This window comes from Excalfactoria chinensis, chromosome 1, assembly GCF_039878825.1.
Source record: "Excalfactoria chinensis isolate bCotChi1 chromosome 1, bCotChi1.hap2, whole genome shotgun sequence".
NCBI lineage: Eukaryota > Metazoa > Chordata > Aves > Galliformes > Phasianidae > Excalfactoria > Excalfactoria chinensis.
Window position 1 is genome coordinate 43,124,468 of NC_092825.1, and position 67,764 is coordinate 43,192,231.

At 46.3% G+C, this 67,764-nt stretch overlaps 1 protein-coding gene across 3 annotated transcripts; it reads right to left on the bottom strand.

Moving 5' to 3' along the window:
* Positions 1 to 285: 285 nt before the first annotated feature.
* NTN4 (netrin 4) lies at positions 286 to 35,686 on the bottom strand. Of its 3 annotated transcripts, none has more exons than XM_072336176.1 (10): positions 35,588 to 35,686; positions 32,250 to 32,779; positions 21,617 to 21,889; positions 12,788 to 12,914; positions 12,408 to 12,596; positions 8,332 to 8,548; positions 7,571 to 7,683; positions 6,634 to 6,702; positions 4,660 to 4,830; positions 286 to 1,811 (listed from the first exon to the last, which is right to left on the bottom strand). In XM_072336176.1, the coding sequence occupies exons 1-10, from the start codon at positions 35,640 to 35,642 to the stop codon at positions 1,675 to 1,677; spliced, it is 1,881 nt and encodes a 626-aa protein (XP_072192277.1). In that variant the 5' UTR covers positions 35,643 to 35,686; the 3' UTR covers positions 286 to 1,674. The 3 variants fall into 3 exon arrangements, with proteins under 3 accessions (XP_072192277.1, XP_072192270.1, XP_072192284.1); XM_072336169.1 differs by having other exon boundaries at positions 7,571 to 7,686; XM_072336183.1 differs by lacking the exon at positions 35,588 to 35,686 and adding an exon at positions 35,181 to 35,312 and having other exon boundaries at positions 7,571 to 7,686.
* Positions 35,687 to 67,764: the final 32,078 nt, after the last annotated feature.

Below are 67,764 nucleotides of genomic sequence, written 5' to 3' on the forward strand. Positions count from 1 at the left end.
AGGCAGTGAGCCTGATTTCAGCTGTCCCTGACTTGCTGTTTATCTGTTACCGCTCTGCAGCTCAGCCACCAGGTTTGTACGGATGCAGGGATCTGGCCAGCTTCAAGAGGAGCAACTCCCCTTTGTTTGAGAAGAGCCCCCCAAACAAATGGAGCTGGATTTCTGTGAGCCATCCCTGTGGCCTGGCCTATTCTCGTATGGTGAATACTACCTCCCCACAGCAGCTTCTCCTCACCCTTAGCATGCCTTTCAGAGCAGGCATGAAGACCACATTGCTGCAATGTTGAGATCATAATATATTTATTACATACATGAGATATAAAAACAAATTACCAAAATAGTATCCTTTTTTTTTTTTTGGAGTCCACAGGACCTTGAAAGAAAAATACATATGTGAAGCATATTGGTAGACTTGTGGTTCTTATGATGTTGCATGTTTGCCTTCTCTTTCCTCTCATACTCAAGAGCAAACTATACTACGCAATGTGCTTCAAAGACGCTTTACAGAAAAGATACACTTTAGTGCTGAAAACTGCAGTAAACTGTGCTATATTCCATATGGGTGTTAATGTGGAAGTGTAGTGGCCATATATATATTGCAAACAATATCACAGAAGAAAACAAATCGAGCGTTCAGTTTTAAATACTAACATAAAAATATAATAAACTCCAGGCCCATCGTGAATCACTGGGTGGGGATATGTGAATGGCAGTCCTTTCCATTCTTCAGATCCACTCCTCCTGTGGGCAGTTTCCTACGCTGGCAATTGCATTTTCATTCCAAAGTCTCTTCTTTTTGTACTGACTGCCAAGTCCTGCCCACAGAGCCCAAGCGCTGGTCTGAAGCTGGGACTTCAGTGCAAATGCTTTCTATCCCTCAGACTGCACCCCGGGATGCTTTGAGTAGCCGTGCCGGGCTCGCCCTTCCCTTTATGCCGTGCGTCTTCAGGAGTGCTTCTGTTTCAGGAAGGTTTTCCATGTGCCACCTTCAACCTCTTCTTTCCCAAACACAATCTGGCCTTCCACACCGTGAAGTGGCAGGTAGTAAAGTGCTTTATACAATGAAATATTTACAGGAGGCTGGCTTCGTATTTTAACACTTCAAGGACAAAAGCTCAGAGACACTGCACCCTGCAGAGCCAGCTCTTCTCTGCAGAGGTGGCAGAGAACCGGCATCCACCACATGTGCATGAGGGCAGAGGAACTCACATCACCCAACAGGTCCACCCTCAAGAGCATAGGCAGGGAGCTGAGCCCCCAAACCGCCCACAGCACAGTAAGGTGAAGAGCAACAGCACCCAGCTCTCAGCCACACGCTCCTGCTGCTCTGCAGCATCTTCTGGGAGCCCCTGGAAGTGACCCCAGATGCATCCCACTGGCACTGGCAGCGGCTCATCACCTCTCACCTGGGGCCAAACCAAGGGCCGCCCTTCCTTCTCTTCCCCTCAATGCAACTAAACCTGGGCTCAGGGAGTGCCTTGCAAGGAAGCTACAGGCGAGTGAATGGACATTGGCCAGGAAGGGTTAAATTAGACAGCGCCTACCAATCGTAATGCCTCGCTACACGCTTTGGCGCTCTTTTCTTATGTTCCAGTTTTCATCCTCGAGGCCTTCTCTCTGTGAAGGCTCTTGCATTCTGTGCATGAAGAAATGCCCCGGGGTGGCTGCATGTATCTAGTTGCAGTTTCTTTTTAAAATCTCCAGAACCTTTCTCCCAAGGGCCGACTTCCACTGGTGGACAAAGCTTTTCATGTTGACGATGAGCCTGCCCGTCCGGACATCCTCATGGCCTGCCACCAGGTACTCCAAGCCTGCAAACCAGCAAAGCGGTCAGGGTCTGCATAGTGCTGTGCTTGGAGGAAGGGCTATTAACATGACCTGAGTGCAATTTATGTTGTAGTGCTTTGGAACGTGTATAAAGGGGAAAAATATGAGGGTACCAGGCATAATACTAACAGGATTATTACAGAAGCAATTGAGATTTTGGATCAGGGTGCCTGAACTGCCTTTGACATGCAGAAGCCAAGGCTCAAGCAGAGATCAGCACAGTGGGAGGGCAGTTGCTCTGGGGCTGCCTGTGTTCATCCCTGGGGACACAAAGGCCACACAGTCCTGTGGGCTCCAGTTTCTCCCTTGCTGTGCTAGAAGGATGGGCACCTGGAGGGGCTCAGAGCCCTCCTCACCTGTGGCACTGGGGTGGAAAGTTGCTCCTGACTTTGGGGCATAACTTACGGGGATCCCAGAGCCATGCAGGGACTCCCAGCCCCTCCACTGAGCACAGCAGGGACTCTGCTCATGTATTCTTGGGTTTTTGTTTTCCTGCTCAGAATAAAGGGAGGTGGTGGCAAGGGGACAGTGTCCCCTAGTTAAAGGTTAAGTGTGTTTTTCTTTAATTCAATACAATTTGTTATCTGCTTCATCTGAGCTTCTGGGCACACAGATCCTCTCTTCTGCCAAGTAAACACAGGAAATTTGCAATGACAGGAGCAGCCTTTGCAAGGCCTTCATTTTGGCTGTGTCAATCCTGCTGCTGTAAACATCACTTTTTAAGGGCTCCTAAATCTCTCTCTCTTAAGAGAAAAATGTGGCCCACACTCTCAGAGGGAAAACTATTATTGCTTCAGCCGCTGATTCTCCTTCTAGAGGAACATTCATCCTTCCAGATTTTCAGTCTGACTTTACAGAACTGAAAAGATAAAACAAAACTCACAAGCCAGACTGGGGGCTGTGAGTTTTGTCTGCGCCGCTAACAAGGATTGCTCCTCTTGTGCATGTGTGAGGGACAGCGCTGAGGTTAGGAAGGGCTACTGCTTCCTGCAGATGGCCAAGACATCAAGTCTCCCTCTGAGCTCCCCAAAGGCCACCCTGCTCCTTCATGGGAGCCTCGGCACATTTATCATCTGGAAGCAGCCTATGGAGGTCTGATAAATGTGTAGAGGTTCTATTTTTTGCCAGATCTTTTAAGAGCTTACCCTCCATTTGGTGTCACTTCAGCACCGTGAAACAGAGTAAAAATATGTTTTGCTTTCTTCTGCTTTTATCGTTCAACTCCTTTATGTTTTTAGGAGATGTGATTTCCATTACAGCTATATGTCAAGAAATTACTTTATGTCAGCTTGGCTTTCTAGCCTGCTCTTGGTGGTTTATTCATCTGGAGGTCATAAGCTCTTACCCTGAGAGAGGGCTAACTTTGCTCTTATGGTATTGCCAGCTATCCAGAAATGAATATTTGGGATTGTTTTTTTTTTCCCCTTTGAAGTGATTCGTTCTTTAAGGTGCACTCAATTGATGTTTTCAAGTTTCCTCCCAGGACCAAGAGATTCCAAAAGCTGCACAGATGCTTTTGAATATGAAAGCTGAAATGAATTTATACTGATGGGATTCCAACAACTACACCTCTGCTGCTCTGCTGACATCCAAGTGGCTGTGACCTTAATTAATGGGCTATGTGTTCGCTGCTCTCTTCTCCAGGGAAGCTCCCCTGAAGCTGATGGTGTCACAGGGCTGCGAGTCAGGTGTGGGGCTGCCCTGTGCAATTGGTATCTGACAGGTTCTGTGACTTTCCTCCAGGTTTGTGTTAAGGCAGCCCTATCTGGGCTTTGTTGAGTGCATTTGCTTTGCATAGGGAAAATTAAAGCAGCAGTATCTATTTCATTAAAGATTTATGGTGTTTCACCACTATCCAAGGTCACGCTGTGCTCAGACAGGGAAGTCCTGCCCAGTGCTGCTGATCCATCTGACCCTTGCACCTGAAAAGACCTCCTGACTGCAGATGTACAATCAGGGCAGATTGCCTTCAAAGCCAAATACAGTCGCTTTGGACATGAAAGAAGACTGCAAATACCTCATAAATGAATAACTGCATGACCCAGCCTAGTAGACAGTCCTTCCCCTCTGAAGAAACCTCCCAAAGATGCACATGTAGAATAAGTCTCAGCACAAGTCAGTGCTTCCATCAGTGATTTCCAGGTGAAGTATGCACTTTACAGAAAGAAAATCTTTTATCCAAATTAGTTGGTTTATCTTGGAGCTGTAAAGGAAGGTGTGTCAACTGGATCTCAGTTTTGCTCTGTTAAGAAAACCTGGAGTATGCATTTCCCTGTTCCTGCTGGATATACTGCATATACTGTTTACCCAGCACTGATTACCCTTCATTTCAGTGAAAAGCTGTGAAGCCAAAGCTTCCCTCACACTGCATAAGAGAAGCAATTCTGAAAGCTGAAGATGTGAATTAATCACTTTGCAAGTTGCATCTTCCCTTGTGATTAGATTCCATCTTCAGTACAATATCATGACTAAGATTAGAATTAAATGTGTTTTTATGGATTCAAATTCGCATTCGTTTTGAAAAGATATGTCACATAATCATGGCACAATATGCATCTAACTCCCTGTGGGAACACAGCTATCCTAATAAAGCTGTAGTGCTGTTAATATACTTCACGAAGAGCAATTACGTTCAAAAATATACAGAATGAATCATATTTTTACCTACAAAATTCAATTGGATATTGATGCTGGAACCCAAATGATGTAGATGTCAATAATCTAATCAACGATGGGTTGCAGCTTAAACTCATTGGCATGAGGGGGTGAAAAGATGAGGATGAAATCTGTGGGATTATGGAGGGGATGTACTTCCCAGGGAGTCAAACCTACCGGGATTGAGGATTGGACAGGTGCAGCCTCTGTTAGTCCAGGACTCAGGGTAGAGTGTCCTCTTACCCCGCAGAATCTTCAGCTTTGTAGACTTCAAGACTTTCTTGATTTTCACGTTGACTTCTGCATGGGAGCCCTTGTCATGAGCTGACAAGATCTTTGCCTTTATCACTGGGAAGACACGAATTAAAAACCAGGAATGTATAAACTATTTCAAGTCTGGATGAAACAGTGAGAACAATGATTTCATTACACCGGAGTTAGCCCCAACTTCTTGCTGGGGAGCACATCTGCAGGGGGAACAGCCGGGTCCCCATACCTGTGGGCAAGGACACCACCAGCTGGTCTGGCCACAGCCCTTGGGCTTGCCACATAGGCAGCAGGAGAGGTCCCATAACCTCAGCTTCAAAACTTGCGAAGGCTACACTTTGCCCCAGTGCTCAGCAAAGACTTCTGCTTCTTAAGCACTTTTGGGAATCAAGAGGAAAGCCCTGTTTTTAGGGATGAGCACTGAGGCTTTGCAGTGCTCGGCAGCTGGTAGTGCTGTCTGTCCCCATCCTGCTCTGGTCCTTCCCCTTTGCAGAAAAGCCACATCAAAACAGAGTGGCAAAGACTGAGATGTTGGTGGGGACTGAAGCAATCTTGACCTCACAGATACCCACAGGCACACCCCAACCACCTAGTTTCCTGTGTAGGATGGAGTTAGAAGTGGGACGCCATGTGCCTGTCAGCAGACCCTACACAGCAAAGTGTCAGGGCCCAGGTCCCACACACCAGTCACCTCCAGACCGCGCTGATATCCCCAGTGGTGCTTTATTCAGCACCGCATGTTATGAAGCACAGGGAAACCTCTCCTTCTACAGCACTCGTGATGAACCACATAATTCATCTGTCTCCCACTGAGCTGACACCTTGCATGTTGAGTGATGAAAGGGCAGCGAGCCTGAGTGCGCTTTAGATAAGATTTATGAACTTGGCTTTTTTATGCTTTTTATTTCATTATTTCTTATCTTCTGCAAGATTAAACACAGTGACTATTGCAGCCAGAAAGCAAAGCAAAGCAAAATCAGATTTTTTCTAACATCGCTAAGCCAGGGCTATATTTCAACAACTGGCGGCCCCTTGAACTTCCCTTTGTAGGCTGCTCCTCAGAGTGCCGCAGTATGGATTATCTCCCTGCTCATTTTCAGCTTTCGTGCAAGATGAAACAGGTGCAAGAAACCTCTGGAAAGCTATGATGGGAGGGAGTGCTGCACAAAGCTGTCCGTGCTCTGCAGCAGTAGAGAGGAGGTGCTTTGCTAGAACAGACCCGAGAGGTGTTGGGAAACAGGATATCTCCGCTCATTCACTGAGATCCAATGTGCTACACCCACATAGACAATATACAGCACCTCACTGCAACAGCTCAGCTTTGCTAACAAGGCAAAGCTCCCAGTGGCTGCCAGTGCCATTTTTTTTCCATATAATGTCTTTGGTGGTGATCAGTGTCTCTCTTTCCACTCAGTGTAATTCATATCTGGTGATTTCGACACCACCGGTGGGGCAGCTGGTCTGTAAGAGTGACTTCTCAGTGACTATCCAGAGAGACTCTCAGGGCACTTACGGCTCTTGCGTTCCTATGATTTCAGCACAAGTGCACTTTGGTAGCAAGAGGAACAAGATGCTTCACCCAACATGACTAGGCACCAGGATATCTACATGCTTTTGGAGAGGCAATGATCTGTCCCTAGATTATGTAGCCCAAGAGTCTGCAGGGCTGGCACGCTCCATTGCTGAGAACATGCAGAGTTGTATGGGGACACAGAGTCTCGGGGCTTTCATTATTCCCCATATAGTGACAGTATTATCAGCCTCTGAATGCTGGAGTGTGCTTCCAGACTGCTGCTCCCTCTAGCAAGCTGCAGGGAAAGGGTCGCTTAGCACTATACTCCTGTAGAACCCCCCTGTACCCCTCCACCACCTACCACAACTCACCATAGGTATACTTCATCCCACAGAAGACCTTGGAGTTGCCCAAAACTTGCTCTTTACACTCGCATTTACCTGTGGGAAGAAAACAAAGCAAAGTGATGCGAACTGTACTTCCCAGTGGGGATCTTTGCAGATACCTTGGGGTTTGGGAGGGCAGAAATCCCTGCCACCATCCAGGAGAGTTACGTGGACCTGGGTGGGGGGGAAAAGGGCACGCTGGAAGTGGCTACTGCCTCATGGTCTCAGTCCAAGCTATAGGAGGGATTTGGCTGCATCACTGGGATCTGCTATGGGTTTTCATGTGGTCTACAACCCCCTCAAAATGCCCTGTTCTCAGATCTGGCCTGATCACAGCCTTAGTCCGAGGGCAATTATTCCTTGTTTACAATTTGAAGAGAAGGGAAACAAAGGCCTCAGGATGCAAATAACATGCATGTCTTTTCCTGTGGTATTTTCCACACTGCAGTGTCCCAAGCACAGTTTTAGAAGGAAACACTGCTGAGGTTAAAGCAAATTAATGACTTCCCTGGTCTTAGAACAAAGAATAACATGTTATACTTATTTACGTTTCAGATTAAGTTGCCCAGACAAATGATGGAGCTTTCCCCACAGTTAACTCAATTATCCTATCCTCAAGATTTTTATCATGCTGCTTTCTGCAAACTCAGGAAATGACACCTGGCCTGCTTGTGTGCAGTGGTTCTGCAGGGGGATATGGCTGTCGCCAGCCCATGCAGTGCTGTGGGGCCAGACTGCTTCACTGAAGCACTATACTCCAGCACTGCCTTGTCCAGCCTCGCAGGGCTGGGGAGAAGGAATTCCCCAGTTGGACCTGCAGCTGGGGTACCAGACAAGTTCTCTACTGCCAAAGTAGGATGCTGCATGCTAATGCAGGACACCTCAGTGGGAGGAATGAGGTGGGGAACACATGTGGTCCTACCGGAGTGCCGCAGAGCCGAGAAGCCCTGCTCATCCTCCCAGCCCCAGGCAGGCTTGCTCTCGTTGAGCACCGTCTGGAAGGGCAGCACTTCTTGCTGCCAGCTCACATCCGCACTGCTGGGGGAAAGGAAGAGGGTCAGCCATCCATCCTCCTGCCGCTGGCAGAAAGCACTTCATAAATCATTGCCCATCCGTGGAGTGTAGCTCTGCCACATGTCTCACTGTTAAACATACACAGCTGAAAGGGATGACTTCAGAAAAGGAGCTGGTTGAGGGTTTCCAGTGTGAGTCACAAATCCATTTTTGGTTTAAAATGTGCAATAGGGATTTATCTGTTAAAAACATTATCCCTATGGTAAAAAAGCATCCAGTGAGATCCAGACACTGGGGTGTCATCCACATGTGCTGCCTCTAGAAATCAGAGCTTGACTGACCAGTGCAGTCAATGCAAACTGAGCTGTAATAGCAGCAACATTAGCTCCGGTCTCTGGGCACTCACGTCTCCATGAGGATCTTATTTTGCTCATGGAGAGGAAAAAACTGTGAAGGGCATGGAAAACACCTGCTCCATTCACACCAGCACCAAGTGCCAGCAGTGCCACCATGCCAGTGTCTGGCAACCAAAGGAGCCACACATCAATGTTCCCTCCTCCCCCAGTCCCTGACAGTACTGATCACTTGGCTGAACAGATGCTGTCACATAAACCACACAGGAGCAGTACCTGCCCTGGGGCTCGGGGGGCAGCTGGAGCCCCTGCTCACCTGCTGCTGTGGCAATTGCCAGTGAGAGGGTGGCAGCTCCGGGCACAGTCGCAGGGGCGGCAGCCTCCAGCACCGAAGCCCCAGTATCCGGGCAGGCAGCGGTCACAGCGCGGCCCCGCCACGCCAGGCTTGCAGGGACAGTCACCGGTGCTGGGATCACAGAAGGTGCGAGGTCCCAGGGGGAGTGCGGCCGATCCCAGCGGGTGGCAGGCGCAGGCTGTGGGGACACCACAGGGTTAGTCATACAGCAACAACAACTCGCTGGCTAATGGGAGGTTAAAAAACCCACTGCTGATGATCATTTAATCAAAGAAGTGCAAAAAGCACTTCCTTTAAAGCCATTGTTTCCAAGTGTGAAAGTGAGTAACATCGCCAGGCATCACCGGACATTTGTGAATCATTCCACTTTGGTGATGTAAATGATGAACAAAATCAAAACTAACACAAATACGTTTTACTTTGCAACTACAAAGGGAATAAAAGAGAGAAGCCATTATGTCTTACAGAACCTCGCTTTCTCTTATAATACTGCTGCGCACACACTTAATTTTGTTCAGTGATGTGCTCATGGTTTCAGGGCTTTGACATATCTGGAGAGCAGTTTCAAGATCTGAAAGGAGGAGTTAGTATTGGCAGTCAGCTTAGAGAAGACGATGAATCCAAAATCTTTGCCAAAGTAATCCCCAAATATTCCCCACCCTTTCCATTCCCAAACAAACATAATTATATAAAATTAAAAGATTAGATGGCCTCTCCATAAACTGCATAACTAGCTGCAGGCAGTGAACGCCGGTACCTTTAATAGCATAGTTTTCAGCGGCGCTCAGCGAGAGCTGCATACCTTTCTCCTGAAGCCTGTGAAGTGTTTTACACCTGACACATGTATCCAAGTGCTCCATTTTCCTCCTAGATGCAGAGAGTATTTATGGCATTCCTCAGCCCCTCCAGGGGAAATAGCAAGCACTTGACACTCTCTGTGCACAGAAAGAGACTCGCTCCTATCTTGGTTGAGTTTCAGCTGAGTTTCACTCCTGGTTCTATTAGGACTGATGCTTTATACGCATTAGTTGATGCTTTTTTACCTCTTTTTTTCTTTCCCTAATGGAAAATTTAATGGTGATAACAACACTCGTGGTGGGAAAAAAAATATTACATTTACAGATGTTGATATAGAAAACACAGCAGTGAGCTCATATTGCAGGCAATGAAAAATGAGAACATAGCTGGCTGTATGCTTTAACTGGAGCCGCAGAGAGGTGTTGTAAGAATGGGCCATTTCCACATGGCTGTGCAGCCCCCATCCTTCCTGGCTGCTCCTGACCCACTGCCAGACAGCCACCCACTCTCCACTGACTGATGGTGAATTTCAGCTTTTGGATCCTGCCTCCTGGAGCAGAGGACCAAGATGATGCTAATCGGAGGTGCAGGCACAAGGCACAAGTCTCAGTGTGAGGTTTGGGGACAGCGCAGAGCTCATGCATTGTGGCCACCCTGCTAGTAAGGGCTGGGACTAGGAGAAACTTGTCATAACTCCATCTGTTTGCCTTGCTTTCCATTCATAAGCAGTATCATTTACATGGCAGCCAACCCAGCTCATTCAATACTGATGTAAGGAGCCCATGGAGACCAACTGGCCAACCTGCATACATCAACCATGTGTGTTGATTCAAATGTAATCATTGATCAGTTTCCCGAACTGGCTTGTCTGTTCAGCTTAGAAAATACAGCCCTTGACATACACTGACACAGCATTTCGGGCTATTAAAGAAGTGTAGAAGCTTATCTGCAGCAGTATTTATTTGGAATGGTAGTAGCATCACACAGAATTGCTTTGGGCACACCCTAAGTACAATGAAGTCACTTCATCCCTGGACTCTAATTTTGCATTTTCTTTCTTCATCAAAAAATGGCACTTCTCTCCACTGCACCACATGGTTACATCTGATATGAGACCTCTGTTCCCATGTGAAGGAACAACTGCCTATCCCCACAGTCCAACAGGGACTAAAAGGCATTGAGACCAGCAGGGCTGCGTTTTGCCCTGCAGCTGCTGGCACTGATGTGGTTTCTGGAGCTGTTATCTAACCTTTGCGTATGACAAATATTTACCCTCAAAAACCTACAGTTTCAAAGCAAAAATAAACCTGCCAATTATCAAAGCTGGTTTATTGTCTGCAATCATACTGTAGCTGAAGCTTCATGGGGGATGTAAAGAAAAGGACAGATAGGTATGACAGGGGATAACAGTCATCAGATTGCTCTTTTAGATGGCAGAATGTCTTCTATCTGGAGCACATTCACTCCTAGGCAAATATCATATACACTGTTCACCTGCAAGAGTCTTTAAAGAATCCTTCAAGATTATGGCTTAACAACTCTTTTATTTACTCTGACTTTGGTATTTTTAGATTTTCATTGCTGCTCCGCAGTTGAGCAATAATAGCACTTTGAGCCAGAAGCAAGCAGGCAATGCTGTGGCCTTCCTGAAAGAATAACTGGGCATCCCCAATGTTCCTCGTTATTGCAAACCACGGCACGGTCCTTGGAAGTGTTCCAGCCGAGGACTGTAATCAGTCTTACATAATTTAATTTAACAGTCATTAACCATTCACTGTTCAGCTGGAGCTACAACAAATAGCCCTAACCTGCCGTGGGGGTCTGGAAAATGCTGTGCTGGGAGAAAAAACCCATCCCTGCCCTACAGTGTGGCCAGGGCAGCCCTGAGGGGTGGGGTGTTCCTGGGCAGCACACTGGGTGTGTTGGGTTGGCTGCAGTGTGACCCTCATGGGTAGCCCCAAATCAGCCAAAGGGAACCCAACAGGGAAACCACGAAAAGTCTTAGGGAGGAGAACATCCAGGAAGGGTTTCAAAGCCCAGAGAGAAATGGTTTCTGTGTTCACAGTACCAGAATCTGCAGGGACAGCTTTACATACTCCCTGCATTTTCATGGGAGCAGTCTTTGCCAGGGAAAGTTGTCTCCCTGGAATGATTGAGTACTTTATACTGTGAAGTTTGTAAATACTGAAAAGAGAGCAGGAGGTCTAAGTGCAGGATTTAAATGTGCTTTTTACTAACGAGACTCTAAAACCAAAATTCTTCACATAAGTTCTGTCAATAATTACCGAGGGAAAGGATCTGATGTTTCATTTAAGGAGACATAAGACTTCACTGTACACAAGCATGCAGAGACCGTAAAAAGCAATTATATCTGCTGTCTAAAAACCAAACTTGTGTACATAGTACAGCAGTGAAATAATTATTTACACAACTAATTAAGATCTGTGGTCAGTTCTGCTTTTGTAAACAGACCAGGTTGGTAAAAAAGCCAGTTCAGCTGTGGCTGTTTCTCTTTGCACAGAGTGACTGATGGAGAAGGGAAAGCCCCACCGTGAGGAGCTGGGAGGGCTTGCAGTGCCTCAGAGATGAATCTCAGTGCAGGAGCAGAATGGAGGTGGCAATGTCTGGCCCCTGCAAACAGATGCAAAACTGAACATTTGGCTTAGCCAGGTGCTGTCTCCACTGTGCTCTAAGGATTCTGTGTGCCCTACGGTGTATCACCACTGCCTACAGCATTCCCTGAAGCTATTCTGGAGTGCTGCTTTGGTTTGGGAAAGATTTAATTTTACATGTGGGCTGCCTTTGGTCTTGCCCCCCTGGTGTTATTCCTTCTGCAGTGTCGCTTCACTTGTGCTCTTGTTTCTCCATCCATACCCACCTGCTGCTGTGTAGGCAATGCACCCTGCTTCTGAGGTCATGGCAACGACTAAACAAGGAAGCATGCAAACATGACTGGAGAGCTCTTGCTCTCCAAAAATAGCAGGAGAGTCAATGATTCATCTTTCTTCCCCTGTCCCCAACCTACAGGGATTCTTGGGACAGATTTGTCAACAGCATCTGCAGGCTTCTGTCCTGCAAATCTCATCATTGCTTTTTGCAAACAGCATAAAAGAAGGAATTCAAATTGCATACTGCTAAGAGCTCCCCATCCCCTGCTCCAAGCAGGAGCAGGAAGATCTCACCTTTGATGGCCTCCTACTTAGCAGAAGCCTTACATCAGTAAGAGGTTGCTGACTTACGTTTGCAAGCATCTGGGGCAGAGAAGGGCTTTCGCAGGTCTCGGTAGAAGCCCGGCTTACAGCGCTGGCAGTGCTGCCCTTCCGTGTTGTGCTGACAGCTGTCACAGACACCACCACTGCGGTTGCCTGATGCCAGCCACGCATCCATGTCGAAGTGACAGGTGTCGGCATGCCCATTACACTTGCACGCTGGGACAAAGCCAAAGAGAACAGAAAGATTTGTTAAAGCAGTGAAAGTTGTTTATAGGAAAGAGGCATAAACATGAACCACATCTTAGAATGGCAGATCTGACCTATGAACCGGTGACTCATTCAAATGCATGAGGATACTTCACGTTTTCATCCACCCCACAGAAAGGACGTGTAAGCTGGCCACTTACACTGACACTCCCGGGGGGCTCCAGTTTTGCCATCAGCAGCCTGCCAAGGGCGGTCGTTGTAGAGCGGGGCACAGTGCTGGCAGTGAGGTCCTGCAGTGTTGTGCTTGCACATGCACTTCCCATGGACCTGGTGGGGAAAAGAGAGTGAGGGTCACCCACAGCACTGCCTGAGCACAAGGGATGCAGCATCAACCCAGTGCAAGGACATGGGCCGGGAGGAAGGCTAGCACCGGGCCTGCCTGTTGTGTAGTGCAGCCGAAGGTGGAAACTCTGCAGTTACACCTTCAGTTAGATTAGTATTCGTACGTCATATATGTCATAATATCATGTAATCCCATCTTTTTTTCTTTTTTTTCCTTTTTCTTTGAGATCTACAGGGATCTTTAGTAGGAGGATTCCAGCCCCTGCATGGACTTCCAGGAGACATTTAAAAGAAGCCGAGGTCCAAAGCATCCTTGGGAAACACTCCCTCCCCAATGGCACAACACCAACGTACCACTGCAGCAGCAGTGGTCACAACCTCAGCATCCATCGCCAACATCAACAAGCAATAGAATAAAGAAATTAGAACCTCAGGACACAGATACGTACTGTCCTAGGCAGACATTCTGCAGCACAAGGGAAGAACCGGAGATAGCACGAAGACTGTGAGGAACTGTGTCAGACATCTTTGTGACAGATAGGTAATTGAACAGCTAGAAAACACAGTCCAAGGGGGTAATTAGAGATGAAAAGCCAGTGTGGTGAGCTTGGTGCCAGCTGCCCTGTCAGCTGCTGGCATTAATCACGCTGCTGGCAAACGCAAAGAAAACAGGACGCAGCCAGAGGGCAAGAGCGGCCCTGCCGCCCCCAGACACGATGAAATGGAACTCTGGAGCAGCTGAGCACCTCCCAGCCCACTGGGCCCAGAGCAGAGACAGAGGCTGGAGCACGGCCCAGCTGCAGCTTGGCACGCACAGCCCCAGCCCACAGCTCGCAGTGAGGATACAGTTGTCATGGCTCCTCAGAGGGGCTGGTGGCCTGACTCATCTGGGGGAGCGTGGTGGATGGCTGCATCCCACAGCAACTGTGGTGGCTGCCTGTGCTGCTGGCTCTTTGGCAGCGCAGTTCTGCTGCCAGCCTGGGCTCGGCCAAGGAGTGCAGGTGCTGTGTGCAGGAGCAGGCTGCATTAGGCAAATCATCAAACTCAGAGTGCCGTCCTGCTGTGGTCATGGGTAAAAACTTCTGTTCACCCCAGAAACATTTTGCTCTGTGTGGTTTCACTCAAGGAACTTCAGCTGCAAACCTCCCCATCAGCAGGTCCTATCAGCTGCATTCTGCCTTGCCATTCAGCTGCCCCTTCTTTTGCCAGCCGAGGGGAAAGCCACAGTACAGGGGAAGCAACAACTGGGCTCATGTCCTGCTGCCACAGTGTCTGATGCAGATTTCATAACAGTGCTCTTCCTAAATGCACAGGCTGCTGCTGAGACCCACTATGAACTGCTCCTGTCAGAAACACGGACAGTAAATGGAAGAGGAGAGAACGTTAAGTGTGCAGTAAACAACTCCTGTGCATTGCGTAGGTGCACACGCATGCAGACTGCAAATGCTCCTCACAGATGACGACTTTCTGGCTGTTTCCTTTTAATAAACAGATTTCAGGTACTGTCTCACAGGGGTCAGAAATAACCAGTACAGGCAGCACTTCAAAACTGGCCTTGAAAGTCCTTGAAAGAATTTTCATCAGCAATGCAAATAGGGAAATCTTTCAAAAACCTTTCAAGTGGTCCTTTCCTGCTTTATTAGAATGTCTGGATCACAGAGCGGGGACAAATACAACAGTACAGCGACCAGACGGTAAGAGCAACATGCAGATACAGGCAGAACCCGACAGAACACAGAAGTATCTGAGCTAAAGTGGCAAATGCTGAGATAACATTGCTTTCTGTGCTATTTCTGCCTCACCACAGATATTCATTGCTCTGTCTGGCTTATCAAGTTGAGGTTCGCCTGTGTGCTCAAATGTGTGATAAAGCGTGGAAAGAATGAGAAGCAAACACAGAGAGAAACAAAACAAATTTGCAGATGGAATATTTCATCCTCAAAGCGTGTCTCGTGGTTTCACATTTTCATTTTTGCGACCACTTCTAAACATTCCTCTTCAAACTCTCAGACTCCTCACTCCTAAATTTACATTCCTCGACAAAACTACTTGTATATCTTCTTTAGGGAGATGCCGTACACAAAGCAATGTTACAGCCTGCTTTACACTCACTTCAAAAGTCTCTAGCTGCATGGAAATGGAAATCAGTTAAATCTGGGAGAGCCACTGAGGCACAGCAGGACACTATGCCCCTTGTACTGATTGCTTGCAAGGTGCACTGCACACAGGGGAAGGAAACCAGTGCTAGAGACAAGCTTGAGGTAGTAGAGAAAAGCTTGAAATGCAGCAGGAGAGACACTCAGCAGGGTGCAGAGTAGGCTGGGGGCTCAGGGTGATGACCCAAGGAGGTGTGGAGGGGAGGGAAAAAGGCTCTCCAGTTTCTCTCTTCAACTGTTAATATATTTTTTCCTATTCTTTTTTTTCCCCCCAGAAATTTAACAGAAGTCAGACTAAGCACTTCAAAAACCTAGCCTTGGGCAAGATGTATTGCTTCTCTTTCAATAGCATTATAATGATTACTCCCCAAAACAGCTCTGCTTTAAAACCTCCTCTATCCTAGCTTCATCGCACTGAAGAAAATCCCTTTTTTTCTTTTACATAATTCCAGCATGACATAAAAGGTTTTTATGTGTTGCAAACAACAAAGGAGCTGAATACTAACAAGCCATTTCTTGTAACCCATGTGCAGACAAGAATTTGTTCAGTTTTCCAGAGATACTGTGACAGCTAAGAACAGGAGAAAGGAGAAGAGAGAACAGAAGAAAAAGAAACGTGGCAGCAGGTGAGGATGTGCTGGTACAGGTGCTGGATGCCAGGCCAGGTGCCCTCTGTAGGCCCAATCTGATGGGGAGCACCGGGGAACCAGAGCTGTGGTGGCAGCCTGGCAAAGTGGTATTAGTCTGGGGCATTTCTCTGGCATCTCAGCATCTTTCTGAATGCAGAATGGGACCCACATGGGCTGACTGTGGAAAGAGCACATTTTTCCTCCCTTTTCATTCACCTCAATTCACATTTAACTATAAGGCGTATCCATTCGGGGTCATCGTGGAGCATTGCTAAGTACACAAACACAATTCGCTGTGTGTCTCACTGCTTTAAGCATTCACATGGCTCTTGACTCAGTTAAGCAGAAAATCCTTTTCATACCATTTTTCATTTTGTCATGGGGTCTTTACTTCTCTGTTCATTTTCACACTGTTTCCCTTCTTAGTTTGACAGCCCAGTCCCAACGTCACTCGTTAGAGGGCACAATGCAAACAGTGTTACAAAAGTTGACTTCTGCAAGATAAACGAGTGGCTGATTTCTATATACAAAGACAGTTGCTAGGGCATGCTTCCTTCCATAGCCTTTTGTTGCTGAATTATTACCTTACAGCACTTCCTTTCAGACTGCAAATACATGGGCTTTTTGGTTGAATCTTACGAAGCGCTTTCCACCCTATTTATCCAAAATGTCACACAGAGTGAAAGAAATGCCATACTAAGGAAAAAACGCACTCAGTCACCTGTTATTAATTAATTTCTATTACAGGAACTCTCCCACTGTACAAAGAGTCCAACGCAAATGCACACTAAAACACAATCAATGTCCCAAAGACCTGATAGTCTAGACAGATGAGCTAAATAGCTGGAAGGGGCAACTGCTTTTAATAGACTTGCTTGCTTGGAACTACTAAAATAGCATTTTATCTTTATTTTATTTTATTTTTTCCTAACTTGGAAAACAGGCATGATATCAGTCTAAAGGAAAAGCACGTCATTCATACTGGGCTTTAACAATGGCTTTTAAACTGTGTTGCATTCAAGCCACTGTGCCAATTTTAGAAACCATGCCTACTGGCTGTTGTCTGCCCACAGGGCGGTATTCCTCCCCAAAGCACCAGACAACCAAATTTATGCATGAGAAAATTCTCATATCCTATTTCGCTCTTGTGAAAGAACACGAAGTTTGTTGATCAGGGTGTGGGGGCTGTCTTTGTTTTTTATTCCTTGTACAATAGGCTTCTGTCAGTGGCTCTGGGGAAGACCTTCAGCGGCTTTTGATGTCAGTAGCACAATAACAATTTACAACAGCCACTGGGTTAGCCACGTGGGAAGGGGGAGGGATATTCCCGCTGCCCAGCTCTGCAGAAGGGCTCTTGTACTCGGTATGCCAGCCTTAGCACATCCCCCCAACCCAGCTCATTCAATACTGATGTAAGGAGCCCAGGGAGACCAGCTGGCCAACCTGCATACATCAACCACATGTTGATTCAAATGCACTCATTGATCAGTTTCCTGAACTGGCCTGTCTGTTTTATGCTTACAAGATAAAGGCCAACTCCTGGAAAAATCCTTGACTTACACTGACACAACACTTTGGACTATAAAAGAAGTGTAGAAGCATATCCGCAGCAGTACTTATTTGGTAAGGTAGCAGTACCACACCAAATTGCTTTGGGTACATCTTAAGCATGTTGGAATCACTTAATCATAGAGTAATAGAATTGACGACGTTGGAAAAGACCTCCAATATCATCCAGTCCAAATCTCCCAATAAACCATGTCCCTACACATATATAAACAAACCCTAATCCCCAGGTTCTAGTCTTCATCAAAGACAGCCACTGTGTCAAGTTGTTGAAATTGTCATTGTGGGAAAGAGAAAACAGGAGGAAGAACAAACTGAGACAGCTGAATTTGTTCTGGCTCTTTGTGCAATGCAGGTGACAGGTGTGCATAACAGGACTGCACTAGTAGGAGTGCTGTGTATGTTAAAGAGTTAAGAACAGTGTATTATCAGCGCAACAATGAAATCAACAGTTGATGGTATCTCAGCTCACAGGGATAAAAGCAGGAAGCCCCAAGGACACAGCCTTCCAAGACTGTTGACTCAGACTGACTACGCAACCACTTGGATGTTAGAAAGCCAGGGATTCTGTGAGGCAGGTGAACACCTGTCCACACTTTGAGGCAGAACTGCAAAGCCCGGTGAGGTACCTCTGGGCTTCTTTTCCTCACTCTGGATTCCTGACTTGCAAGTTACTGCCTACGTCCAGGCTGACTTCCACCATGACCCTTGCTGCTGTGGCAAGCAGGCCAACAGGATGCTCCAGCTGGTCAAGGGCCAAGCTGGCATTGCAATAGCTCAGTACAGGGATGTACAGACTCATGCACTATAGATCAGCCCCAAAAGACAGGCTTTTCACAGCCACTTGAAGATCAGGGGGCATCTCCTGTGCCTGTAAATCCATTTCTTTAATCTAAAATTTTTTTATTTTTTTTTTTTACATTTCTTTACAGCAGTGTTTCACCCTGTAATCCATCACACACCAATGCAATTATGATGCATGGAATGGTGTTAGATGTGCTTGTCCGTGCGTGCTTTTTTCTTGGCATGTATTGGGTTGGTGTTGGTATGATTTGGATAGTGATCCTTTGAATAAATGATATCGAGGAGTGGGGAGGAGAGGGAGAGCAGTTGTACCATCCTGACATCTGTTTGGGGTATGCCAGTGTACAACACAGGACAGCCAGCACTACTGTGCCCCAAGGAGCAGTGCTCACCACCACTGTGGTAGAGGGTAGCTAGGTCCTCTCTGCAACTGGTGGAGTCAGAAGCTCCCTTGGAGCAGCAACCCCACTTCCACGCTGATAATTCACCTAGAGGTTGACATGGAATTTCTGATGTTTAAATAAACCTAGAGTTTTCCTGTACAAATTCCTTTCACATTTATGTAAATCTGGCAGACATATAAGCACCTCTACCTAAACCTTTCTGCCTGATCCACTCCTAAACTGGTAGAACTGGGAGATGTGTATGTTTCCACTTGTACCACCACCCACACAAAGAATGCAGGACAAGGCCTGCCATGATACCCTTAGTTGTCAGAGGAGCTGGACTAAAGAAAGATGGGACAGGAAAACTGCTGGCAAGCTTTTCGCTGTGGTGCTCACAAAGTGACCTCTGCAGGGAGGAAGACCACAGATGGGTTTGCAGCTGGACAGTGGTCAAGGCACAGAAACAAACCTGTTCTATCAGGTCCTGGCTGCTGTTTTGTGCTGTTAGGACTAATGTGGAATACTTTTTTTCTACACTGAATGTTCAGAATCTGCGATGTCCACTTTTGCACTGATCTGACTCAGTGGGATCACAGAGGAGTTTATTCCACCCCAGAGACAAAGCTGGAGTTGCCCTTGCTGGGGTAAAACATGCTATTCTCCATCCATGGAGCCATCCTATTTGCATCCCACTCTCACAGCTGAGGATGTCCTGGGTCAGTATTATCTGTAAAGAAATGTTTAGACACTATAGTGAGGAACAGGGTTTAGAGGGAAATATTGGTGATAGGTGGACAGTTGGATTGGATGATCTTAAGAGGTCTTTTCCAACCTTGGTGATTCTATGATTCCATGCCATGATTTTATGATCTCATGGCCAGTCCAAACTTAGCCTCCGTTCAGCCATTCAGAACATTCTTCTCCAGAGCACGATGGCCCAGACACTGAGAAAAAATTCATATGATGAGAGGAATCCTGTGGCAGAGGGCCAGGATGAGGTCCTGTACTGAGCAGGATGCGCTGGCCCCAAACCCAGGCAGGCAGCAGGCAGCAGTGTCTCTGCATTCCCAGGTGGCTTTGTCAGATCCTCTCATTCTGGCTGCTGGAGAGGTGGACGAGATGTTTCAGGTGGCTCTGCAGATCTGCCCAAGACCTGGAAGCTGTGCCCAGTACTGCCAGGGTGACCTCCATCAGCAGAAACATCCATATATCATGTATGGTTCTTCTGCTGGCCAAGCAGACCCTGCAAATCAGCCTGCAGCTGGGATTCTGCCTCTGGGCTGAGGCCAAGTGGGGGTTTGAGAAAACCTGGACATATTTTTTTGGACAAGTTTAAATCTTGCTCAAAATCTGATACTAACTCTTCAACTTAGGAGATGCTCTTCAGGAGTGCTTTGGTCAGAATGAGCACAAGAACTGAACCAGAGTTTGTAATCACATTCAGAGTTAGTTAGTAATGCACTCCCCATCTTTTGCTGTCCCCAGTCCTTCAGTGAAGGGTCTGAGAAAGCCCCACATAAACGTTACACAGAGCCACCACTGAAGTCCTCATCTCACTCTTGAGTAACTGACTGTCTTTCTTCAGAGATACCTGTAATGTGAGTGACCTTTTTTCCATGTGAAACACACAGAAACACTTCTCTGAAATTTTACTCTGTTTTCAGAAATTTGAGTGGTTCTGCAGTCTTTCTGCCCTGATCTGACAGTGCAGCAAGTAGCAATGGCTGAGGAAATATCAGTGGGGGAAATGTTTCATCATGCCCAGACCCTCCAGCAGGGTCCTGCTGCAAACCACGCCAGGTTGCCCTTAGGCTGGCCCATCCTTCACAGGCCATGCAGATTCAACTCTGAGGGTGAGCAGCCTTGTTACACAGACGTCACCTTTGGGACTCATGCCATGTTTACAAGCGATGTTTACTTTCCCACTCCCCCAGGGACTGTTGCAGAGGCTTGCTGCTATTTCTTGTTTTGTTTTTCAGCGTGATTCTGGCATTGGCTCATTCCCACATCACCGCCTGCTACCTGTGCACTGCAATTTCTGTAGGCTGTAGCTCTACCTGAAGCATAATTGGCTTCAAGCTCTGCTATAACTCTCAGCAGTGCTCTGGGTCACACTTCCATGCAACTGTATCACACAGAAACAACCCCAAGCAAACAGCTCCTTTCAAAGGCTTTCACTCAGGGAACATCTGTGAGCAGCAGTAGGGCAGCAGTACATGAAACAGGCTTATCAATCATAGTGCTTCATGCTTTCAGATTTGTGTATTTTCAAGATGTTGCAAGACTAGCTCTATTAGAAGGGAAACACAATGTCTGTTTCATGTTTTAGACCATAATTTAACTGAAATGAGAGTTCTCTGAAGAGCTGGATAGATGCCAGACCTCCTTACCTCAAGTAATTGGCTTACATTTTTATGATCTTCCCCCTTTTCACACTATTCAGGGCACCATACTTGCCCTCTTTGACTTTCCCTATGGCTTTCCTGCCAGCACAGACAGTGTCTTCAGGGCCAGCCAGGAGAGGCAGAGAGGGCACAGTGCATTGTGGGCAGTGATATCGGAGCATCCCCCGGTTGGCAGGGCGCAAACATAAGAGAGTGGTGGGCACTGAAGCCCAGGGCAGTGGTTGTGGCACTACGCTTGCCAGAGTTGAAGAAGTGTCTGGGAAATGAGTTCAGACATATGGTCTGATTTTTGGGAGGTCCTGTGCTGAGCCAGGAGTTGGACTCAATGATCTTTATGAGTCCCATCCAACTTGGGAGATTCTCTGACTCTGTGATCCTGTCACCTGTGGGCTGTGGGTCTTGTTCACTCACAAGGGATTTCAGCTCATAACCCTTCAGAATCAAAAACAGAAAACAGGGGTTTTGTCTAGGGCAAGTATTGAAAGGCACAATGGAAAGCCTTGGTGTAAGAACTGGAGCCCTCCTGCCCCTTGGCTCACAATCCAAATCAGTATCAGAGGATGCTCCAGGAGCAGTGGGAAGTGCGTGTTTCCTGCTCCTTTGGGGAAGTTCTGCTCCCTCTCTGTCATCAAAATGCCCTGCATTTTGTACTTCTTCGATATTGCTACTTAGGATATGCGGGTAGATGAGAGTCAAAAATGTTAACATTTTAGGGACACATCACTAAGCTTGTGTACATACCACATGGAAAGCACCGGCTGCCCTGACAGGCCGGAACCCTCTGACGGGGACACAGTGGTCGGCATGGCCATTGCAGAAGCAGCTGCCCTTCACAATGAAGTCGTAGACGGCGTAGTGTGGGGCCGGCGGGGACGGTGGTTCCAGTAGGTGGCAGGGGCAGCTCTGCCACTCCAGCAGCCGCACACGTATGTTGGTCACCTTCAGCTGTGCCTGGGCCTCTGCACTGTATGGGTCCTCGGCGGCGTACGGTGGTGAGAGGGCTCGGTATATCACCTGCAGAGGTGTGAGGCAGAACGGGGGGTGTTAGGAGAGTGGAGCCATTCCCAGGTGTATGCAATATCCCCATAGCCTTTGGTGCACCAAATTTAGTCTCTACAGCACTGCTGGCCATTACACTACTTTTGGCCATTAGCCACAGCTGACCAGCTCAGGGCAGACATCAGGTGGAGGAGTCCTCATCAACTTCTCCTGCCACCACCCCTTATTTTTTAAGAAATGAAGCTCAGATTTCCAAATGTTTCCAAATCCCATCAGCCTCAGGCCGCTTCCTAGTGGAAAAGTGATGCAGCGTGGCAGCAAGCTGAGCGTCGGAGATAAGAAAGAAACGTTGGAGCTCCCGAGGTTTAAGAAAATACTTTTCAATCAGTCTTTATTTTAACTGCTGTCTGATTGAATAAGTAAATGTTGGCTCAAATGAAACGTCAAGAGCACTAGACAAAAATAATTTTCTTCGAGAGCTTTATTTTCAACTTGCTGGGCCAGCTGCCTGTGGTGTGTCCCCAGAAACAGCACATCATTCATACAACTGTCATTCGCGTGGAATGACAAATTAACGACATGGATTAGTTACCGGAATATTTAAGTTATGATTTACGCTCATTAAATAGCTAGATAAACCTTCACTGACTGACTGGCTTCGGAAGGCCTGATGAGTTACGTTTGCAAACACCACTGCAGTGAGTTGCTTGACTATTTGAGTGCAACATGGCCTAGCGGGTTGAGGCACTGCTTCCAGCAGTGGTATAAAACCAGCTAAAGTTGTCAGACAAGCACTCCTTTCCTGAGGCATTCAAGCATTTAGCTGCTTCTACTGAAACGCTGTCAAAAGGGAGCAGGCTGGCTTGGAGAGGTGGTCAAAGGAGTAAGGTGGGTGGTGGTGCACCCCTTGTGTGGAAGTCATGAGTCACATAAGGGACATTAATAAATACCAACGCTTTGGTGTTGGTGTTTCTCCATCCCTTCCATGAACACAGACCTGTTTTTCTGCTTTCCTGAAATAAAACTATCAATCCAGATGAACCCAACAAGCAACCCTGCACCTCTCCTCAGGAACATGTTGTTCACCCAAACACACATCAGTGTCATTCTGCTCACATTTACTTGTTTGTGGCTCTGTGAACACAAGATGCTTTCAGATATGGAAAAAAAAAAATCCCTGAAAAACTTCAGTTTTGAAGACATCGATCCCATTTAGTGGAGATGATGGAAAATGCCTGGCTGAGAATTTTCAGTAAAATCCAGAATTTTGGTTTCTTGTCTATTAAATCAATCTTGTCTCAGGGAATTCTTCACTCATCCTCATTCAGATGGGAGTGGTGAAGGAAGTACACAAATAGGAATACTTTATGCTAGATACAGCAACAGACTTTTTTCTGATTATTTTCACTTTTTCTCATTTATCTATCCTGTTTTAAGGCAGGCAACTGGTGCCTGTGACCCTCATAAGGGCAGTGCAGTGAGGAAATCAGTAGTCCCGAGTGCCTTCATGCTGAGGGAGTTCAACCGCGGCCGTGTGGAATTCAGGGGGAGTTATGCCACTGATTTCAATGGAGCCAGTATTCCAGCTCAGGCTCTAAATCGTTACAAACATTTCTTTTTATGGTTGCATGAAAACAGTGATGCTAAACATGAGCCCTATCTGCAGTTCCCAGGGGCTGCAGAGAGCAGGCTCACCCTGCTGCCCCGGCTGCCCCGCACTGCTCGCACAACAGCGGGGGAGCTGAGTCTCAGTACTACCACTGCAGTAAACACCCCCATCCCCCAGTGCTAGCGGGTCTGTTTTAATAAAATACAAAACAGTCATTATAACATGTGAGATGCCATACAAATGGCGATTCTTTGCTCTGTCCCAACCGACTGAGCCGTAGCCCCCAGAGGCTGCACAATAAGATCAAGGATGTGTTTCCCAGCAGGATTTCCCTGTTCAGTCGTTACCCTTGCCAATTCATCCCAGCCTGTCTCCAGAGTAATCCCAGCGCATCACTGGGGTCACACGTCTCCGTGCAGCTGCGGTGGGTCTGCTGCTGCCCGGCACCCCAGCTCCACGTGCACTCTCACATGGGCCGTGTCCTGCTTTCACCTCTCCTAGGACTTTTACATCCAGCTTTCCACCGCAGGATTTGAGATGAGTGAGCTGCCTCTGTGCATGTGCACCTGACCATGGGGTGCTGTAAGCCTGGTGTCCCTGTGTGCCCCCTCTCTGGCCTTCTGCATGCAATGAGCCTCACCAGGAAGCACCCCATGGCCACCAGAGCTGCCTGTCTCTATGTGTCTTATGAACACTATGTGTCTATGTGTCTTATGAACTCTATGTGTCTTATGTGTCTTATGCCAATAATCAGCATTACAATGTTGGGTAGACGATGTGACTTCTCCCACATGATAGTCAGCACCATGCATGGCAGTCAGAAGTGGGAGGACAGGATCTCTACATCAGCAGCTGCTCTGTGTGTGTATTACTACACATTTCTATTTTGTAGAACAAGTAGGAAGTGATAAATTGAAAACCCACAGCACTTCTATGCTGGATGTGCCATAATATATCCTATCAGAAAGGCATTTTCATTGCCAGTGTTGTGAGCTCACTGTAAATCTTCAGATGTTTGGGATTCTTCTTTAGCACAGTCCCAGGAACCAAATCTCTCTCTCAGCTCCCATTTAAAAATAACTATCTAGCAACATCTCACATCTGAGGAGAAAATGTCACAAAGTAGGAGGCAAAGAAAACAAACACCTGTTTTCAAATCAAAATACCAACTGATTTTTGGGGGTAATGTTCCTTCTAAGCCTTCTAATTGTGCTGTTGGATCCCATGTCCACAAATGTGATGCTTTCATGAAGCAATGTCAGCAGGTGTGTGATTTAAAACTTGCATGAGGCCATCTAGGTTGGGGGGGGAATTTCTGTCTCTATGCAAAATGTCCAAGGAAAAAGCAATGCTTTCAATAAGAAACGGAAAAGCAGGCTGAAATCCCTGCGTTAGACAACAGCACAGCGATGCCCCTCAGTGCCAGTGAGCCTGATGCAGTACCCACTGCCAGGTCCTAGCTTCAGTGCCATCCCTGTGCATGCTGTGGAATGCAAACAGGCTGCTCTTCAGCCAAGCTCTCCGTGGTTTGGGCACATGGCAAAGCTGACAGCCCTTAATAAATTTTCATAGCATTTCCATTTCCTCACAGGCTGCCATGAGCAGCTCTTCATCTGTTGATTATTTCATTTTGTTTTTTTTTTTTTTTTCTTTTTTGGCTTAAGTGGCACAAGAAGCCTTAGCTACTGGCCAATCCCCAGATGCAAAAATGTAGCCCTGAATATAAATAAAACAGCGGCTCTGAGCATGGTGTACTCAAGTAACCGCCTGCACCACAATGACCTCGATTTATAAATACATAAAAGTCCCTTTGCAAGAAGTACCCTAGTATGTTTACACTCGAAAGGCAATGAAAGGGCATCTTTATATATATATCCACAGTGGGAAGGAAAATGCTAATGAATGATGCTGAGAACAACAAAGTGGACTCTGAAGTCAAAGTGGCCCAAGGAAGTCAACACAACCAATATAGATTTGCTGATATTAAAGCTGCCTATATGAGCCATGGTGTGCCATGGACAACTAGAACCTCCTGCCACCATGGGCCTTTGTTAAGATGCAAGTGACTGTGGTGATAAAAGCAGCCCTTTATGTCACTTATCATACTTAAGAGACACTCACAGGAGACACGGGCAGCCCTGGGGTGGGGTTCAGGGACCCACTACCCTGTGCCCTACTTAAGGTGCTGGGCTTCAGTTTCCCCAACTCAAACTTGTCACACTGAGCCTGGAAGGCACAGGGAGATGATCTGCAAAATGACAACAGCAGAAACGACACAGAAGGAGTAAATGGATGGGAGTCAATGAGCATGTACACATGGAAAGAAGAAAACAAGAAAGAAAACAGCCAACAAACAAGGAAAACAGAAGAATCTGAGTTGGTGGACTCTTTTGCCTATGCAGGAGGTTGCTGGAGCCCCAGTGGTGCCCCCTCTGTTATCTCATGTATTACCCTGACACCAAGCAGAAGAACTATTAAGAGAGAGAGCCACGTGTATCTATGATGTGCTATGTCCATTGCAATAACCCTATGCTGAAAAAAGGCTCTTCGGTTGCTACTGTAAACAATGGCCACAGAAACCTGCTGTATGCAACTGACAGCAGCTATTGAGATGATGGAGAAGTGGCTCTCCTGCAGCTGAGACAACCACTTCTTACACTCTGACAAAGGGCAGCATTTGGTCTGTGCCTACAGCCCTTCTGCAATTTTTTGTAGCACATAAAACAAGGCTCCCACCCAGGGCCCTCATGGGAGCCTTGGCAGGTTAATCTACATTAAACACAGCTTTTGGTCTGGGGAAACTCAAGGTGTTGCTCTACCACTCTCAACAGTGAGAAGCTGTCTGGGAAAGCTAGTCATGGCAGCCAGCAGCAAAGGGTATGGGGAGAACAAGGTAAGGACCAGTGCTCCTCCAGGATCCAGGATGTCTCTAGAAATAATCAGACAGATGAGAGCCATCTCTCAGCTCCTCTTCGAAGTCCCACTGCAGTATTCTTCAGGTGAAAAGGAAACACCGTGGAGTCATTGCTGTCTTTAGTCAGGTGATGATCACAACAGTAATACTCTTATCATAAAAATCCTCTTCAGTGCAAACAGCTCGAAACATTTGGATTCCTTCACCTCAGCTAACAGCGCTTCTCCACGAACTGAGTTTATACCCCGATGGCTTTATTTTGCCCAATCACCATTCTCACTCTCTAACAGGCAGAAAACCCTTCAGATGCACAATGCCATCAGCGAGGCACATCAAGGAAAATAATTACTGTTTTATTCTTTTCATTTGCAGAATCCCCCTCGTCAAGGCTGTGCTACCCTGCTTTAGGAAAACGGATCAGCACATTTCAGTTGGTCCTTCATCTGCGCAGCAAGAACGATGGTATCGCACTGCTCTCCCCTCCAGCAGTCTCCCCTCTCTCCCCATCCTCACAAAGATTCATGTGCTCAACCTTGAACTGCTGACAGGACCTGTTTTGGGTATGGAAGAACAAGAAAACCTGGAGCTGTGTTCAGCAAGCTAGGGAGAGAACTGGGCCTGCTTGTGCAGCTGGCTGTCTCCCTGGGGCCACGGAACAGCCCCTCTCACTGTATCCTACAAAGGCCTGCAAGGGTCAGGGTGTCAGCATGGATGCCTGCAACAGGGCTACGCATTGATGGCATTTCTTTCAGCTGAAGCGTAACTCGACTTCATGAATATTTTTCCACTCCTTTTGTCTATAGAGAAAAGGCTTTGTGTCTGTAGAGATGGCTGCTTGGTATTGCGGTGCAAACCATCCCATGACTGTGAGCTATACTTCAATTTGGGAAAAAAGAACACCTGTCTGAATTGTATGCAAACAGGTACAGTCAAAAAGGTCGTGAGAAACAGCATTCCATTTTCACCTTGAGGCTGCAGACTTTGACCGCAGTGGTGGGGCACAGGGGATGCAGCACAGAGACTGGCAATAGAAGAGTGAATGGCTTGTGTAAGCCTGTTTTGGACATTGATTTCTTCCTGGAAATGTCGCCCAGGCAGAATTTGAAGCCTTTGCCATTTGTGTAGGATTTTGGACACTGCTAGACTGGAAATTTCACGCTACTACTCACTGTGCATGCTGACTAATCTCAGATTAACTCCACAAGCTTTTGGTCCAAGACTCCTGAGATGCAGCCATTCACTGATCTAGGTTACATGCTTTCCATGTAACCATTGTACCAAGCAAGCCCAAAGAGAAGTACAGCAGCCCTGCTTCACAGCCAGCAAACTGGAACTCAGCAAGTAAGCCAGTCTTCCCTGCAGACCCGCGAGGAGCAGTGAAATGGAGCAGCAGGGAGCTGCACTGCAAGAGGAGCCTGTGGCCCTTTTCTCAAGGGAAGCAATAGCCTTGCTAACAAGGCCAGATGCCAGTTCAGAGAATTAAACTGAATCCCTTTTGCTTCACATGAGTACAGTGTTCTTCTATGCCTACATGAGAACATAAGTTTGGATAACTGAGCCCTGGAGTCCATTCATTCTCTTGCTGGCAGACTACAATATCGAATTCATTCTCTTTCACAGCCCCCTCCCAGGAATAATTTGTTTTAGCCAATCTAGTCATAATTTAGCTATAATAGGAGGCCAATCTAGCAGCCTTGATCTGCAGTAGTTAGAAACTTACTTTTCTAAGAGGCCTGCCGGCATGCACTATTAAGCACTGACTATGCTCCATCCTGGAGGTGGCTGCATTTCAATAGCTAGCCAAGCAGAGGGTCAAATTCGGTGTGCCAAAAAGCCTCAGACAGCCAGGGAAAAAAGGAGATGATGAGGCCTTGCTGTGGGCTGGCTGCGAAGGGGGATTCAAGGGGAGGATGGTTGGGCAGGTTGAGAAGCTTCTTGCCCTCACCCCTGGTGGAGCCCAGGCTCTGGGGGAAGGTATCTTTCATGGTACAACTCCCCAAGTACCAAAGCTTCATCTCTGCACAGGCCCGGAGCTGCCTTTGTCCTGAGTCCTCTCAAGCACATGTGAAAACTAAATTCAGGTTTCCTGTTTCTACCTGAATATGCCCTGCACTACCAGCTAGCAAGCCTGGGATCTTCATATCCCTACAACATATCATTGACATAAGCCTAACATAAGCCCAAAATGGGCAGATTCTCCCTAGAACCCAAAATTAGGGGCCCAAAATAAAAGTCACCAAGTACCTTTAACTCCTGTTTGTGTCACTGAGCGTTACAACTGCCCAGTGTCTATCAGGGTCAAATGAATGAGGAGTAGGACCAAACTTAGTATTGCTCTATAGAGTTAATTTCAGGTAGAACCAGTAGGGCTGCTGCGTAGATCCTTGAGGACAGAAGCAGGCTGCATGCAGTAAGTGTGAGGCAAGGCCCTGGAAGGTTTTTGTGCTACAGAAGGCACATGAGATCAATAAAACGCTCACTAAGACAGACACGCACCCCACAGTAAAACAGTGGTATGTGATGTTTCAAACATCAGCAAGCAGTGTGTTAGAATTGGTTGCTGGAAAACAGTTGAGATGCAAGTACGCCTCTCCTATTAATAACACATAGCAACAATGGCTGAAGTCTCAGAGTGATTTATTAGTAGTATTCTGAATAGATAAACACTCAAATAAGTTGCTAATTTACTAAAATCTTGTCAAGGGGACTCTGCTTCAGTAAGTCCTTTTATGCCAGAGCTTGTCTAAATGGGGACACTCAGGCGAGCTAATCTGAATTGACCACAGATGGGAATTTAAAGTAAATGAGATAATTGCATTGCAGAGTGGACAGTCACTCTCAGTCACAGTAAAAGAATTAACATCTGCTAAGGGCCTCCTCTAGACAAGCCCTTAGCAGTGATCTCTAGTCAGGGATAAATTTAGGATTAGCTTGTAAGGCAAGAAATATTAATATGATCCAAAGTGTGGGAGGGAAGATAGCCTCTTTTGTATACTAATACAACCGAGCACAGAGCTGAAGGAGTTTATTTCTGCATCTTGTTTACTTAGGTTGCATTTGGCTGGTGAATCCGGTTCTAACTTCCCTTGCAGGAATATGGTTGAAGGGTTGCAAAGATACCCTGGATTTGTAGCACGTTTGTACAACCCATGCTGAAATATGGCCCTAGCCTTCCTGCTAAAACACTGATAATAACAGACCAGCACCTAGAGGTTTCTGCATCTAGGTTAAGAGGATCACTGCTGTGAAACAGTCCACTGAATTAAGCATGGGGAAAGTCTTCAGTCAGATGTTTTGCTTGGCTCCTGCATCCTTACAGTAAACTCATTGCTTCCCTGGCTGCTGGAGGGCTGCTGGTCTTCTTTGCCTGAGAACAGGCTGTGGCCAGGCAGCCCCTGATGGGACTCAGCTCAGCAAGCACGGGAACACGGTCACCTGTAAGCACCTACTAAATTCCAGTGACAGTGCCTTTAAAGCCCAAAACCATGGCATCGTGTTCCTGAAAGGATGAGAATCTCTCTTCTGGAACTATGTGAAAATAAAATAGCACTAAGTAATTCTTTCCGATGAGTGTGTTTCATGCTTCTGACATCTGTCTTGTGTCATATGCTCCAATACATATTTTGGTCAATAGGCATAAACTGATGAGTTGGGTGTGTGCTGCAGTCCATCACTAAATGAGAGATATTACTTGCATGGGAGTACTCTGTGCAGTGTTGAGCACCATTCTCTCCTCACACTTTTAGGACTCATGAGTCTTAAGAGGAGTGGCTGAGGGAATTGGGATTGTTCAGTCCAGAGAAGAGGAGCTCAAGGGAGACCTTTATTGCTCCCTACAGTGACCTGAAAGGAGGTCGAGGTGAGGTGTGGGTCGGCCTCTTCACCCAGGTAACAGCAATAGGATGAGAGGGAATGACTTCAAGCTGCACCCCAGAAGGTTCAGGTTGGATGTTAGGAAACATTTCTTCTCCAAAAGAGTGGCTGGGCAGTGGCACAGGCTGCCCAGGGAGGTGGTGGAGTCACCATTCCGGGATGCGTTCAAGAACTGTGTGGATGTGGCACTGAGGGACATGGTCAATGGGTATGGCGGGGATGGGCTGATGGTACATAGATGGTGTGACACACAGCCTGGATCATGGACTGTGGTTGTTACTTTGTGCTAAAAAATACCATCAAAAGTTTAAAGAGAAATCCAGTAGCGCTGAGGGAATTGATGTTTGTGCTTTAAAGAACACTGCGGTAACTGAGCTGCAGTTAAATAATACCCTTGGACATCCCAGATGACTGCATATTTAAAACCACCGTTTCAAGTGAAATTACTGCTTCCATATGTCTGGAATTAGGTGCTGCCAGCAGTGGGAGTAAAGTGCTGCATAACTCCAAACAGAACACAAAACTCTGATGTTTCTTTAGGTGAGATCCATGTTGCTATTGGCAGTTAGGAGTAATTGCTGGAATGTAGCACACTGTAATAAATTAAATGTGATATTTGCTAGGCATGCATGCTTGCCATCTGGTCACCAGAAAGCTGCCGTTACTACTTTGCAGGTAAATACAAGGGAACCGAAGTGTGCCGTATAAATAAAACCTTACAAGCTCCAGCCTCTTGGACCCAACATTTGTTTAAGCCCTGGAATAATTAAACGATCTTGACTTTTATAGCTTCTTTGCAATAACACAAACTAAGGCACTGCCAGAAGAAGAAGTCCTGCAGGAGCAAGCTCAGTAAATAGCCTGCTTTGGAGCTGGCTACCACAGATGCATCAAATGATACTGATTTTCTTTCCTTTTTGAAAATAGGTGCTGATTTTGATGCATAAGAGGCACACTGTGCCCACACACTGCACCAACCTGCTGAGGGATTTGCAAGGCCAGGACTTACACAGGTGCTTGCCAGACATAGCCCTGATCCTGGTGCAGACACATTATGGGGTGACTGTGGTGACCTAAGACAAAGAAGGCAAGTAGTGCCCCAAATGACACTCTTGAGTTTCTCATCACCATGAACAGCCCTTGGGAAAGCCGACAAAGGAGTGCACAAGCCAGAGTACCTCAGACACATTGTGCTTGCTGACCTGAGAGCTACAAACATCAGTGTCATCCTGTTGCAGGATGGTACTGCGTGGTGGTTGGGGTGCTGGGGTCATGAGCTGCAAGAGCATTGAGGACCATGACAATGCCCAGAGGGTGTGTCCTTGCTTCTCCTGCAGGTCTACCTTCTTAGTAAGCCCCACTGTCCCTTTCTAGGGAAGTTCAGTCTGCTTTTTGGGGCAGGAGAGAAGAGATGAAGAGGAAGAAGATGAAGTAGATGAAGAAGATGAAGAAGATGAAGAAGATGAAGAAGATGAAGAAGATGAAGAAGATGAAGAAGATGAAGAAGATACCACTTTCTCTGGCCAGCCAAGAAGCTGCAGAGAGCTCTGAACAGAGAATTCTTAGACATGACTGCTGGCCTCCAAGGACGAGACCTTCAGCTCAGATCACATTATCAGGAGAAAACATGATTTATGGCTAATAACCAGTGCAGAATTGACACCTTAATTTGTAGTCCACATTTGCTCCTCTCTGCAATGCGACACCAGTGAGGTTTGGTTCCCCATGCAGACAGGCTCACAGCATGAGGCCACAAGAGGGAGCTGCCTCAAGGCTGGGCAGGGCCCTGTGGACCCCCCCCAGAAGGGACCCCACGAGCAGCCACCAAGCAAGGTGCCCAGCCCCACATCACTGCTTTGGCATGCTGGCACCTCCAGATGTGCCATTTGTGACCTGCCATTTCTGATACCGAAAATAACCTTTCACATGCATTCTTCCTCTTAGCACATGGGGTCTTTCTCATTTTTTTTTATGCTCACCTCTCCTCCAGTGCAGGGGAAGGGGTTGGAGTATCTGGATGTGCATGGGGCTCCCCTTTGCATCACGTCGTCCTCCAGCCCAAAGGCCGTTGAACAGTTGGTGGCAAAGTACTTGTAGGCCTGCCAGGTCTTGCCGAAGTCCTGTGAGCGCTCCAGCACCATGGCTGCCGGCCGGGGTGATTTGAAAACCAGGATCAGATGCGTGAAGTAGAAGGTGGCTTCCAGGTCCAGCTGGATGGTCTCCTGTGGGGCATCCCCGGCTGCTTGCCACCAGGTGCGTGGCAGGCGGAAAGGGGAGTCGGCCATGGCGGCGGGGGGGTGTGCCAGCCCTGCGTGGGCCCCACTGCAGTGGCCGCAGGTGGGGGGCTTGCAGCGGAGCGTGGCATCCTCGGTGTAGGCGCAGAAGGGCTCTGTGGCATGGCTCCCGCAGGCCGTCTCCGTTCTCAGCGTCCGCCCGTGTGCCAGGTTGCCCAGCCGAGGATTGCAGGCCTTCTCGCACGGGCTGCTTGCACTGGCTGCACTGCCTGTGCCTGGAAGGAAAGCAATGAGACCATGGCATGCATCTCAGGGCTGCTCACCAACCCCACCAGGGCTGCATACCAGCCAGGCACAGCTGCATACCCAGTGCCCGTCAACCCCACAAGAGCTGCAGCACTGTGCTGTGAGCTCCTTTGCGGAACTCAGCTTGTCTATAACAGCAAAACAAAGTAAAACGAAAGCCCTCAGGGCTTCCCTGTGCTTGGGAAAATCTCCAGCAAGAACTGCAAAGAGATGAGGACAGCAGGGGCAGGAGGAAGGAAGCCTGCACCTCACCCTCCCACCCTGGAGCAAGGAGGGGACACAGAAAGGCTCAGGGGCAGTGGCAGCCCCATCCCATGGCCATGAGAGGACCCAGGTGATCTTAGGCACAGAGAAAGGCAGGAGGAAAGCAGCGAGCTTCTGTAACATGCATCATCAGCATCTCCCCATGTTGGGGCACAGGAGCTGGTTCCAGGTTCGAGCACTTCCTCCAAGCGCTGACCCCAAACCTTCACACCCCTTTCCAACCCCTCCATCCCTGCCCCAAGTCTCCCCGCAGTCCCAAACTGCCGCAGAAGTTGAATCAAAACACTGCTGAGGTTTGGAAGCCTGACACCGACGTGTGTAAAGCAGGGGGAAATAAATCCTTGGTTGAAATGGTGCTGGCAGGCTGCCTCACAGCTGAGCCGCTGTGGTTTGTGTGCAAGTCTCTCTGGCAGCCTCGTCAATTTAAAAATCACAGCGAAAGTGGCAAAGGAAAACAAAATCACTGCGGGGTTTGGTGTGAAACCTTCCGCAAAGCAACCCGCCTGGCTCAGGAGCGTTTGGTGAGGGGTCTCCACTTCTTTATTAGTAAGTGCGGCAGCAGGTCAGGGCTGTATTTTATTAACCATCACTGCTTAATATGTTAAAAAATAATTAAAAAAAAAAAAAAGGAAGCTGTGATGGCTTGGATGCAGGCAGCCAAAACATCCAAGGTGCATAATGCCCTCTTTCTCGCTGTGCCAGTCATCCACAATCAGCTTTGCGCACCAATTACTGTGGCATCTTGGCGTTTTTTGTTACTTCCAAAGGTCATTTCAGTTTAGCATCCAATAAATCCTTTATTTGGGGTTTATTCAGCATTCACTTCCAGTGTCATAGCTGCAATTAAGCCACATTACCCACGAGCAAAGACAAAGCCTTTAGAGCCTGATGGATTTCCCTACTCCTTCTGCCCCTTACGAAGTGCTCTGGAAACAGCACTGTTTTATCACCTCTGATCTGTGTGGGTTCCTGTGCCGTTATTCAGAACAGATGCAGACTGCTGCTTGTAACACACCCGCTGCACAGCACTCCTGAATTCAGTCCCTGTACCACCCTAGGCAAAAAGCCTTGGGGACCTTTAGCAAGCAGTGAGCTTCGCTTCCTAACAAACACAAAACCATCAATATTAACCATGCAGCACCCGTCCACTCTAGAAAAGCAAGCGAACATACCTGTACAACACACAGGTAGACACTCTCCAAAGCACTGTGCAAACATTAACTAACCCACACGGCTCTCCCAAGGGGCAGCTCAGTGTGTGCTATTGCCATATTATCAGGTAGGCTTGCCACAAGCTGCCCTAATTGATGCGTTTGGCTGCTCTCCTGGATCCTTTGGCTATGTGTAGCGCAGCGCAGCTCGCTGTAAACAAACAAGCAATCACCGACAGTGGCTCCCTGAGTGCTGGGATCAGAGCAGGGGTTTGGGACAGGGTAAATTCAGCAGGGCTCAGCCAGCACCTGGAGCCAAGTCAGGATCCTTGTTTGTGTTCATAGCATCCTTTTAGTTTCCCTGTACCCTGACGGTGACTGTCCTCAGAGAGGCTCTGATCGGTGGGAGACTTTTTGGGGGCTGTCCTGGTGCTGAGGCACAGCGCTGCCGGGAGGGCTGGCTCCCAAATTCCCATTCAAGGCGTTGAGATCTGAAGGGATTCAGCTCCCTGCACACTCTAGCCCGAGTCCCAGCCACCTGCGGGCCAGGCACACAGGGTCCCTTCCACACCTGGAGGTTTAGGGCCAAGGACCTGGGTTCAGAGGGTGCTGGGGAAGGACGGCTGCCGCACACAGACCCCAGTAGGGAGGAGAAGAAACCCGTGTTAAGGGCGTTTGTTTTCCCTCGGGTTAGCAGTTGCATGACGGCCACGGAGCACCGTGTGTTATGAAAAGTGACAGCTTTCCTGCGTGCTGCCGCCTGGCCCAGGAATCTGGTGAAAGGACAGATGAGGGCAGAAGGATTTTCCACACCGCAGCCCTGGGAAAGGGGCTTCTCGTGACTGTCCTGCTGGATCTGGCCGTCTGAACAGCCCCATTCTGCGCTGCACATGGTACCGGGCTGGGTTCTTTAGCAGTGAGTAAGAAAGAGCATGCAGCGAGCACCATGACTCACCTGTAAAACATCCATGGAAAATCATATGCTTCCTGCTTAAGCATTTTAGCCACACTTGCCTTGTAAAGTTTCACTTGTAACTCGCGCCCCGTGAGATGTTTGTTTCCCATCAGGGTTCTTTCTCCTTTTTAGAGCGGCACACCGGCTCCCGGCTCGCAAACCCCCAGGGCAGCGTTACGCAAATCCGACCGGCTCCGGTACCGCGCCGCGGGGCGATCCGGTGGAAGGTGGGTGAAGCCGCGTAACGCCCCCCTCGCTCCGCGCACGGAGCCCCGCCGTCCGCCGCCACACACCCGCACGGCCACCCACGCCCGCGTATCCGCGGACCGCGTACGTAGGTGCGCGCACACCCGCGCCCAGCTCTCCCGTCCTCAGAGCGCGGAGAGCGCCCTCCGCTCGCGGCTCACCTGCGGCGCCCAGCAGAAGTACGAGCAGCAGCGGCAGCCTCGTCCCGCGCCCCATGGCCGAGCCCCGGCCGCGGCGCCGCCGCCCGCCCCGCGCGCCCCGCGGCGCGCCCGGCCCCGCGCGGCATCAGCGCCCCGCGCGGCCCCGCCGCCCGCACCGCCCCGCCGCCCGCCGCCCGCGCCCCGCGCCCCTCCGCCGCCCGCCCCGCGCCGCCCCGCCCCGCGGCCCGCCCCGGCGTGAGGGAAGGAGCGCCGTGCCGGCGGTCGCCCGCTCGGGACTTTGTGGCAGCCGCGGCAGCCGTGGGGGCGTCCCGGCTTCCCCGGGGCTCGGCGCCCGATGCGGGAAGAGCCCTGCTCGGCGGGTCGCTCTGCCTCACGAGACAGGTGGGTTCTGAAAGTGGAAGAAGGGCTGCGCGGGGCCCGCCGTCACCAAAAGGCACCGGGAGGGGACGGCGGTGGGTCGCCAGCTGGACGGGGGGAGCGTGAGCGGGGTGAGGATGAGGAGGAAGGCGGAACGCAAGGTGAGGAAGCACAGGTGCAGGGGCAGGGCAGGTGAGGATGGAGAGAATCATAGAATCATTAAGGTTGGAAAGGATCAGTAAGACCATCCAGCCCAACCATCAGCCCATCTCCACCTTGCCCGCTGACCATGTCCCTCTGTGCCATATCCACACAGTTCTTGAATGCCCACAGGGATGGTGACTCTGCCTCCTCCCTGGGCAGCCTGTGCCAGCACATCACCACTCTTTCTGAAGATATTTTTCCTGATATCCAACCTGAACTTCCCCCGGCACAACTTGAAGCCATTCCCTTTCATCCTTATCTCCATTACCTGAGAGAAGAGGCCAACTCCCACCTCACTACAGCCTCCTTTCAGGTCACTGTAGTGAACAATAAGGTCTCCCTTGACCCTCCTCTTCCCTAGACTGAACAATCCTAGTTCCCTCAGCCACCACTCCTAAGGCTTATGTACCAGACCCTTCATATCTCCACTGCCCTCCTCTGGATACACTCCAGGGCCTCCATGTCTTTCTTGTACTGAGGGCCCCAAAACTGAACACTCTGAAGGTGCAGCCTCACCAGTGCAGAGTACAGAGGGATGATCAACTCTGTGTTCCTGCTGACTACACTATTTCTGTTACAAGACAGGATGCTACTGGCTTTCTTGGCTTCCTAGGCACACTGCAGGCTCGTGTTCATTCAGCTGTCAACTAACACCCTCCAGGTCCTTTTCCACAACTCATTTGTCCAGTCACTCTGCCTATAACAATACATGGGGTTGTGACCAAAGTGCAGGACCTGGCACGCTGTCTTAGCAAACTTCATGCAATTGCCATCCCTCTGTAGGGCCTCCCTACTCCCAGACAGATCAACACTTCCTCCCGTCTCGGTGTCATCTGCAAACTTACTGAGGGAGCACTCAATCCCCTCACCCAGATTGTCAGTGAAGATATTCAGCAGGGCCAGCCCCAATATTGACCCCTGGGGAACACCTCTGGTGACTGACTGCGACCACTGCTTATATTTAACTCCATTCACCACCATTCACCAATGGGTTGGTGACCAAAGAGTGGCCTCTGCATATTCTTCCCCCCAAGCCCTGTACCCAGGGCAGGGATGAGTTGGGACTGGGCATCTTGAAACTAACATGTGGAGCTCATACTAGAAGCCAAACTTGAAACATGTTACCTACTGCCCAGCTGCACCTGGCCAGCCTACATTTTTTGTCATAAAAATCTCAGAAATTCAAAAGATCAGATGTACTTTAACCAAAGGCTTGTTCAAAGATCGCCTTTTCGAGTGCTGCAGGACACTGTTACAGTTTAACAGAAGGCCCTGGGGCAGACACATGGGCAGCAGAACCTGCTGGTGGGAGAGGTGGGGGCAAAGATACCCACTGACACCTTGTAGAAAGGAATAGAGATTGATCTGTTTAAAGAAGAAGTGTGCTCTTGATTCAGAGCCTTTGCAGCCGATGGGAGTTGACCTGGGATCAGGGGTTTGGGGTGGGGGCTGCAGCCACCTTCCTGTTCTCTGTTTTAGTACCATGTCATTAATGCACTCTATGAAAACCTGTCTTGCACTCTTCCTTTTTTCTTTATTTTTTCTTTTTTTTTTTTTTTTGCAAACCACTGGAATTTTTCCAGCCGTTGTCAAATGAGTAATGAAAACATTTCATTGACTCATCGTGTTTTGAAGCAGCTTGATTCCCATGTTTTCTGTATGAAAATAAACCCGTGGATAATCCAGAGTGACGTCTACTGATTAAAGCTTCATATTTCCTTGCTTACGTTGCTGTTAAAGCTGAGCTCTGATACAAGGCAGCACTTCTCAGGCATATGAAGGAAACAAGGGAGTCAGAGTGCTGTTACTTTTCACTGTACCCAGTGATCGACTTTTCTGAGCCAAGTGTTTTGCATGCTGGGCCAGTGCATGAAGGAATGAGAGAGTGCTTGCATGGGATTTAGTGTAATTGGAAGTCAGATCACAGCAGCATCATGGCAATGATAGTGCTGTTCTGCAGAGCCCCAGAGTGAGGATGGAGAGCTCCCCATTGCTGCCCATCCCAGGAAGAAATGAAAAGGGTCAGTGGTGAACCTGAGGAAGAGAGGAGCAGGGAATGCAGGAGGTACTCCCTACAGTCCTTTACTGGGAGCAGTCTCTGGGGTAAAACATGCTTCTTGCCATGGCAACTCCCTTAGTGAGCACTGACAGAGCCATGTACCACGCAGTGTGTTGGAAGTCTGAACCTTCCTCCCATGGCTGATAGCACTGGCCCTGTGGTGAAGGAAAGGGTCTCTGTGCACCACTTGTAGAGTAGAATCGCTGTGTTGGAAAAGACCACTCAGATCATCTCATCCAACCAGCAGCCCATCCCCACCATGCCCACTAACCGCGTCCCTAAGTGCCACGTTTCTTGAACACCTCCAGGGATGCTGACTGCACTCCCTCCCTCGCAGCCTGCCCTCGTGTCTTACCACTCTTTCTGAGAAGAGATTTTTCTTGATATCCAGACTGTCAGAGGGGTCTTGTGATCCAGCCCCCTCACTGCCCTCTTTGCAGGTCTGTGGGATGGACAAGAGGGTCAGGGCTTCTTCTGTGAGCTGCTGCCCTCTGGCAGGGCTTTGCTTCAGGAAGGAGATGGAAGTCCCGAGGCTGGCTGTGGTGTAGCGTGGGCTCCAGGTGTGCTTGGTTCTGCCTATTGCTCAAAAAACCCACACCCAAAGACCTGTTTTCAACAGTACATCTTCTAGTTCTGTCATCTCACTGGAAGCGAGGACTGAGTTGGCAATTTATTCCCAAATTGAAGTAGTTCACAAACCACATCAATTATTTCTCATGTGCAGCTGTTTTATCCATATGCTGTGGCTCCAGGCACTGTAAGGTTTTTTTCCTTTCTCTCCTTCTCTTTTTACCATACATTTTGTATAAGCAGGAATGAAGGGGAACCAGCTAATCTGCATACATCCCACTTGCAGCGGATTCATGAGAATAAAAAGCAAAGCATGAGAAAGGACTGGCCACAGAAAGAGAGCTGTTTGTAGGCACTTGCTGTAACCTCTGCTGGGACTGAACATGGCTTTGCATCTGCTAGACTGTAAAAAAGTAATGGGTGTGATACCGTTGTGTCGTTAATGCTTCCTATGGTCTTTGCATCTGAGGGGAGTTAAATCTACCTACCAGAAAATTAAAGATCTGAGGTAGCTGGTGTCTAGTAAGGAAAGTGGGAATAATAGGGAATGTGGGGTAGAGATGCCGTTCTTGATCAAGCCATAAGGCTAGCTTTAAAACTTGAGCTCCAGTGTATTAGTCTGTCTGTGTCCACACTCTTCTCCTTACTATCAGAATCTCAGCTCAGACACTGCTTTGGGTTGCTGGCAGGCCTTCTACTCTGTTCTTGACACTGTCTTGCTTTCTGCTGGATGTACAGGCGGTGTGGCATCGTGGCTATTTCAATATCTTCTCTTTTGCTAGGCAGAGGACAAAGCCATTTCATACTTAAGATTCCTTGGCCCATATGAGGCTGTGCACAGTAAGAGTCACCACACTTTGATGCAGTATGAAGACCTAGTGCCAGAAAGAGCTCGTGCTAGGCTGAGTGCACTCATTACAGTCAGACTTCATGGTACGGGTTACTTAGCACTACTGAGTATTGCTGAGTGCTGGCATAATTTATAGTGGAAAACACATCTTAAAAGGGGAATTTCTTCTATTTGTCTAACATGCAACTAGCAAATTATCTGCAGTACTTCACACAGTTAAATGACTTACCTTGTCAGTGGAAGTGGCAGACCACTTAGCTCTTCAAACTAGAAGGGTTTCATAAATATGGAGTGTGCTGTGTCTGACAGTGTAATGCAGAGCTATGAACTCAAGTGGCACATGCACATGGGTCGGCATTTAGTCTAGTCACCATGTGCCTGTTGTCAAGCTTGGATCACTAGAGAGCTTTAAATGTCTTTTTTCTTCCTAGGTGGTTAAATACAACAATGCTAGTTCTTCACTGTGTCTGTGGATGTAGGACATGTATGGACTAAGAAGATACACTTCCAACTTATTTCTAGCTGTCTTATTCTGGCATATATTAAAGTTGCACCATAATTTTTCCTGTGGTTGAAAATTGAACAATAAGCTAAACTGGCTTTTATTTTGCTTCCAATTACTGCTAGTTCTGGTATCTCAAAACCAAGCAGTAAGTAAGACATAAAATACCAGCACAGCCTGCAAAAAGCATTAACACCTATGAAAGAGTCTTTCGGGGGGTATCTCCATCCTCCTCGAAGCAACTCTGAATTTCAGGCCACAGTGTGCTTGCCTCTAATTCACAGTATGCAGCAGAAACGTGGAGATCTGGGTACGTTTTGCAATAGATCTCAGAAGAATGACGGATTTTTACACGAGATCCTGCAGACCATATTCTGTACCCAAAAGATTCAGGTGTTGGTTCCTAGAAGCTCTCAGAGGAGAAAGACAGCTTCACTCTGCACATCTAAATATGTTCATCTACTTCTCATCCAGTGTAGATCCAAGCTGATCTGGGAAATTCACAGGAGTGGAGTGTATCGGTGCTACAGGGCTGGGAGGCCCAAATGTCCATGTCAGTTCTGCAAACAGGCTTTGGGTGCTGCTGAGACTTGTGCAAGACTCTTTTTGCTTAAGTCTTACATAAAGACACCATATCTTTATGCAGCCAAGTGCACTAGTTCATCTAGGTCTTTCAGCAATGACATGTAGGCTTATATAATGACATTACAACTTGCAAGCCTTCTTTATGCAACTATTTTAAACTCTGCTGAAATTTTGGGGCTGGTTTTGATAGCTAGTGGCCAAAGATTCTGCTGGCACCTCCTTCAAGTACTGCTACTTGATGTGACTGTGCTTGGAAATGGAAAGAGCACACAAGAAGGGAAGGATACCAGCCAGGTGCTGCTTGGTGTGCAGAGTGAAGCCATTCTACAGACAACCCTGCAACTCTTGTTGATAAGAGTAGAGTGAAGCCATTCTACAGACAACCTTGCAACTCTTGTTGATAAGAGTATGTTAATTCAGTGGCAAACTGGGACATTGCTACAATATTTTTGAAGAAGTTGAAGTTGCTATATGCTTAGATTGAGACATGCCAAAAATGGGGTGAAGCGGAAGAGTTCAGGTTTATCTTTGTGCCATTGTTGTTGACCTGGATCCCTGCCGGTTTTGTTCAGCTTTAGGTGAGGTCTCTGCTTGGGATCAGCTGGCACACCTGCCTTTTTACATCTCGGTAGAAATAATTGCATACACCAGTACAGGTTGGGGGAAGACCTGCTGGAAAGGAGCTCTGCTGAGAGGGACCTGGGCGTCCTGGTGGACGACAGGTTGGCCATGAGCCAGCAGTGTGCCCTTGTAGCCAAAAAGGCCAATGGCATTCTGGGGTGCATTAAAAAGAGCGTAGCCAGCAGGTCAAGGGAGGTGATCCTCCCCCTCTTCTCTGCCCTGGTGAGGCCTCATCTGGAATACTGTGTCCAGTTCTGGGCTCCCCAGTACAAAAAAGACAGGGATCTCTTGGAAAGAGTCCAGCGGAGGGCCACAAAGATGGTGAAGGGCCTGGACCATCTCCCCTACGAGGAGAGACTTAGGGAACTGGGTCTGTTTAGCCTTGAGAAAAGAAGGCTGAGAGGGGACTTGATCCAGGTTTATAAATACCTGGGGTGTGGGAGCTATAGTGGCGAGGCTGGTCTCTTTTCAGTAGTGCGTGGGGACAGGACTAGGGGCAACGGGCTGAAACTCCAGCATAGGAAGTTCCGCACGAATGTGCGCAAGAACTTCTTTACGGTGAGGGTGACGGAGCACTGGAACAGGCTGCCCAGGGAGGTGGTGGAGTCTCCTTCTCTGGAGATATTCAAGACACGCCTGGACGCCTACCTGTGCGACGTGGTGTAGGCAGCCTGCTTTGGCAGGGGGGTTGGACTCGATGATCTCTAGAGGTCCCTTCCAACCCCTATAATTCTGTGATTCTGTGATTCTGTGATTGCTTTTTATGTTTATGGTGGAGAGATACAGCTCATTTGTTTACTGAGACTGCTGGAGGTCCATGGCAGACATTACGTAGCTGCTCCTTGTGGATTTCTGGGCTGTCCCAATGTTGTGTCTGTAAAATTGCTAAGGATCGGGTGCCTCTGTAGCACTTCACGGCCATGGGACCATCATTTTCAAGAAGGCTGAAACCACATACCTAGGACTGAGTCAGCAGGCATTCTTCTGGGGCTTTTGGACAATGTTGTATTTAACAACAGCAACAACACCAACCGAACCAGTTTCTTATTCTTGAAATGAAAATTTGAATCGCTTTTACAATTATTCTTATGTTCAGAGCATCTTTCTGCATATCCTAAATTGCTGTCACTGACAAGAGTCTCTGAGAGCTCTGCTATTCGCCATTTTCATTATACCAAAATGCTGAGTTTACAAAGCAGATGAAGGATGTGAAAGAAGCCCTCACTCCTAGCAGTGATGTATTGGTATGAATCCTGAGCAGAATTAAACATCTTTCTTAGAAAAGAATCCTAACCAACCAGCTATTGTAGGCTGAAATGTTCCCAGTGTTTTTTCCTTGCTCCTTCAGATTTGTTTAGCAAATGTTGTTGCCTTTCTTTCTTACCACCCTCTGCATCACTATCTCTTTCTCTTCCCTCATTACCTTTATGTTGTTTTTTATACCAAATTCATATAACATTTAGTGTAAGAAATTGCCACTGAAGAGCACTACACAGCTGAATAATAAAGGAAATCCTAAAGCATGGTGGATTGGGTCATACATGGTGCATTGTAAGTTTCTGGGTCATGGTAACATTCTTGTGCTATAAAGCATAAATTCAGAAGCCAAATGATTTGTGGAACTCAAAATCATAGGACAACCACTCTTTGTGTTTTCTGTCTTTATAAAATGAGTCTAGACTTCTTGGAAAGCGCCCTATTGATAGCCTTGAAACTCTTCCTTCATAGCATAAGAACACTACTGCAGCGACAGAGTAACTTTCCATACGCCCAAGCTATATTCAAGCTCTTCAAGTCTGTATCCATATCCTCACTTGACCTATGCTGTAGTCCCACAGAAGCTGCTGGAGTCTTGTGCCTAAGATCTTGCAAATGAAGGAGTGCTGCAGAGACTGCTGTCTCTGTCTTTCCATCTAGATTTGTGCTTAGCCTCCGAAAATAATGAAATACAGCAAAATAGTGGCATATTTCCACAACTGTGTCTTAAAATCTCAGAAAGACAAACATGGGAGTAGTCCTGGCAGTGCAGGAGCAGTGGAGCAGTTTGTAAATGAATTAATTGACATTTTCCACTTATTTTTCACTGATTCTATTTGCAGAGCAGTTCTGGTACACGTGAGCACCTTTGAAGACCCCTAAGCCAGAGGCTGTGCTCCAGGTGAGCAGCACTCCAGCACACAGGCATCTCTAAGCCATGTGCATGGCAGAGATGTTATAGTGCAAAGGAAAACCCCAGGACACACATAGGGTGGATGCTGCTCTGACCTAATGATCAACCTGGCATAATAAACAACCTACTCAAGTCCTGACCCTCTAATGTTCTAATCAGAAACCTAATGCTCTCCAGCCTGTTACAGGGAGCAAGGACAACTCAGGGTAATATGGGCTAGAAGGTGGCAAGATGCCTGAAAAGCAGATGACAGGACACTCAGATTTGCAACACTACTGACGGTCTGTGGCCCCAGGCCCAGTGGAAATTACATTCCTACTCACTGAAGCACCGCTAAGCCTTTCAACCCTAGTCCCTTAGTTTGAGTTTTATGATGCCAAAGGGATTGGGCTCATTGCCCACTGACAACACGAGCAATGAATTAATGTTCCTTATGCCCTAGATCTTTTCTATAATGGAAAAACTCCTTAGACAGCACCTAGAGGGCTGTTCATAGCCTTGGGAACCCATTGTTGGAAAGATGCTGACATACTGAAGGGAATCCATACAGGAGTGGGAAGATTGAAAGGGGGAGGGCAAACCTTTGAAAAATGGGCAGAAAACCAAATCTGGCCTGGCTACATAGGAACTGAAGAGAAACCTTCCACATAAACGCTTGTGCATGCATACATGGGATCACAGTGTGATCGTTCGAGGTCGTGTAGCGCACAACTCAGCTGAGCAAAAGAAAACCTGAATTGAATGCTAGAAACAATGAAAGAAAAGAAAAAACGAAAGAAATGGAAGTGAGGAGAAAGAAGCGCAGAGGATTTCTAGATCCATTATAAAACTTTGTGATGGATAATATAAGAATATCAAAGCAGTGAGAGACTTGTGTTTCCATTTCCAGTTCGTATGTCTTTACAGATCATAAGACAGAATGTACTGACCTACAGGGCTAATATTTTTGAGAATCAAATAAACACATACATAGTTGCCTATGAATGAACAGTCTGCAGCCATAGACAGGATAAGAAACCTTTTAAAGACACAGACCAGACACTAAACTCTGGGGAATATCTCTAACTATCATCAAATACTTTCATAGTTTTCCATTCCAAGCTTACTTGGCTCTTCACCAGGTCCCAGACATTCTCAGTGATGGTACATGGAATGACTGAATTAAGGCTGAGATAATGTTCTTCCCCAGTTTAAAAACAGAAAGCACCGGAAAAGTATGAGGAAAGATAAGAAATGCTTAAGAGTTAAATTCAGAATGATCCAGGAGTAAATAAAGCTGGGAACTTTTTATAGCTTTGTAATTTTGGCAGAGAGTAACATTCTAAATACATTCCTGACCGATGAGATCCCCAAACATCTGCAAAGATATGAGCTGATAAGAAATCCCTAATTCACATTTCATAGAGGACAGATGTAGACATTTCTAACAGCTGGAGCGACTGTGAGGCTTGGGCAGAGGCAGAGACACAAGCTGTCAGAAGCTGAGCGAGGAACTGCTCTCACAGCTGGATGGGAGAGTAGGGCTGCACCGTGAGAGCCCCTCCAGCCATCTGCAAGGGGGAGTCCTCCTGGGCGCAAGGTGATGCAAAGAGGTGACAAAGCTCTCCCCGTGCCCTGCCCATTGCAGATCTGAGTGCTGGGAACCTGTTCTAGTTCCAGGGCTGTGGTATCCTAACACTCCTACAGAACAATTTTTAGTGAGCCCTTTTTCTCTGTTTCTCCTGGGTTAGTGTTTGAAAACGTGACCCAAGGGTACCAGGCATAGGAGTTTCTACAGGAGTCTAAAGGCTGCTCTGAAACCTCTCTGACCCTTTGTTATCCCTCAGAAACACACTGTGTGTTTCTTATAACCTCGTCAGGGACGCTGGGTTCTTCCTGATCCCCTTTCTGTGCTGGGCCCACAAGCAGCCCCATATAACCACAGCATGCACAGCACCACACAGCCGGCAGACAGCCAGGACAAGTTTCAGACCCGAACTCGGAGGCATTTTGGCTCCTTGTTGCCCTTGCCTAAATAAGTCTGAGCTTCTAGAAACCAGGCAGGAGTGGGAACAGCACAGGGCAAGTAGCTCAGATTTTTAATGGGATTAAAATAGGTCTGAAACCAAAGAAGACAAGATCCGGTGATCCAGTGTTGATTGACTCCCCTGAGAGTCAGCCAAGGAAAACATGCCACCGTTCAGAATCATGCCAAAGAAGAAAGAGGAGAGGAAGGAGATGAAAAGGAGAATGGAAAAAAAGCACAAAGCCACCAGCTCAGTGCACGCATCAAGCAGAGTTCTGCCACACCAGCACTGGAGTCTAATGAGGTCAGATGATAAGTCTGATATCAGATATTAGTCTGATTTTAATAAGAAAATGAATCCAAACCAAAATATGTCTAAACACTTTTGAAGTCCTGAATTGCTGGTCTAGGTAGGATAGAAGAAGAACAAGTTTGGGGGTTTGACACAGTTTTAAGGGCCTAGAAGAGGTCATTTTTCTTTCTCCTCTCATTCTCCAATTTATAGAGCAACGGGGCCTTCACATTTGGTGATCTAATCTGCACTGTCTTCATTGCCATGTAGCCTCTACACCTTCTTCCTAGCATGGAAAGGTGAAAGACAATGAAGAAGCAAATATGAAAGTTACTTTTTTTTTTCTCTGAAAGAGCTGAAATAAAATGAAGTTTCATGCCTGTCCAAATTGTTCAATTTGAGCCATTTCACTAAAAATTCTGTTCTAAAGCATTTCAACAGAAAATAATATTCATTCTGATCCACTGTTTCCATACACATACGCCATCTTCCCCCTTGCTGCAGCAGTTCTGAGTAAGCTTCAGCATTCTCTGAAGGACAAGAAGAGATGCGGGACCCATTATTTCTACATTTCATAAACAGCAACGCAGAGACAAAGAAAGTAATCACATTATCCCAGCCTACACAAGGAGACAGGGGCAGAATTGAGAGCTCAGGTTCACAACAGAGGCGGGAGGAAGGCTAGCAGCAGCTCATCAGATTGCCATTGTGAAGGGTTGCTCTCCAGTCTTCAACTTGAGTGTGGTGATTTACATTTTCTACTTTGGGACAATGTATTATTCTTCATCGAATTCTTGGCATTATGTGTGTTTGACTGTGGCCTCCTACGCACAGCAGCCCTGTATTTTGTGAAAAGCAACGTCTATTGGCGCTGAGCTCTCCGACAGCAGATTTCAGTGCTCAGTGAGCAGCGATGATTGCTTGTGTTTTTGAAAGCAAGAATAGATACTAAGCGCAGTTTGGGTTTCTTTCTCAAGATAATTAAAAAACAAAACAAAACAAAACAAAGCTCACAAAACCAACAACAAAAAACCTCCAAAACAACCCACAACAAAATTGTGAATCCAGAAGGAACAACCCCCAAAACACAGCAACAAGTTTACATATGTCTGCGTTACAACCACATTCGTGCTGTTGCTGTGACATGTGGTGACTGACTTTACAATACCATGGGCTCTCGGTGTAAGAATTTTAATTAACCTTAAGCTAAAGGTATAAAACTTGTGCTAGCTTGTCCCAAGGACCTTTTGTAATATTAACCCAATAATGTCAAACATTTTCTGTCAGCTGTAAGGTTTATCATAAATCACAAGAAATCTTGTAATCACGTAGATCTGAGCATGATGTCTCCCCAAAGCCCCTTTCATAATGGGAAATAGTGCCTTATGTTTCTTAATGTCTTTCTTTCCTCCCTCCCTTGGGCTGTACTCTATCCCCTCTTTTGTCCCTCCTACAGAAATTAAAGCTTTCCTTTTGAATGACTGGAGAAGATCAACCATTAAGTTAAAATATTTCTATTTTCTTTGTCTCCCCGTAATAGAGGAAATTTCCTTTCATCCGCACAATTATTTAGTGCACTGGACTTCAGACTTACCACTTAGCTTCTCCTCAGTAATTTCTCACATGAGGTCTTTCAGCAAAAGTGGTCATGAGTAATCATACAGAAAAGATTATTAGACCCTGGGGACCTTTAGCCCAAAGACAAACCCCGTTCTTGCGAATGACTAACATCACGATCATCCAAACCAAAATACCAGAACCATGCGATGTTGTGTGTCAAGGGCACGTTCTCCTAAAGTTAAAGACATTTCCTAGAAGCTGCCCTCCTTCTCACAGATCCTCAGGAAGCCCAGGGCAGCTGGTTCAAGCATGGCTGGAGCAAACAGCGCCATGTCCCTATTCATAGAAGTTCATTCCCCTGGGCAGTGAGTGCCTGGGTCCACTCAGTGGTGAGCTGGAACTCTGCAGTTCAGTCCCTAACACTGAAGGAGTATGAGAAACAGAAAGAAGGACATGCAGCCATTAGCTAAAGCCAGTGGATGGCTGTCTTTAAGGGGAACCCACCCAGAACCAGCTGACAGGAGAGGCCAAGTCTCAGATGACATTACCACTCTGTGGTGACTCAAGGCAGGCAACAACTTTGGCTAAGCTGCTTGCAGCAGTCATTGGGATGTGGCTATTTACTTGTTTTGGATCAAAGCATGGAAGGAGCAGCTGCTGCAGTCTCTTCAGTTTCAAGAAAAGTCTTGCCAGAGTGTGCAAACCTGGGGAATATACCTATGAGGTTAGCAGCTCAAGTCCCATACTAGGGGCTTTGATATTATCCTGCAACAAGCCAAAACCTCTGTTTAGATCACATTGCTTCACCTCTTTTCCCTTTCCCTTCAAAGAATGCTGGTCCTGTTGCAGTACATTAAGCTTTGAGGCTGGTTTGATCCAATGGGAATCTTTGATGAGAATAGCTGGCTTCTACTTAGGGCCATCTCAGTGTGTGAGCCTGACCTCAAAGTGAGCCTGGGTGACGCTGTCAGAGCAAATCATTTTCCAGCTAAGGATGTTCTTCAAAATGTTGGGTACTGCGATGGATCTTGGGGATGGAGGTGCCCGGCAAGTGAGCCCATATGGCTTCTGATCCCCTAGGCAAACACTGACGTTTCCTAGCATGAGCAAGTTGAGTGGTGTGCACTGACTAATGAACAGCTGGTATGAATTCTTGACACTCCTGGAATCCAGAAATATGTTGATGAATTCTGGCAGAAGCCCAAGTATTTGCAAAGTAATGACTAAGGTGGTAATGAACTACAGCTGACTGGTTTGTTCATGTTTGGAGGCTCAGCAGTTTATCCAGCATTTCTGGCCCAGTTCTAGGTCACCTCTTCATGCCTGGGAGGTAGCTGGTGCTGGGCAATTCTGTAAGCACCACTGTGAAACAAGGACCCTCAGGAAGAACTGTGCTCTCTTACTTTGCCATCTTAAGGCAACCAGGATTTTTTGGCTTGTATAAGGGCACAAAGTCCCTTGCTAGCTGCAAGGCAAGGTATGCAAACAGCTCTACAAGCAGCGTGACCCAGGGAGTGAAGGTACCATAGAGAAAGGCTGAATCTGAGCATCAAATTAGGGAATGCCAGTGGCCTTGGCTTGTGCAAGGAGCAACACAGAAAGGACTAGAGCTGATGAAGGAGACAGGGAGACTGCCAGGGCACCGGATGCTTTAGGCTTAGATAATTTCAGACTGGGATTATTCTCTGAAAATACAACCTATAAATAAAAATAATAATAATAATTAAAAAAAAAAAAAAAAGAAGGAAAAAAAACCTCTGTGAGTATAGTTTATATACAGCAAACAGCAAACATATAGAAGCTGATAGGCACCAGTAAATCTTGCCCCCCCACTAGCTCAACTTTGAAAGTGGGATTTAGGGCCCTTTAAGCATTTGTGAACTCACTGCCTCCCAATGAGACGTGTACTAGATTTGTAACTATGCCTTGATTTTGGTAGGATCTGTCTTGCTGAGCACAAAGACAAATATGATCAGAACATCCTTCAGACAGCCTTCCTGCAATAGATGGGGACATATCTGGATTGTCTATTAAATACACCTGTGGAGCAGGTGTATTTAATATTGTGAAGACAGGCGCGTTTCCCAGGACGGGCTAAGAATGCAGACTACAAATTCTGGGGAGAAGATTCATGAAGCCGTCTCAAATTCACCTAAACTCAGCCCAACAAATGGTTTTGCTTTCCCTTTTCCTTTCTCAAAAGGGATTTATTCTAATGATAAGTGAATTTAACTGGCAGGCGAACCACAGATGGGTGAACATGAAAGATTGATGTGGCCAGATGGAGTCATGTTTGATTTAATCTGCCATCAGCAGGCACAGTAGTGACAGCCTTTTCACGCTGTTTTACAGGAACCAAACGCTCTGAAACTTGATTGAAATTATATCACAAGAAATAAGAAACCCCAAGAGAGACAGCAGTAACAGCAAGTGTGAGGCAATGGTGGAATAATACTGCTACAGAAGGGACAAAACACTTCATCTTGGCCTTCCTTGTGCCTAGATGAGTGGTTTGCTCAGGTGTGGAGCTGGAGGAATGCAGGCCTCAAACAGCAAAAGATACTTCTCAGCAAGTGCCATTTTTTTCTGCTGCTACAGCTGCTTCCCCTCCTCCTGCTACAGGAAAGAGCCACAGCTGTAAACAGAGCCCAGCATGAACCCCACAGCCTACCGCTCTTCCTCCAGGCAGGTGGCCCTTAGCCGTGGTGTCCCACCTGCATGCAGGGCTTCTGGGCCATGGCAGTTGTTCACCTGAAAGCCCTTTTCCTGTGAGATCACCACAACAGAACCCTTCCTTGCTCTTCCTGCATTCAAATCAGGGGCTGCCAGAACAAGAAGGATGTGGAGCTGTTGCAGCAGGTCCAAAGGGGGGCCATGAAGATGCCCAGAGGGCTGGAGCACCTTTTCTATAAAAAAAAGGTTGAGGGAACTATGCTTGTTTAGCTTGGAGAAGAAAAGGCTCAGAGGAAATCTCATTGTGGCCTTCCAGTACTTGAAGGGAGTTTATAAGCAGGTAGGGGAGCAAATTTCTACATGGTCTGATGGTGACAGGACAAGGCAGACTGGCTTTAATCTAAAAGAGGGGAGATTTTGGTTATATGTTAGGTGGACGTTCTTTACCCAGAATGTGGTGAGGCAGTGACACAGGCTGACCAGAGGAGCTGTGGGTGCCCCATCCCTGGAGGTGTTTCAAGGCCAGGTTGGATGGGGCCCTGGACAGCCTGACCTGGTGGGTGGCAGCCCTGCCCAAAGCAGGGAGTTGAAGCTCAGTGATCTTTAAGGTCCCTTCCAACCTAAGCCATTCTGCGATCCTCCCCAGAGCCCATGGCACTCCTGTGGCAAAAAGCCCTGACTGTCAGTGCTTTCCAAGAAAAGCAGCAGTGTTTTGCTAAAAGTTCTGGCTTGGCAGCAGGTTGGCACTGGGTTTCTTTGTTAAAAGATGACAGAGCTTACGTCTTCCGGGAGAAAGAAAAGTCCTATTGATATAATAATATCATGCCAGGCAGACAGCCCTGCCTGTGTAATCCGCCTGGAGCACAATGGCGTGTTGTGACGCGGGCATTGTTCCCAGCTGAAAAGTGGCTGCGGTGTGCCTGCCTGAGGATGTGAGCCTGACTGACAGCTCCACAAAAGGAGATGGAGGTTGGGGAGCCCAAATGAGGGCCAAGGGACAAGGCGGGGGCCCTCGAGGCTGGAGCATCAGTTCTTTATCAGAAGCGGGATGGGTGCTCTGTTTGGAAGGAACACAGTGGCAGGGAGCCTGTTCAAGCTGATGTTTTCTTCCCCTGCAGCAGCCAGACTTTCCCATACATGCTTTGCATAGGATTATTGCTGAAATCCTGATATTCCAGGGAAACAGCAAAGCCAGACAGAGCCTACAGTAACAAAATCCTAATGCCACTGAGACTTTTTTGTCTGCCTTTCCTTGCTTTCCTTACTATATGGAAGTACTCACCTTAGACTCTGAAATGTCCCTTTGCTGTCAGAGAAATCACTGAGAAATGTTGGTCAGATTGAAGTCTTAATTGTTAATTGGTCGCTGACAGTCGCCAAAAGCATTCAGGTTTGTAACAAGCACTTTGTTACTGAGAAGAAGTAGAAACACAAATGATAGAAAAACATTAAAATACTGCCTAGCAGGTAGATCTTAGTCATTACAGTTTACTGTTGCTATGCTAGCACTTCCTGTTCATTCAGATATCCTGGAAGCCATAGTAAACAGTGGAAAACGTCAACAAAGTTGTGCTAATTATGGGCATTGCCAACAACAGAAAGCTTTTTATCTTCAAAGGAAAACATACTGATTGTTTCTGCCTATCTAGTGCTAGCAGCTAGCTTTTAAGGCAACACTAATATATCTAAATCCAGCAACATTATATAAACAGAATGAGACACTATGCAGAAAACTTGATTTTCACTTTGTGTTTTCTTAATGACTTTTGCTGTTCACTGGCTTTTGAAAAGTCAAATTGGTTGATGCTCTCAATGAATGTGATGAACGTGACAATGTTTCTTTACGAAGAATTAAAAGGCAGTATCATCTCATAGACAGGAGTTTGCCTTGCAAATTGCCCCTTCATCTTCTGTCTCTCATTTTGACATTGGTACAAGTTTGGGAGAAATTGAGCTGAAGTCAGGAGGTGGTCATAAGTTCAAGACATTGACCCTGGCTTGTCTTGAGCCAAACGTTGATGCCGCATCAAAGATGATGGGCCGAGCTTTGTGTGCACAGTATAGCTACGTTGTTGTTAAAACTTTGCATCAGAAAATCTGCCTCAAAATTTTGCGTGTGTATCTACAAACTTTTCTCAAATGGCAGAGCATTTGTAATTGACAAGATACTGTCTTCTATGTAAAGTGGTTTATAATGATTCCCATAATGTAATGTCCATTCCTAACCTAGTCTATTTGCAAAACCTTCTTGAGGGCTGAACTCAGCTATCAGTTTTGCAGTGAGAAATCTGGTTCCTACTGCAGTCTTATTTGGGTAGTTTGTGGGTCTTGTGCCACCCCTTTACAGAAGCAGTCAGCCAGGTGTGAGAACAGTGTAGCAGTAACCTGTCCGGATGAGTGTTGAGTCTAGATGGATAGCTAGGAAAATTAACCCAGGAATGAAAAGCATCATTCTCCTCTTTGGAGGCTGACATTTTCATCAACACTCCTTCCCTAGTAAAACATATTTCAGTATTTTAATGATGACAGCTGAACAGAATCTCCATTTCTCACCTGACTTGAAGTGCATCTGTAGCATCTAAGCCTGAGCCATCAGCACTGTCATTAGGCATTCAAGAGCTGGCATGGTGCAGATGGCAGCACACATGCGTGGTAGAGCCAAACTCCCTCTGTATACAGGATAGGGAATTATAAGATTTAAATGTCACTTAGCCCTGAATTTAAATGCCACATCACCACATTCTAGTCTTCAAAATCAGGCTGACCTTCTCTTTTCACATGGAAAATGAGCATTAAGTGCTATGTATGCAGGTGACTCAAACGCTGCTTTAGACTTTCAAAACAGAGGAGCTAAGCCAGGCTGAGACAGTAGCTGAGTACTGAGAGAAGTGCATCACCTGCCGTCTCTGAGACCACTCCTAGCTAAGACACATAATTTCTGACAGTTTTCCATCCAAGTAATGACCAGGCCTGAACACGCTTAATTAGTGAGATCTGATGAGTGTAAAGCCTGGGGTTGTATTAGCCTTGTTTCTAAATTTGGACACGCACTTTGAACTAGTAATACAGGAATTAAAAGCACCATATAAATGGGATTAGACTTGGCATGCAGAATCTTGGCTTCTTCGTCAGAGGGAATAAAAGACAGCAAGAAAACACACAGTATAGCAGATGTTTCATACACAAATGGCTAGCAACTGGAAAAGCACACCTTTCAACATCTACTTCTGAGCATGTAAAGACATGGCATGCCTGGGGTCCTGTGGTGGGGAGCATGACAGGTAGGAGGACGGTCACGGGAGGGCACAGGCACCCTATGGCATGCTGGGCACAGACATCCCCTTCAGAAGGTGGTACCCTCGGTACAGCTCACACATGCAGGGGCTGCAAGGCCTCCAGGAGCACCAGCCTACCTGCTTGAAAGACACAGGGCTGCCCTGCTCCAGCACCATGGAAAGGCCTGGCATCTCCAGCTATGGAGCAGCTTGGAAGGCGCAGTGTGGTCTATCCACCCTGATGTGGGGCAGCTTGGAAAGTCAGGGCCGGTACAGGGGGCTGGAAAAATCCTGAACAAAGCTTCCACGTGGAACAAAAATAATAGTAATAATAACAAAAAATAGGAAGTATCCAGGAACAAACGTAGTGAGATTTACCCAATGGCTCTGGATGTTTGCTGGGTCCAGAGCTATCATTGGACATGAGGGATAAGGGCAAAGTAGGCTCAGAGCAGCACTGCCACCAGACATAGTGGGGTGATCAGAGAGAAGATAAAACACCAGAGCCTTCTGCTCAGTGATGCGTTGCAGGGCTTCACCAAGGGATTTTCTGTCTCAGCAGGAGTGCACAAAGAAAATGTGGAACTTGATGGTTCTGAAAATATGTCAGACAGCACCCAAAGCCATGCAGCATGGATGTACACAGCTTACTACCTCATATCTACATCAGATTTTTCATAAGAGAAATTCAAGCTTTTTATTTTGAAGAGAATTATTTTGTAGGAGAGCATCTTCATACATATAAATTTAGTTTAGCACCTGTGAATCCATGTCCTGGTATGATCTCTTGGCATTAAATGACATTTTTTCCTGTCTTCTGAATGTAATAATGGATGTGCCTCTATCTTGCAGTTCTTGGAGCCCCAGGTACTCCTAGAAATGCATGTTCATATTGTCCCTGCCTAATGTCCAGCGCTATCTCCCTAAGCAAGGATGTCCCAAGCTAGGCAAAATCCTTTCACTGGCATTTCTACTTAGGAGAGGGCTAAATCCACTTCACGTGCTATTTTGTCTTCTTTTCCTTTCCTTATTTATCTGCAGATGTTTCAGGACTGGAGTGGAGTGCTTAGCATAAATCTCACAGCTGATGAACAAAAGACAATATTTAATGTAGTTACTTTCAAATAATCCGGTCAAGCCATCTGGACATTTGTTGCCAAACAAGATCACCAAGGCTAAGAGGCTTGTATATACTATTCCCTCTTTTTCTGATGAGTTATTTGCTTTGTACTTAGAGCAGTCTCTAAACTATTTTTCTTTATAATGTAAAGGACTTTTACTCACGTAAAGAATTCTCCATCCTTCACTTTACAGATGTGATTTAACAGTTCTTGCTTTCAGAGATTTTTATCTCGACAGAGAAATATCTGAGGTATCTGAAATATTATAATGGAGGTTAGAAATAGCACCAAGAACGTTGGGCTTTTTAGGACTCATTCAGTCTGCTGCAGAGAAAGAAATTCTTTAGCTTCAGAAAAGAGTGTTTAATGGTCTTGGACAAAGTGAAAAGCCAAAAACATCTCCTGGAAGTTTGAGAAACATTCCCTTTTTCTATTTACATACTTGTTTTCCCACTGAAAAGTAGCTGTACAAAAACATCTTGAAATGGTTTGCTATGAGGACTTTCCAAACATTCCTTAGAGACATTTTATATGGAGCATCTATACAATAAAGTGGGAAGACCGACATTCTGAAACAGCTTTTCCCCTTGTCTTATATTCTTCCACATGAATACACACCCAGAAAGTGGTTCTGTTCACACGCCAATAAAAGTCACATCAGCTCCTCCCTTTGTCCCAGTTGACTATCGGATGAGTTGCTGGTTGTTGTGTTCATAAAGGTGGTGGCCCTTAGCATTCGCTTCCTCTGAGAGACCATTCTCCTCCATGAGTATCTGCTGACTTGTTTCCCTCCAGACTTCTGCATTTTATCACATACTTCTGGCTTCGAGCACTGGGCTCTGTTTCACTTGCAAATCTGTGGTCTGGATCACAACGATAAATGCATAAATTTTGAGGTTTTAAGATGTGTGTGTCATGGGAGCTGCAACCAACAGAGTTGTGTTAGTGGCTCAGAGATGCAATGCTGAAATCTTTGCTTGCCTGGGCTATGTCTCTGTTGCTTTTTGCTCAGACAAGTTTTGTAGTTCCTTTTACCTCAGTATTTTTGAATCCATTTCAAATTCATTGCTGAAAATTAACTTAGAAAGGATCTTTTTTTTTCTAGATTTGACAGTACCACGGGTAAATGTGGTGACATCAGCTATAGTTCATCCATGTTCAAGCGCAGCAACCACTTCTAATAGCAGCCTACAGCTACAGTGGAACAACTTATAAAATAGAAGGCAATTCAAAAATGTGCAGTCATCATCAGGAAGATCAATATTTTATAGCCTAGAAGAAATTTCCACAGCCAAGGAGATTTTTATTTACAAAATACTATAGCATGTGGGTATTCACAGTCAAACTGTTTTTTTCTTAATAAATGAAGAAGATATTAGTACTTGAAGATAAGCTCCCTTGATACCCATTTTGCAGGTTAGAAATAGATAGCAAAGCTTGTTCTCTGCTACCTCCTGAGTACATGAACTTAATTCATAAATATGGATCTACCACAGAAAATGAGACACTGGAATTGTTGTGAATATCCTGGAGGAAGGTTTCCAGAGGAGAGCTTCTCAGCTGTCTCTCTTCCAAGACTGTTTTGCTTCCAAGACCACAGCTGTGCTCCTGCCTGCACTGCTGATCTTAATTCCTCCTTCACAAAGTCAGAGTTTCTCCTTCCAGCAGGTAACCCTTCTTGATGGGAAGGACAAGGCCCTTTGGGGGTTTATCCCAACAGCAGATTCTGACTCTCTTTGCACACATCCATATTTACAGCCATTTCTCTGCTCCCCTATTTCAATGTTCCATGACAGACTGCACGTGGGAGCTTTTTTACATCTTTCCCAAGCTGGACACAGTTGGGGAACAACATATGCTTTGTTTACTTAGCAGTATCTCACCACAGCCATAGACCATGTCAGCCAGTCTTTTCATTTGGATTAATTTAGGGTTTTTCTTCTCTCTCTTTGCACCTTTTTCCAGCAATAGCTATATAACACGTCAGTAGAACAATCCTGCCCGTCCCTTGCCAGCAACTGATCTCACCTTGATATGTGTCTGCCGAACTTCCATTTTTACAAGAGTGCAGTTCCTCTTGTTCTCTGGACAGGCTGCATGTGTTGTGAGGAACAATATATTTGGCTCCCCTTTCAGCAGTTACAGCTCCCAAAATTGAACGAGTCTGTAGTAATTCTGCCTTATCATTTTAATCTCCACATCTGCCTTTGAGCCATTTTTCTGCCTGCAACACACACAAATGTAACATTTCCTACTGATGTCACTGACATTCTCCTCCCTCCCCAGTTCATTAATAAAGTTGTTAAAAACCTTTCATTGGCCTTCAGGATGATTTACTACAGGTTGCTGCTTCCATGACTAAAGGGGACTGTTAGCAGGTCTGGAACATCTCCAGTCTATCTCCATAGTTTCAAGTCCTGCCTACAAGATAGACTGCTTACAAGACAGAAACAACATAATATTATAGTTTTCGGCAGCTACATGTTGATTAATCCTTTCTCATTTTCCTCCCTTCTTTCAGAAGCTGTTTCTTTGTGATGCTCCTTTCCCTTCGATGTTTAGCAATAGCCATGAGACTCCCCTGGCCACAATATTCATATACTTTGAGAGCTGTGGCTCAGAAATTCTTCATTCTTAAAGGATCTGAGCGATGGAAACAACACACTGTAATAACTCTTTTAATCAATTAATAAATTAATTGCCGCAATCATTTCTTTTTACTTTTTTGCTGTCAAATTGGTTCTTGCTGGCATGTTCTTGACAGCGATTCTAACCATGTTAGATGGTATTTCTCAACAGCAATGCTGAAAATTACTCACCTCAGTGGAGCTTTTTTCTTGTTTCTGCATTGAAATTTGTAAAAGAAAAAAACTAGTTAAATTTTCATTATCTCCCACTATAAACCAGACAAAGACCTTATAAATCAAATGTTTTGCTCTTTCTCATCCTAATGTTTACAGTTGAAAATCACAAGATAGATGTAGCAAAGGAAAATTACATGAACTTTTTCAAGATTCTCCACATCTTGCTCCCATCCCGTTAGAAGCCAGAGTATCTCTTGCCTGTAGTGATAGAGCTACTTCATATTGCCCTTGTTGGATGTTTTGGATGAAGATTTCTTTGTAAGCACCACTCTCTAAACTGGAGGTGTGGTAACAACTTCAGGTTGTGCTTTGAGAGCAGGGTGAGGAGCAGCGCTTAGGCTAGGAAGGAGTGGCATCTCAGAAATGCCCATCTACCATCATCCAGAGACACATGGGGGTGGGCAGGATCTCATATGTAGTTTTTGACTGGGCCAGAACATCACAGTACAGTTCAACACAGCTGCATTTTAAAAGACAAACTGCAGAGGACAGAGAGTCCTATGTCCTAAAGTCACATTTAATAAGAATCATCCATCTTTTCTTAATTTCTTTTCCCAAACTGATACTTCGATCATGATGGCCTGGTCAAGCCTAAAGAGAAGGTGAGAAAGCATTATAAAAATTAGATCCAGAACTTCAGCGCTGGGTTACTGCCTTAAGGGTGGACAATGTGAGCGTGTGTTCTCTGCTGATGACAGCCTGCATCCTCCTCAGCAGCTGTGGTTTCATTATAGTATCATATGACCCCCTGCCGGCCTCATTTTTCTCCTGAGCATTTCTTACACCGCCAATTTTTCTGCTTTTTCCCTCAGGATTCTTCACAAAGTCACTCTCTTTTGTGAGGAAAAAAGTCACTTTTTGCAGCAGAGGATCACCCCGCATCGACCAGTACTGCCCAGTATTGTTCCTCTCCTGCTGCAGCATTGGTGGTGATCCCTGTCAGAACCCGACTGTATCTCTGGCTAATGAGTTGTCAGAAATTCGGCTCTGTCCCTCGCCTCCCGGGCAGGTTATTATTATGAGGGCTGTCAGTGGCGGGTGAGGATGGGGCAAGCCGTCCATTCTGCAGTCAGCGGGGAGCTGCGAATCTGTTCACAGGGGATCAGCGGGGTGCTGTGGGAACTGGTCTGCCCTGCAAGCGTCCACCAAGGACGACCATTCAAGTGGGTTCATGGCGAGCTCAGCGCGCCTGCCTCTAATGTATGCCCTAATGAGCCGACGGAGGGTGTTCTGCCTGCCTGAATGTCTTTAGTGTGGCAAAGTGGAGTGGACATTCCCATACAATAGTGGGCTTAAATTCAGCTTCTCACCGACGCCTAATTCATGGGCGGAACGGCTTTTGTGATACCTATAGAACAGAAGTACAGTAGGTCATTTCACTAACTAATTGGAGTTGACAATTGCATATCTGTCCATATCTCAGACCCATTCACATGCCTCTGAAAATGGAGGAGGCGTTCTGTCTTTCCACATGTGGTCAGCTACTGGGGAGGGAAAAATATAGGTATCCTTCTGTGCTTCAGACAGCAACAGAGCTTTGCAACAAAAACCAAACGTCAGACAATGCCTTTTTCACTCCCTGAATGGCAGGTAGAGCATTAATGGTCACCACTCTCACCTCTGTTCTCCACTTCTCAAGTGATGCTTCATTTTCCCCCTCCATTTTTTGACACCCACACAAGGAAGCCTGGCACCCTCATCACACTTGTCAGTGATCCCACACAAGACAGACTGAGAGCCTTAGTCTTGTGCACACCTCCTAGATGCCATCAGTCCCTCATATGATGGATTAATAGTCATAGTCATAGTAACAATGAAAAATGTTCCTGCTTTACAAACAACTTTACAGCTTGCTGAGGACCAGCAGCAGGGATGAGACCAGCCCCGTACACCTACATTGGTATGGTGCATCCAAGCTGCCACATGCTGTAGTCAGTTTGGGCATAGCATGAATGGTCTTCAGTAGACCATTTGGTCTTTAAAACATCAGCCACCGTGCTTGTGGCATTCAGACATTCTTTTGGAAGGATGAACAGTGGTTTGGGCTAACTTGGGAGGCTTTTCTTACGATTTTTTGAACAAAACTTTGTTTTTGTACGCTTGTCATGCTAGAACCTTCAGGCTTTCTCAGAGCAGCCCTCAACTCAGTTAACAGTCTATTATGAAATCATATAATTAAATTAACATCTTCTTCCCTTCACTGGAAGTTTATTCCACATAGGATCTAACATGTTGAAATTGTCTGATTAGTAATTTATGATGATCCTGAAGAATGGAAATTGATGTTTCCATGTCTTGGAAGGAGACAAACAAACTTTATGCACTGACCCTATCAACCCAGAAGCGATTCAGTTGTTCTTGATTTGACATGGGGGTTTTCTAAGATGTTGTAGAGACAGAAAGCTGTATACAGCCACAGAACAAAAAGAGCAAAGATGAGGTAAACTGCCACAATGTTTTCCTAAGTATATTCAATAAGGGTGTTACTTTGCCTAGAATGAAAGAATTTATGATGTTTTTGCTCTTAGGAAATAATGACCTGCTGGAAGTGTGGGAAATACGGTTAATAACAACAAAAAAAAACCCCAACAGTAAATGGAACACGCGTCAGTAAAGACAGCTCAATTTCGTTACGGTGGTGTGATCACAAAAACATTTTCTACCATGCAACTTTTAATTAGTCTCGCAAAAAATTATTCTGCTTCACTTATACGGAGTACAGTAAATGGCTACGTAAATGCATAAGGAATGAAATAAATACGCTTTGTTCAAACGTGGTGACCTTTGGGTGGGAGACAAAGATGATAAGAGAATGAGGTTTCTTTCTGTTCCCCCTTGTATTTATCATGCAGCAAGTCAATGTTCCCTCATGAAATACAGTAATTATGATAAAAAATAAACCGAAGCGAACTTCTTCACTTCACACTTCAACAATCTTCCAGCCATACAGACGCATTCATGCATGTATGGCTGTCATTTCCAATCCAGACAATTTTTGATAAGCTTTAGCGATTCTGAGGTGCTGCCAGTTTGAGTGACAACCTTGATACCTGCAGCTAAATGGTTAATCTGTTCACCATTGTGAATGCAACCAGTGCTCTCACACACAACAGAATCCCACATTTTTCTAATGTCTGAAGTAAAATGGTTGTTAGTAAATAATATAGGCTATACATACGCATTATATGTAGTACATAAATGTAGATCAGTGCGGATGGCATTGACTGCATTGTTTTGCAGTACTGCAGATACACATATAAAACACATATTAGATCTGAGAAAATATGGGAAGTGCAACATATTTAAAAGTGATATAGAATGGATCTTCTTTTGCCTTAAATATAATTGCATGATACTTTTCATTGCAGCAACACTCCAGATGTACGACGTAAGTCTGACTCATCTGTGCTCTATGGATTTTTAGTGCAATTCAGCACCCAGTTCCCATGGAACTCAGGGGCATTCTGCCCTTGAAAGTACAGTGATTACTCCCATCCTGCTGCTATTTAAATGCACTTGAGATGATGTGTACTTCCAAATGCGAATAACACAAAAACAGCAAAGGCAAAGGTTATGTAGACAAAGGGTATTCCATTTCCCTCATTTGCTAAACCCATTACAGCTCAGATCAGTGTGCTCAGCATGCACCTTTTGGCCCATCATCTGAGGTTCGAATCCACCTGGCAACATTACAAATGTTGTATTTTTCATTTCTGTGAGCTATTGTATACCCACATATTGATTCTGAAACATTGAACTGCAGTATTCCACACTGATACTGCAGTATTTTTCATGTGCGCTTCATTTATTAATGTCGATAACTTAGTTAAAACAACAACAAAAGTCCTGCAAAAGAACACCATCTTTTCAGAATTAAGGCACTGGAATTCTGACAAACTCGGGACTGCAAAAAATGGACCCATAAAGAAAACCTACTGTATGAATTGTACGTCAGAGAAATGAAGATCGGTTATGGATAAACTCTTGAGATACCTCAATAAATACAGATTCTTAATTCTGATACGTGTTGTTTCCCAAACACCTCAGGGAGCAGAACTATAATGTTATGAAGGTCACTGTCAGCATGGGCCGTAGAAACACCCTGTGTCTTGCTGCATACTACGTGGTGAGCAGCACCTTGGCAGCCAGGCTTCCAGCTGAACATTGCTGCAAAGTAAGCTGAAGAAAGACTGTTCACCTGTGGATTTGATATCTCTTGTTAAAGACGTTCTTCATTGTATCATTTAATCCTTGAAATCACCTTTCCCAGCGATAAAGAATGATACCAGGATCTTTTTGGAGTAATTCAGGAAGAACCCACAAAACCACAGGGGAGCTGAAGCGTTTTACATCCGCTCCACAGAAGCATCTAAATCCATAAAGTGTCACAGGTATGAACTAGCCCCTCTCCCCTTCTAATTACGTATCTTTAACAACCCGTCAAAACAAGTAGTCGCTTGCCTTCTGTGAAGCGTCATATGAAAGGAACACAGTATCAGCCCATCACAATCTACAACTCATCAAACAACCTTAAGGAGAATTTTGGAAGTAAGATGTGTCAGAAAATACTTGACATTAAGCACAGATATTGTAAACCTTTGCCTGTTGTACATAAAAAAAAAGGTACAACAATTTCACATCAAAGCTAGTGCTCATTACATATAACTTACGTTAAACAAATATGTTTATTAAGTAAAGTTGGTAATGCTGTTATTAAGGTTTCCCCGTTTTCCACTCTAAGCTCCTCTTTTTTAGCTGCTTATGGCTTTGGCTGCCTTGAGCCGTCTGCATAAACATTTACAGGAGGCAGATCTCTAGAAAAGCTTTCCTGGAAAGAAGGAAATCTGTGCCAAGATGATATTTTTAAAGAAAATTTCAGCCAACAAGGTCACTTCCAAGGATGTGACTTGGATGTCACAATAAGTGGTCCTTGCTAAGGGTGTACCTTTGGAAATGCCTGTGAAAATCTGCTGAGATGCGGCCACCATGCTAACCCCTGAATGTACTCTTCTCCAAATAATAAGTGCACGTGCTGGTGGAAGCGAGCTGGCTCAGATAGCGCAGTCTGTTTGTTGGCAGAGAGGCAGGCTTATTTCAGTTGTTTTTGTTACCCAAACTAGCTTAAGTATCTCTATCCTGCACTGCAGTAAACAGTGCATCAAGGTCTAATCTCCTCACTCCTCTGTCCCTGTAAGCGCATCTGTTGCCACGCAGAAGTGTTGGTCACCTACTAACCATCTCCAAACCCTGCTTACCTCCTGACCCTTCCCATCACCTATGGAGCTAGCTGCTAGAGCAAGAATGAGCAGCAAGACAGGGGCTGGGAAGAAGCAGAAAATGGGCAGGGAATGACTCATCCTCAGAGGCAGAAGCAACAGGAAGTTGCCTACCCAAAGCTTTGCTCTGGAGAAGACACCACATTGAGGTGAATGTCTCTGGCACAACTCAATGCTGCTGAGCCCATTTGTGCTCCAGTGTAGGCAGGTGCCAGCAGCTGCTAAAAGGGCCATAAATGACTCCCATGTTGACTCCCCATGTTCTTCTCCATCCTTTGTGCCATTTGCCTTATGTGCTAAGTTCTTATTCTCTGGCCATTCCCACAGCCAACTCCTCATTCCCACGACCCTTCCTATCTTGGGCAGGCAAAGTCTCTGGGGTTTGTGGGGTCTGGGAAAAGCTTGCCCACCTACACAAGCTCGGACTCCCGCCAGCTGCAGAATGGCAGCAGAACTCTCAGGCTGTGCTTTCTAGTTGCTCTGTGGAAGCTCTTCCTCCACTCTGCTCCATGGGGATGCTCACGCAAACATGCCTGGCACTACAATGGGCCCTTGCCTCTCCCTATCCTGGAGAGGCCCCCACAAAAGCCCCAGCAGATTAGAGAAAAGGCAGAAGGCACTGCTCTCAGATGCACAACAGAGACTGCCGCCTTCCATCTGATACATGGGCCCTGGGCTCAGGTTCAAGCCAAACATGAAATGCAGACATAGCCTCTGGAATACTTTCAGAGTCCAGGGGGTTGGGGATTTTTTTGTCTGCAGCCCCTTCCTGGAAGGCAGCTTTATGCTGCCCCAGGACCAGCACTGGCTCCCCTGGGAGAGGCAAAAGCAGCCAGCCATGAACTGCAGAGGATCCCACCCCAAATCTCACTGCCCTTCAGCTATCACAAGAATAGACATATCTGTCCAAATTAATAAAGCCACAACACATTCAGAGCCTCACAATGTCATGGAGGTTGTTCAGGACATATTTGTCCCTACAGCTGCCAGTCAGCTTTCATGACTCAAACGTTTCTTTGGAAACCACGTCCTTATTTCTCTGCCTCAGAGTTTTCAAAGAGGTTCAGGAATCCCACATTTAACTCCTTCTTTTAAGCCAGCAGTACTTCTCGCTCTAATTTCCTTCTCTAGAGCTAGTTTCCTTCTGCTGTCTCTAAAATGTCAAGGGAACCTCTAGTAAAGCATCTAACTTGACCATTGGTTCCTGGTGACCCATGCACTCATCCAATAGTCCTATTGCTTAACCTCTTCTCTTCTCTTCTTTCTCTTCTTTCTCTTCTTTCTCTTCTCTTCTCTTCTCTTCTCTTCTCTTCTCTTCTCTTCTCTTCTCTTCTCTTCTCTTCTCTTCTCTTCTCTTCTCTTCTCTTCTCTTCTCTTCTCTTCTCTTCTCGCCTCAGATCTCCTCGCATCTCCTCGCATCTCCTCTCCTCGCATCTTCTTGGATCTTCTCACATCTCCTCTCCTCTATGCCAAGATGCACTGTTAAAAATGGCTTTCCTCTGTTTGTCAGGGTAACTGTTTGAGAGAGCTTTTGCATGAATAAAAGACTGTCAAGGTTTAGAAACTACTGGTAGGCTTATATCTCCATCACTGGAATTTCAGCCATGGGTGGAGGTAAAGCACAACAGAAGAAGCAGATAAGCTTTGTTAATACAGTCCACCACCAAACACAGAGCCTCCAACATCAGACAGGTTTGCTGAGCCCTGCTCAGATTTCTCAAAACACTACGTGATTTAAAGCCAGCTATTAGTTTCTGTTAAGAAGTTTGTGTGAAAGCACGGTTTCCAAATTCCTTCTTCACAATGCTTGTTGTTCCCTTCCCCTTTTTTCCCAGTGCACAGAAGAATTCCAGTTTATTATTTATACAGATCACTTTGTTTTCCTCGGTACATAACCTCCAATTCATTAATGTCAAAACATAAAAGAAACAAAAGCACATAAAGCAACAAAAGTTTTCCCCAAACCAGAAGATAACAGCTGATAATTAAGGAAGTCCCATTATTTCTTGGCAAAGGAGTCCGTGTTTTCAGAAGCACATTCTTAAAGGGCTTCCCTTTAATGTAGCTGCATAATTCACATGAATACTATTTGCATGAACAAATAAAGGTTTTCAATAAGCATAAAAGAAGGCTTTAATGTTCTCCTAATTCCTGTACAATACCCATTCCGTAGCATCCCCAGTACAGCTAGTCCTGGTGAAAGGTTCATGGCACAGCCACACTAGAAATCTCCTCATAGAGAGCAACAGATTTTTATGACACCCCAAAGAAATGGGCTCTTGTTAGTGCACCAACCCCAGCCTCATTTCAAACCATCAGCACTTAGAAGAAAAGGCACAGTGATGCCTTAAATTCTGGATACCTACCTCTGAAACATAGCTTGGCTTGGTTTTCAGCAATGGGGGGGTCTCAGAGAGATTACAGGGACAGTAAGGACAGCAGCACGCTCTTGCACCATTTTGTCAGTTTTAAATCAGGGTCTCAGGCTCATCCATCATGTACCAGAGTTAGTTCTGTGCTGCCCTGACACACCGAGTTTATCTTGATGCCAACATCTCCCTGAAGGCGTCATCTCCAGGTGAGGGCAGCATGGGAGCTTCATCCCATGGTGTCTTCAGTGTGATGGCTACAACTCCAGTGGAGATGAACTCTCTGGCATCACGACTAGCTCAATGTGGGAGAACAGCGCAGAAGAGCAAAACTCTTTTACACGGGCATCAAGAACAGTTCTGGGACGTTCAGCCAAGGCACAGTTCAGATGCTGGAACACGGGATAGCTCTGGAACTTTCCTTAAGCAATTTGTTTATGACAGGCAGCACGGGGTTATCGCAGGGAGCTCCTGAATATCTCTGGACAGCTCAGCTTTCTCTCAGCCATGAGAGAGAACAGGAGCCAGCCCCCTCTGCTGAGTATTTGGGCGATATGGTGTATTAATGATGTCAGTGAGCTTTTGCACTTAGACATGTAACTCTGTCTAAGGTATCCCTCCACCAGACATGCTGCTGCTGTCAGACATCCAGCAGCTCAATGCATTTCCTTAGGAACAAAGTGTGGGCAGTCGTGCTAAATTCCCAACTGGGCTGTACAAGAGAATGCTATCCATGCACACAAGGTCTGAGGTTTGTACTAACCTACTACAAAAGCACTTTCCTGTTCATTTCCCGTTGAGCAACATCCTAAATATCCTGGGCCAAAGGCAGAAAAGAATGCAAACTATTACTTCTCCTATTACATGGGGAAATACATAGAGGACAAAAGGTGAAATTCACCCCTCTGCTGAAGGCCACAAGAAGACTCACGTAAGCAAACCATCCTGTGACTCAGAATGATTCAGTCAACAAAGTAAACAGCAAATTCCTCACAGAGGGGAAAAAAGGAAAAAGCTGTTTTGTTTCCTGATGAACCAAGTTATGCAGTTACCTACACCAGACGCAGTCATCCATTCTGTGCTTTCAGTACATCTTTCTACCCTACCAACAGGCAACGCCTCACCTGTAGCTGATGAGGTTACTGACATATGAACTCTTGTAGTGATTATGAAACCAGAAGCCAAGCAGTCCTACTCTCAACTGTGACTCCAAAACTGATACCTATGACTCTGAGAAATGCTTCTGTTTTCTGGTGATTTTATAACAATAGGGCTGGAATACTTAATCATCAAATCATAGAATGGCCTGGGCTGAAAAGGACCATAACGATCGTATTAAGAAAAGAATGTAGCTGGTCCTGTATTTCTTGGTACACAGCTTCCCCAATACAAGTAGGAGACATGATAAAAGTTGGTTGAAAACCTAAAAAGTGCTGTTTACAGACAAAATACTCAAATTGTTCTATTGTCATTCACATATATACAATTAACAACTGTCAGAAAAGTGCAAGTCTTCCATGGCCTTTAACCCAAAAGACTTATGCTGAGCTCATTGCATTCTACCACCTCATGTGTTTTCACTCCAAGTTCTCTATTCTTTGCTGCAAGGGGCATGAAAAACTGGCCATATACACGATTTCCCTCATTGTTTATGATTTCCTACATAGCCTCAGCACTAACTTCCTTGCAATAAACTTATAAGCAATTCTCTTTCAACTGGTGCCCAGTGACTTTTACTGTCAGAAAGACTATTAGCTTTATTTTAATGTTATCTCTGTTCCCCAGCCAATGCATGAGGACAAACACACTCATTGTAAATTATCACAGAAACAAATACGAGTGTACTTTAGATAAATATTTATTAAGAAGAATCGTAATTGCCACTCTTATCCTCTCCATCCATAAAGGTATGGATGTGCAGGGGGACATTCTGGATCTGCAGAAAACATGAAGAACTCAAATTTAAGCAAGTGATGATGATTTTGCTTTCCATACAACAGCACTAGCCTGCCCTTTGGAAGGTAAAGAGCACAAAAAATTGATCAGATCTGTTACAGAAATGTTACTTACTGAATGTACATGCTTCCACAGGCAGCATCCAGCATATTAAAGACAGAACACATTCAACAGAGTTACATTTCTGCATGTTCACATTGTAGCTAATGATGACATTAGATATAGTTTAGCACAGCTGTTAGCATAGACATGACAAATTAGTAAGCAGTACAGGTCGGCTCACTTATTTGCCTGTCAAAGGTTGGGGGTCACAAATGCTAGAGCAGCAAGGCCAAGGATTCAGGAGCATGACCAGGTGATGCTCTCTACAGCATCTCCTTCACCTGGGAGTCAAATGAGACCAAGGAAAGCACTCACACAACGGCAAGGACAAAGCCTGTTTGCCTTTTAAACTCCTGCAGCTTCTCTAAATGTACACAAATCGATGTAACGAAACTTTCATCATGGTAGTGAATAGAGTTAAATCCAGCCAGTGGCTGGTCATGAGTGGTGTTTCCCAGTGGTCATTACTGGGACCGGCCCTCTTTAATATCTTCACTGACGATCCGGATGGGGGAATTGAGCACTCCCTAAGTGCAGATGGCACCAAGCTGTAAGTGTTGATTGCTCTGGGGGCTGGAAGGCCCTACAGAGGGACCTGGGGCCAATTGTGAGGTTGGACAAGGCCAAGCGCCAGTTCCCTCGCTGTACTCACAATCCCGTGCATCATTACAGCCTTGGGGCAGAGTGCCTTACAAAGCTGCGAAGCAGAAAAGGTTCTGGGGGGCGCTAGTTGATGGCTGGCTGAACACGACCCAGCGGTGTGCCC

Coding starts and splice junctions, on each gene's coding strand:
- NTN4 (XM_072336169.1), bottom strand. CDS start 35,642: ATGGGGCGCGGGACGAGGCTGCCGCTGCTGCTCGTACTTCTGCTGGGC. Junction 4,831..6,633: donor TGGGATGAAGTATACCTATG/GTGAGTTGTGGT, acceptor GTGTCTTCCCAG/TGATAAAGGCAAAGATCTTG. Junction 1,812..4,659: donor CTGTCCAATCCTCAATCCCG/GTAGGTTTGACT, acceptor GCTGGTTTGCAG/GCTTGGAGTACCTGGTGGCA.